The sequence below is a fragment of the Thamnophis elegans genome, chromosome 12 (assembly GCF_009769535.1).
Source record: "Thamnophis elegans isolate rThaEle1 chromosome 12, rThaEle1.pri, whole genome shotgun sequence".
Classification (NCBI taxonomy): domain Eukaryota; kingdom Metazoa; phylum Chordata; class Lepidosauria; order Squamata; family Colubridae; genus Thamnophis; species Thamnophis elegans.
This window is the reverse complement of record NC_045552.1, coordinates 32969688-33041776: the sequence shown is the minus strand read 5'-3', so window position 1 is coordinate 33041776 and position 72089 is coordinate 32969688. Positions and strand designations below refer to the sequence as shown.

The 72089-nt window shown below is 43.5% G+C and overlaps 1 protein-coding gene across 1 annotated transcript; it reads left to right on the top strand.

Annotated features, from left to right (window-relative positions):
* The first annotated feature begins 18247 nt into the window (after nucleotides 1-18247).
* On the top strand, nucleotides 18248-53361 carry C12H8orf48 (chromosome 12 C8orf48 homolog). Its single transcript, XM_032228521.1, has 7 exons — nucleotides 18248-18533; nucleotides 21763-21827; nucleotides 31191-31446; nucleotides 33883-34002; nucleotides 42875-43107; nucleotides 44763-45055; nucleotides 53187-53361. Exons 3-7 carry the CDS (start codon nucleotides 31272-31274, stop codon nucleotides 53359-53361), a joined length of 996 nt encoding a protein of 331 aa, XP_032084412.1. The 5' UTR covers nucleotides 18248-18533; nucleotides 21763-21827; nucleotides 31191-31271.
* Nucleotides 53362-72089: the final 18728 nt, after the last annotated feature.

Here is a 72089-nt window from a genome sequence, read left to right as displayed (position 1 = left end):
GAATTGCCTCAGGACCAGCCCCAAGTTCCCTCCATCGCTGACTGGAGTGACCGTCTCAGCCGCATTTGGCCTTTGACCCTGTCAACTCTGGATGCTGCACATCGTGCCCATAAGAAACAGGCGGACAAAAAGCGTACGCAGCCTTATGAATACCGGGAGGGAGACATGGTTTATTTGTCCACTAAATTCCTTCACACCACGCAGAAGTTCAAAAAATTGGGTCCGAAATATGTGGGTCCGTTCCCCGTCGTGAAGGTCATCAATCCTGTCTCCGTTTGCTTGCAATTACCCGAGCACCTCAACCGGGTTCACCCGGTATTCCACATTAACCTGATTAAACCTGTCCGGGTTTCACATCTGCGTCCGCCTGATGACCCTCCGCCTGCTCCTTTGCTCATTGATGGTGAACAGCATTTTGAAGTTCGTCAAATTCTTGATTCCCGCAAGCGGCGTAATCGCATCCAATACTTGGTGGCTTGGAAACATTTCCCTCCCTCTCATGCGGAATGGGTTGACAAATCCCATGTTCGTGCCCCCCGCCTCCTTCAGAAGTTTTATGATGCTTATCCTGACAAGCCTTAATTTTTCTCTTTCCCCTCCCTATTTCTTTTCTGTTTTGTTGTTCGTCTGTTTGTTTCTGTTTTTTTTTAAGGCATGATCGCCTTTTTCCGGGGGACGGCCGGATGTCAGCTTCTGCTTTGCTATTGCTTCAGCTGCCATGAAACGGGGAGGGAGGGCACGGTATTTTGGATGGGGTTACTCATTGTGCTGGAGGAATGTTCTGGGGTTCTCTGGATGGACGGACTACGCATGCGTGGGGGTTTTCCCGCTTAGACTAACGGCACCGACATTCCATCTTCATGATGCCTTTTGAAGTTATCTCACACCTGACACTTGAAGGACTTATGATTGGACTGGGCCTATGATGCCAGGGGGTGTGGAAAGGGCTATTCTATATATCAACTGCTTTCATGCCTAATTAACCAGACTTTGCTATGCAACCGCTCTCTAGCCATATGTAATTAGTAAAAGTACTTTTGATTTCCTACACATGGAATCTTTGGGTCTTTCTTTCCTAATTATATTATGGAGGGATGCTGACAGTGTTCCTTTTTTAAGCACTGGGAAAAGTATATTTGAAGAACCTTTAAGTCCTGCTCAATTGTTCTTCCACTGAGCAACTTTAAGATATGTAGGTTTAACTCAGAATTCCTCAGTTAACATTGACCACTCCCCCCCGCCTCTTTGTGGCAGCCCCTCAAATACTGGAACATTGCTATATCACCCCTAGTCCTTCTCTTCTTTAGACTAGACACATTCAGTTCTTGCAACTGGTCTTCATATGTTTTAGCCTCCACCCCATAATCATTTTTGTTGCTCTTCTCTGCACTCTTTTCAATCTCAACATCTTTTTTATAATGGTAACTAAACTGTTGTAAAGCAAGGGCTATCTTTACAAAGAAGGAGTGGAGAAATCATAGCATGATTCAAAATGAAATGCAAAATGAGATTAAGAGACCGGATACAGGCTATTGTTAAAGACCTTTTTAAAAGAAACACTACATCTATTTTATTGAAAATCATTGATTGAATTGGTGGGCTGGCTGCTAAAATAAAGCAAGGTCATGATACGCACTTGAAAGTAAATCAGGAAGACTGTAATTTTGGGGGTCTGGCAAGAACAAAGAATGCTTATCCACAGGAAATACGCATGTGTAAAGCAATTATAGGTAGTTAGAAAGCTGATAAAAGTAATGAGTTAGACAATTTGCAGACCTCAGCTAAAAGTTAGGAACAGAGATGGCTTGCAGCAAAGGAAATGTGTATTAAATAACTCCTGGGCATTCATTAGCCAAGGCTTAGGAATAGGGGCAGCTAGAGATCAATAGAACAAATTGTAGAATTATTACTAAAATGTTCATTAGATGATATTTCTTATTATCTCACCTTGTCCCTCCTCCTCCTATAGTGAAAATGTATAAAGCTTTCTTAATCATTTGTTCTTGGTTCTTGGCGTTTTGGCCAGAAATCCTTTTTCCTTGGGGTATCCCAATAAAAAGCAATCAAAACCTGCACCTTGTGTCTGGCGTCCATCATTGGCCTCGGCACCAGGCTCAGACACGAATTGGGGACAACAGAATGGATCATTTCAAATGCTCAAGTATCTTTTAGATGAGCTCTTTTTTGTCTCTAGATTTTATTGATTTTCTGTTTACATTTCGTTAGTGCTTATAAACATTGTATTGTCTTGGTTATTTAATTTGTTTAACCATACAGATTACATTCTTAACCTCCACAATTTAGTTGTTCTGATGTTATACCTAATAAAAACAGTTCAGGTTTAAAATCTACATATTTTTCCTGTCATCTTTTCTAACCACTTATGCATTTTCCAATTTTTTTTACTTTAACACAAGTCCACCACATATAGTAATATGCTAGACATATTTTTAAACATTTTAGCTATAACTTTAGCTGTCATCTATAAAACATTTTATATAAAATTTCTTTATAAGAAGTTGCCATTGCCATAGATCCTTTTCTTAATTTTTCATCAGAGTTCAACAATATCTGATCAAAGACTATTTGCCCTTTATAGAGGCCATACTTTTTCATGTATTTGTCGTATCTAGATTGCATTTGCAATTGAGGCCACCATGATAATATAGTGCCCTAGTGTCAGCTTCTGCTTTGCTGTTGCTTCAGCTGCCATTGAAACGGGGAGGGAGGGCATAGTATTTGGGTGGGGTTACTTATTGTGCTGGAGGAAGATTCTGGAGGTCTTTGGATGGACAGACTACGCATGCGTGGATGTTTTCCCGCCTGGGTTAACGGCACCGACATTCCATCTTCGTGATGTCTTTTGAAGTTATCTCACACCTGACACTTGAAGGACTTATGATTGGACTAGGCCTATGATGCCAGGGGGTGTGGAATGGGCTATTCTATATATCAACTGCTTTCGCGCCTAATTAACCAGACTTTGCTATGCAACCGCTCTTTAACCATTTTTAACTAGTAAAAGTACATTTGATTTTCCACAAATGGAGTCTCATGGTTTTCTTTCCTAATTATTAAATGGAGAGGTGCTGACAAGTAGCAAAGTCTCAAACCCACCTTTCCAGGAGATCAACATCTACCGTGGAGGGTGCAAATGTCTTCGCCAGCCAGAAAAGAAAAGGAGGCAGAACTCCCTGCTGAGGAAGAACGTCCTCCCCCCGAACTCTCGCTTCATGAAGATTTGTGTCAACTGCAGATATCAAGCCTGGCTGATCCACCTCCCCCCAGGTGGTCTACCTCGGTAGGACAAAGAGAGGAAGGGGCCAGCTGGGATGCGGGGGTTACCAGAAGAAGACCCCAACAAAGACTGCTGGAGGTGGGAGCCGAAAGGAGACCCCAGGAGAGAGATCTACCTGATTACTGGGGACAAAGGTACTTTGGGCAAATAGGTGGGGAAGATGAAGAGGTCAGGAGGGGCTGGGGCTGAGAAAACCCACGCGCTGATTCACCCCCCCTCGAGCTGACTCACCCCCTGCAGCTGGGGCTTTTGCCGGAGTAGGGGGCCCACCTCCCAGGAGACGCAGAATGGCTAAGATTCCACCCTTGCCTGTGAGATATGATGGAAGCCCTGCGAAGCTGGGGTCTTTTATCATGCAAATCTTTAATTACATGGAAATCTACGGCCCAGATTTTGAATTAGATACTATGAGGATAAGAATGATTTTACTATCCTTGGACGGCGAAGCGTCTGACTGGAGTGCTGGTTTACATCAGTCAGCTTCCCCCCTCCTGAGGAATTTTAATAGGTTTATGGAGGCCTTCAAAAGGCGCTTTGATGACCCCCTTACTGAAAAAAAAAGCAAGTTGAAATTTATAACCCTCGAACAAGACGACAGACCGGTGGCCCAGTATATTCAAGAGTTTCAACGCCTTTCCCAGTACATGAGAGGGTGGAGTGAGGAGGCACTTTTGGACAAATTTGCTTTGGGCCTAGATGAAGATATCTATCAGCAATGTGTCAATCGAAATCTCCCCAGATGCTTAACTATTTGGTTTGAGCACGCTGCTGACATTGAGCTGGATTTGGCCAGGCTCCATTGCGCTAAAGAGGAGAGACGGAAAAGAAAGGAGCAAGCTACAAAAACCACCACCCCCCAGCCGGAAAGCCCCTTTCGGAGGGAAGGGTGAGGGGAGATCCAGACCAATAACGTGCTTCCGTTGCGGGAAATTAGGCCATCGCGCCCCAGACTGCCGTGCTAAATTACCAACAACCTCCCAACCCCCATCCAAGTGGGAGGAGAAATCTGGCAAGTCCTCGGACAAGAGGAAGAAGGAAGCTGCCTTCGCTATGGATTCCAAACCCCCTCGCTTCAGCGACGCCTTGGAGGGAGAAGCGGATGCCTCCCCCACCTCTTCTGACGACTCAGATGATGACACATCACCTCGCTGGGTGAGTTCAAACAAGGGCCCCATGCTAATCCCCATAGAGTTAAAAGTGCTGCCCGATGGGAAACCGGAGTCCCTACAAGCCTTGCTTGACTCAGGGTGCTCCTGGTCAATGATCAATCCTGCTATGGTGGAGAAGTTCAGCCTCAAATTACGTACTTTAAAAACCCCCATTGTCTTTTGCCAAATAGATGGGTCCATTGCGGGGGGAGGACCCGCTCATTTCTTTACTGAGCCCTTGGAAATGAAAATGGGCTCCCACACTGAACTCATCTCCTTCATTGTGGCCCCGGGGATGGACAGGCCTCTCATTTTGGGCCTACCCTGGCTTCGAAAATGGAACCCTTGCATAAATTGGAGGGAAGGCTGGTTACGCATTCGTACAGCTCAGCCCCCGGAAGGGGAGGCCATTCCCGATAAACCTGTTAATTGCGATCCTGAGGTGGCCGCCAGAGGGCAGGAGAGGATTGAAGGAGAGGAAAAAATTCCTAAAGTGTATTGGGACCTGAGGGAAGTTTTCAGTGAGAAGTCTTCCGACAAGCTTCCACCCCACAGGCCTACTGATTGCTCCATTGACATTCTACCCGGGGTTAAGCTACCAAAACCCCAAATATATTCCATGTCACCCAGGGAGATGGAGGAAATGCGAAATTTCATAGATAAAAACTTGAGCCGGGGATTCATTGAACCTGCTCGCCCCAAAGTTGCTGCCCCTGTGCTTTTCCGTGAAAAGAAGGATGGTTCTCTCAGATTATGTGTTAATTTTAAAAACCTGAACGGAATATCAGCTCAGAATGTATACCCGCTTCCATTAATGAAGGACATGTTGGCCCATTTGGGGAAGGGCTGCATTTTTACTAAATTGGACCTCAGAGAAGCTTATTATAGGGTACGCATAAAGGAGGGGGATGAATGGAAGACTGCTTTCAACTGCCCTCTTGCATGCTTCCAGTTCCGGGTCATGCCTTTTGGCCTGCAGGGGGCCCCTGCAGTCTTCATGCAATTAATCAATGAGATCTTGCATGACCACCTCTACAAAGGAGTTATCGTATATTTGGACGATATCCTTATCTATACTCGCTCCTATGACGAACATGTCGCACTTGTGCGCACTGTTTTGAAAAAACTCAGAGCTGCTGATCTTTATGCCAAATTATCCAAGTGTGAGTTTCACCAAACCAAGATTGACTACCTTGGGTATCGCATCTCTCCAGCCGGCATTGAGATGGACCCTGAAAAGGTGAGGGCGGTCACTGAGTGGGACGCGCCTAGAACTCGTCGACAATTGCAAAAATTTTTGGGATTTGCTAATTTCTACCGTCAGTTCATTCCTTCCTTTGCCAAAATTGCGCTTCCTATAACTAACTTGCTGAAATCCAAAGGTGGTCCTAAACCTAAGCCAAGCAAACCTCTTGACTGGACCATGGACTGTCAGGCGGCTTTCGAAAAGCTGAAACGCCTTTTTGCTGCGGAACCAGTGCTGAAGCATCCCGACATGGACAAGCCTTTCGTCGTCCAAGCTGATGCCAGCGACGTCGCCGTTGGGGCTGTTTTGTTGCAATCCAACGACCAAGGTAACTTGCAACCTTGCGCGTACACCTCCCGCAAACTCACAGACACCGAAAGATGTTGGGCGGTTTGGGAGAAAAAGGCTTTCGCTGTACGATGGGCCCTGACCACTTGGCGGCATTTTCTGGAAGGCGCTAAGCACCCTTTCGAGGTGTGGACTGACCATAAGAATCTGGAAGCTTTGAGAACACCGCGCCGACTCTCCCCCAAGCAAATGCGGTGGGCCCAACATTTCAACCGTTTCAATTTCACACTCAAGTACATCCCCGGTGGGAAGAACTTCATGGCAGACGCTTTGTCCCGACTCCCACAATACAACTGCTCTAAACTGAGCATCGTGCAACCTGTGGTTCCTACTTCCAGCCTGGCGGCTCCGGTGGTTACTTGCAAACAGGCACGTGCGAAAGTCGACGTGCCTCAAGATTTTCTTTCTGACCTCAAACTCGCCCTTCCCCAGGATGACTGGTTCCGGGAGCATCAGGATGAGTGCACAATGAGGGACGACTTGCCATGGATCGGTGCCAAATTATATGTCCCCACATCCCTTCGCCCCGTTGTCCTCCAACGGGCTCACGACTCCAAGTTGGCGGGTCATTTCGGTTTTGTAAAGACTTTACATTTAGTGAAACGACAATTTTGGTGGCCATCTTTGAAAAAGGACATTGAACTTTATGTTGCAAGTTGTCCCGTTTGTGTGACCGCGAAACGCCCCCCAGGGAAACCACAGGGATTGCTCCAGTCCGTTGCCCGACCTGTTGCCCCTTGGAAGGAGATCTCTATGGACTTTATTGTTGAACTCCCCGAGAGCCAGGGGCACACCGTCATTTGGGTCGTTACTGATTTGTTTTCGAAGCAAGTTCATTTTGTGCCCTGCCACAAGATTCCTTCCGCTAAAGCACTAGCTAAACTCTTCATTTCCCACATTTACCGCTTACATGGGGTGCCTGATCGCATCATCTCCGATAGGGGTGTCCAGTTCACCTCAGTGTTCTGGAAGGAGTTTCTCAAACGTATTGGCTCCGCCCAGGGCCTTAGCTCCGCCTACCATCCTCAGACTAATGGCGCTTGTGAGAGGACTAATTCTGTCCTTGAACAGTATTTACGTTGTTTCATCAATTATCAACAAGATGACTGGGTGGACTTATTGCCGCATGCTGAAGTGGCCTACAACAATTCTGTCCATTCCAGCACTGGGTTCACGCCTTTCCGGGTTGTGTATGGTCAAGACTTTGTTCCGCGACTTCCTGGGAGGAGCCTGCTGGTGGTGGCAGCAAAAAATCAGCTGCCTCCGAATTCCTGGCTACGTACCTGTTTAGAGGATCTTCCATCTGACGTCTTATCAGGTTTTCTTATCCTTCAGGCAAGAAGGAAAGAAGAAACTGTTTTGCTGGCAAATGCTCTTCGATTTTTGCAGCTTTTGTGCTTGCAGGGAAAGGGGGGCTAGCCCAAGGCAGAACGGCTGTCCGTGCTGGGAACTTCAAACTGCCTTGTGCAGGACAAAGTAGGTCTCCCCCACTCAGTTCAAAGTTTTGTTTGATTTAATCTTATCACGAGCTGAATGCATTTCCGTGCACAATAATTGTTTATCAACATTTTAGCTTCTTTTCTTTTTCTCCTCCGAAAAATTATTTACTTAGAGGCTTTTAAAATGGCGCCGAGCAGGCTGGTTTCTCCGGTAATAATGAACACTTTTTGTTAATCCTCACAAGAATTCACAAGAATTCAAAACAAAAGAGATTGCTTATCATATGTTTTGGTTTCACAATAGGTCAGCAGAAGCTTTTTAATTAGCTTTATTTCTACAAGAATGTTACTCCTTCGTTAACTTTGCTTATCTGGAAGTTAAATGGTGATGAATCTGCTGAACGGTCTTGTTACAATGTTTACTCACTGAAAGTTTTGCCAAGCCTTAACTTCAAAATAAAAGGGGAACTCAGCCTCTTTACTTAAAGCTGCATATTCAGGCAATAGAGTTTTATTAACTGCAGGCAGATAAATTTTGAAATGGCTTCAAAACCAAATATTAACTTGAAGTTGTAAATTTTTTTCTTATTACTATTCAAAATACCAGCTTCAATTTTGTAAAAGGCTTTCTTATCCAGCTGCGTTACAAGATGGCGATTTTATAGCTTCTGCATTTGATATATGACACACTCAATCAGTTCTATTCTCCTGAAGACTTCTCCTTATTAACTGTTAAAAGTCTATAAATAGTATCCCATTTAAAACCGAGGGGAGCAGAGACTTTGTTTGTTTGTGCGTTTTTTTATAATGGCTCCCAAATCGAAGCAGTCTAAGCGTTTCCTTAATAATACATCTCAAGAAATTGTTACAAAATCGCTGCCCTTGCCTCCCACGCCCTCTACTGGAGATCTCTTAACGCAAGAATTTCTTTTTGAAACCCTTAAAGAGTTCAGACAGGAAATTAAACAACTTTTATCGGACTTATATGATAAACTGGACGCCAAGATTGCTCAAACAAGGGAAGATACGATCAGAGTTATGACTGTTATGACAGACTATGTTTCTGAAATGGAGGACAAATTGGAACTTTTGGAAAAAACTAATTCTAATTTGACATCTAAAATTCAAACGTTACAACAGGAAGTTGAAAATGCTCAAAAACAACTCGTTATGATAAATTACAATAAGACTGCGTTTGCAATAAGAGTCAGAGGATTGCGTGAAAAGGAACAGGAGAATTTGAAACAGACCTTTTTTGAAGCTTTCAGACGTTCAGTGGGAAGTCCGGGATTTAACTTTGATTGGCAGATTCAAAAAATTTATCGCCAGAACTCGTGTGTAGCAAAACAACGACAGCTTCCGAGGGACATAATTATATATTTCACCACAAGAGAATCCAGAAATGCGATAATACAGAAGTTCTACAATAACAGGCTGCGAATCGATGGACAGGACTTGATTGTTTTTAAAGAAATACCATCTCAAATATTAAGAGCAAGGAGAGACTACACTTTCTTAACTGAAAAACTCAGAGATTCTCAGATACAATATAAATGGGAAGTGCCATCTGGTATCACAGTCACATTTGAGAACCAAAAATATCGTCTCAATTCTGTTTGCGAAGCCCGAGATTTTTACTACAAAACTCTGAAGGCGGGACTTCCTGATTCACCCGGACTTGGAGAAAGACAAGGAGAAGGAGAAGATAAGCAGCGGGACACGTGGCTACAAGGCGGAGGGTGTTGCTTTCCCTTTCCGGAAGGGCAGAAGAGTAAAGAATAAAGATCCAGCTATGCCTTTAAAATACTTCTTAAATTTTTAATTTGAATAAAATTTCAGGACTCCTGTCTGGTATAAAATGACAAAGCTGTATACCGATGAAGAGATATTGAGACTGAAAGAAGTGGTGCTGAATTTGGACATATATTGTATGGGACTTATATAAGACTTGTTTGAATCTTAATTTAAACTGCGCATGATCTATTCTTTGGGGCGAGGAGAGCGGAGATCATAGTTTTCTTGGATTGTGGTTTGGGATGAATGGAGTCGGGTGCGTGGGGTAGATGGAAGGGTAGTGAAAGTTCAATTAGATTATCTTGATCCAGAATGTAAGCTGATTTTTGTATAAATTGTTATTTGAATACAAGGTTAAGAAAGATTATCTGGAGAGTCTACACGAGGGTGGAGTAAATATGAGAGGAGCAATGGATGAGGATAAAATATATATGCGGACACGGGTAAAGGCAGGATGGGAGGTATAGAATTTATATGCGGAAGCAGGTAAAGACATTGTTTAAGATTTTAAAAATAATGAGAAGCTGAGTTTAATGTTAGAGAGTATATTGACTTCTCTTTCTTGGGGGGGGGGTTCCCCCCCCTTTTTTTCTTTTTATTATTCTTTTCTTTTTTGTTCTTTATTTTTTATTATTTTTTATTATTTTGTAACTTCTAATCTATTTGGTTTCAATATACTCCAGACTTTGCTTGATAAAGAACGATGCAGGGAATGGGACCTGGGAAGTCGGAAGGGGGTCAGGGGGTGGGTGGGGGGGAGGGTGGAAGTATAGACTCAATTTTCAGAACAATGAATGCACTTGGATACTGTTGCTTTTTTTTCTTTTTTTCTTTTCTTCTTTCTTTTCCTTTTATTTTTCTTTTGTTTTAGTACAAAACAAATAGACCAATGAATACTAGAAATACACCAAAGCGAGGTGTAGAGGGAAAGAAGAGGGGGGAATTAAGAGGGAGTGAGAAGGGAATGTAAGGAGGGTGAGATGGTGGGAAGGGGAGAAAGGAATGGCTGAGGGGGAGGGGAAGTAGAAGAGGGGATTGTTGGAAGGGAGAAATGAAAGTTGGAGGGGTAGAAGGAAGGGTGTATGTAGGATAGAAGTGTTATGAGTTGTTTATTGCTTCTTTTTTTTTTAACTGCACAGTATTTAAGTGATTGTATAAAGGAAAATGAAAATGTAATAAAAGAATCTTTGATAAAAAATGAAAAAAAAAAAAGACTTTGTTCCTATTCCTGAACTGCCTCGTGACCAGCCGCAGGTTCCATCCGTCGCTGACTGGAGCGAACGTCTCAGCCGCATTTGGCCTTTGACCCTGGCAACTCTGGATGCGGCACATCGTGCCCATAAGAAACAGGCAGACAAGAAGCGGACACAGCCTTATGAATACCGGGAGGGTGACATGGTTTATTTATCCACTAAGTTCCTCCACACCTCGCAGAAGTCCAAAAAGTTGGGGCCGAAATACGTGGGTCCGTTCCCCATCGTGAAGGTCATCAATCCTGTCTCTGTCCGCTTGCAACTGCCCAAGCACCTGAACCGGGTTCATCCGGTTTTCCACATTAACCTGATTAAGCCTGTTCGTGTTTCCCATTTACGTCCGCCTGATGTCCCTCCGCCTGCCCCTCTGCTCATCGATGGTGAACGGCACTTTGAAGTTCGTCACATTCTTGATTCCCGCAAGCGGCGTAATCGCATCCAATACTTGGTCGCTTGGAAGCATTTCCCTCCCTCTCATACCGAGTGGGTTGACAAGTCCCATGTTCGTGCCCCCCGACTGCTTCGGAGGTTTATGAGGCATATCCTGATAAACCCTAATTTCTCTCTTTCCCCTCCCTGTTTCTCTTTGTGTTTTGTTGTTTGTCTGTTTGTCTGTGTTTTCTTTTTTATCTAGGCCTGACAGCCTTTTTTCCGGGGGACGGCCGGATGTCAGCTTCTGCTTTGCTGTTGCTTCAGCTGCCATTGAAACGGGGAGGGAGGGCACAGTATTTGGGTGGGGTTACTTATTGTGCTGGAGGAAGATTCTGGAGGTCTTTGGATGGACAGACTATGCATGCGTGGATGTTTTCCCGCCTGGGTTAACGGCACCGACATTCCATCTTCGTGATGTCTTTTGAAGTTATCTCACACCTGACACTTGAAGGACTTATGATTGGACTAGGCCTATGATGCCAGGGGGTGTGGAATGGGCTATTCTATATATCAACTGCTTTCGCGCCTAATTAACCAGACTTTGCTATGCAACCGCTCTTTAACCATTTTTAATTAGTAAAAGTACATTTGATTTTCCACAAATGGAGTCTCATGGTTTTCTTTCCTAATTATTAAATGGAGAGGTGCTGTCACCTAGTCTTCAAACTTTTGCTTAGATTTCCCTTCAGGGTTCAAAATATGTTTATATGTCACAATGTTTTCAAACTTCACCAGATTTGGATATGTAAAGGCTTTCATTGTTATGAGCCATTCTGGAATTTTTGAATAAATCTTAGGTTTTATCCCCCACCCCCCTCCCAGTTCACTCTTTGTAATGCATTGTTGAAAATTTTCTAGCTGGGAATTTATATTAAGGATCTGTTCATCTTATCTGTTTTTTCTTCCATTTTATATTAGTTACTTTTTATCTCATATTATCTCATCATTATTCTTCCTTATCTTCTTTCTTTGAGACAATTATTTCTTGAATCATCTGTAACGTCTGCATTTCTCTTTGAAAGTTATTAGCTTTTTCTTGTTGGAGTATTGAGTCTATAGTTCACTGGACTGGAAGCTCCAGAGGAGGGTGCCGGAGAAGAAATATTTTTACCAATTTTGGTAAGATTTAGAGCACTCTTCCTCACCCCCACCCTCCGGTTACTCAATTTTAACGTTGTCTAATATAGCAACACCTATTCATCTTCTCAATAGACAATTTAAATTACACTTTAAATTTTACATTTTATAATCTTTCATTTATCTTTAATCTTTATAGTCCAACAAGCTCTAATATTTAAATCCACCAGATAAAGTTTATAATCCAATTCTCTCCAAAGACAAGTGTTAGATCGAGTAATGGAAAGGCACACACAGGCTAATGGTAACAACAGCTCTTTATTAACTCAGTAGCAACTATGTACAATCCAGCGAAGGTTGAGTCTGACAGCAGCCCTTTTATAGGGAGCTGTCAGACCCTTTGACCAATAAGATTAAACCTCTGTTCCCACTGGAACAGAGGACCTTGGTGGAAACTATTATAGCTGAGGCTAGTATCTAACACCCCTCCCCTCTTAAATGGAGTAATCTTACTGGTTATGTAGTCACACAGGTAGGCGGGCTTTTTGGTACCTCTGCCTGACCTGTGCAGTTCAGTTGGAGGGTGTTCTTTGGGCAGGTCAGACAGACCTGTTTGCTCCGCAGCTCTGCTTGGTGGAAGCTCCTGGAACCTTTCACAGGCCGTGGCTGGAGCTTCTAGAGCCAGTTCGCTCGGAGCTCGCTGCGGGCCTGCAACCCAACCAGATAAGTTCCCTGGTACCCTCGGGCTTCAGCTGCCTGTGGATGGAGTGAGTTCTTGCTCCGTTTGGGTAGGGCTTTGACTAACTCATGCAGGAGTTACCTCTGGCTATCTAAGAGTGGATTTGGAGAGGCGGCCACGGAGTTGGTCTACGTGCCTTCTCCAATTCCGACCGTTCTTGAGCTCTGCAAGATAAGAGCGAGGCCCGGTGATGCCTATCACTGTGGCAGGAATCCACAGAGTTCCCCCGGCATAGTTGTAGGCGTAAACTGAATCCCCTATGCTAAAATTCTGAATTTTGCTTTTGGAGTCAGGGGGCAATGCAGCAGAACAGTTTGGGTGTAGCCTGTCTAAGTGGGACCTTAGCCGGCAACCCATGAGAAGCTTGGAGAGGCTTCTCCCTGTAGTGGCATGGGTGTGATGTGCAGAATTAGCAAATAGTGGTCAACCCGTGTTTGCCAATCTCCCGGGCCCATCCTAGATAGGGCCTCTTTTGCAGATCTCAGCATTCTCTCCGCCTGACCATTGGAGGCCGGATGGAATGGCGCGACCAGGGCATGTCTGATTCCCTGTGCTGCTAAGAAGGTTTCGAATTGCATGGCCGTGAATTGGGGCCCGTTGTCAGAGACCAGAATGTCGGGCAGGCCATGCGTGAAGAAAAGTCTCCGTAGTACCTTGATGACCGCTTCTGCCATAGTGGAGGTCATCAGGACTACCTCTAGCCATTTCGAGTAGGCGTCCACAAATACGAGGAAAGTCTGGCCATGAACTGGGTCAGCAAAATCAATGTGCACCCTAGACCACGGTGCTTGAGGTCGCTCCCACTCCTTAGCGGGTGCCTCTGGGGGAGCTGGTCTGGACTCTTGGCACGGTGTGCAGGTAGCCACCCATTCTTCGATCTCCCTGTCCATGTTAGGCCACCACACGTAACTCCTGGCCAAAGACTTCATCTTGACAATTCCAGGATGCCCTACATGTAAAGCGGGTAATACTGCAATGTACAGTTTGGGTGGAACAACGACCCGGTCCCCCCAAAGCAAACAGCCATTAACAACAGACAATTTGTCACGCTTACAATGGTACACTTTGAATTCAAACCCAACCGGCCCCTTGGGCCACCCCCTCCACACCCAGTTCAAAATTTGTTTGATGGTGGAGTCTTTTGCAGAGGGATGGGCAACGTTACTAGACGAGACAGGACCAGTGTCTAAGCAGTCAATGAGAATAAGAGGCATCTTGGGGGTAGGGTCAGCAAGAAGTTCTGGTAGCAGGCAGCGGCTAAAAGCGTCGGTGTGCCCCAAAGTGAAGCCTGGATGGTGGACGAGGCAGTAGGAGTAGGAAGCTAATAAAATGGTCCATCTGGTCATCCATGGTGATAATGACACAGGAGTAGGTCAGTCCCCAGCCAGCAAGCACGGTAGCAGTTTGTGGTCCGTAATTAGTTCAAAATCACAGCCGTATAGGTACTCATGGAACCTCTTTACTCTGGCCACAGCAGCCAAAGCCTCATGGTCCAACTGGCTGTAGTTCCGCTCGGAGGCGGACAAGGTCCTAGAGTAAAAGGCTATGGGAGCCTCGGTTCCATTGGGCATGCGATGGCTGAGGCCGGCTCTGACGCCAAATGGGGAAGCGTTGCAGGTCAGCACCAATGGCAGGGTCTGGCTGTACTGCACCAGGAATGTGTCTGCTGAGAAAAGTCTTTTTAACACGGCAAATGCGGCAGCCTCAGCTCTGCCCCAGGACCACTTCACATTCTTCGCCAGGAGACGATGTAAGGGCTCAGCAACGGTGGCTTTCTGTTTAAGAAAGACGCTGTAGAAATTAAGGAGTCGGAGGAACGCCTGTAGCTCAGTTTGATTGCAAGGTGTAGGGGCATCCTGAATCACTTTAATTTTTCTCGTGGTCGGGTGAATCCCAGAGCCATCGATTAAGTACCCTAAGAATTCAATCCTTGGCACGTTAATTTGGCATTTTTCTTTTTTGAGACAGCGGCCGTCGTCTCTAATTCTAGCCAAAATTGTTCATAAACGTTTGAAAAGTTGTGCCTCATTTGCAGCCGATACCAAGATGTCGTCAAAATAGGGGACAACTCCTGGAATCCCCTGCAAAAGCTGTTCCATGACGCTTTAGAACAGTCCAGGAGCGATACTAACTCCAAATTGCAGGCATTTGAATGCACCCATGTGTGCCACAATGGTTTGGGCCTCTGCCATAGTGCCAACTACAGGCAATTGTTGGTATGCCTGCGCCATGTACAATTTAGCAAATAAAGAATAAAGAATGTAATAGATGCTGTACCATGGGTACAGGGTAAGCACTTTGTTGTAATGCTTCATTGATTGTGCATTTGTAGTCCGCACAGATGCGGAGAGACCCGTCAGATTTGACAGGTGTCACTATAGGGGTCTCCCAGCATGCATGATCAGCCGGCTCTAGGATTCCCTGGCCTATGAGCTTGTCAATTTCCAGATCGATTTTGGGGCGGAGGGCGAAAGATACCCTCCTGGGTTTTAGCCTTAGGGGGCTATGTTGAGGTCCAAATTAAAAGAGATTGGAGTCCCCACATACTTACCCAGACTGGTGCCGAAGATGTCCTCGAACTCCTTAAAAATCACTTCAGCACTCTCGTCCTTTAAGGCATTGATACCTGTCACTTCTAGGCTCAGGGCTTTGAATCAGTCAAGCTCCAGGAGGCTCTGCAGGTCACAGCTGACCACCATCACTGGGAACTGGCCGCTGTATTTCTTGAATTGCACCCAGAAGGTGCCCTGGCCCATGTTGGGGACTCGGTTCCGCTGGTAATCGTGGAGGCGGATGTCAGGGGCGCCTAAATGCTGCTTCTTCGGGCTAGGGATAGCCCGCTTGAGTGTAGACCACAGCATGATGGTCAGTGATGACCCCGTGTTGATCTCCATCTCGTATGGAGAGCCCTCGTTGAGGACTGTGACCGTCAGCTTTTTTGACCGCCTAGTGCGGACTTGGCCGATTGAGATGTGGTAGGTGACTCTGGTGTAGCCCTCTGAGCACCGTGGTGGCTTCAGCCATGCTCCTTGGTTGGGCGTCTGCTGGCGGTTGGATCGGCTTCTTGGCTGCCAGGTCGTCGTGGGGTGCTCGCTTCTGTAAACTTTGGCGATGTGTCCCTTTCGCTCGCAGCACTGGCAGATAGCGTTGCAGAAACAGCAATGGTCTCCTCCGCAGCTAGCGCAAGGCAGGAAATGCTGTTCGAATTTGCGCGCTGGCTTGGTATGGCTACTGCTCATGCGGCACCTGTTAGCTTCTTCGCCTTCTGAGCTCTCAGCCTCTGCAGCCTTGCGATGAATGTGTGTGTGTTCTTTTGCACATCTTGTGGAGTGCTTTGGCACTGCAGGGTTTCTGTTGACTTGATGGCCGACTCTGATGCCCTGGCTTTGTCCAAGGCAATTTGTAGAATGAGGTTAGATTTGGCGAGTAACCTCCTCTGTAAATTAATGTCCCGTACACCACATATGATGCAGTCAAGAATAAGCTCGTCAATGTCTCGGAACTCGCTTTTTGTGGTGAGCCGCCCAGAATCCCTAGGGAGTGGGTGGCATACAAGTCTTATTAAAGTTGCAAAGTACGCTGCAGCCTTTCGTAGTGCTGCAATGCACTCGTTCATTGATTTGCTTTCCTTCTGGTTGCGAATATTAAATTCATGCTAGTGTAAGTCCTTAGATGGCTTGGGAGCGTAGGGAGTCCTCAGCGTCTGCTGGAACACGGACCAAGTGACTGATTGTAGCAGCGTTGGTTCTGACAGGTCTTTGGCAGTTTTGAACACTTCCCGTCCACAGTAACCAAGGAACATGTTTTCTTGCGGCCTTCAGAAAGGCCCATGAGGTCGTTGGCTTCAAGGAAGCAGTTGAAGCTCAGCATATACAAGTCTCAGTGCTCGGTGACTGGGTCAAACGGAGTCAGTTGGGCATGCATGGCCATTTTGTGTTCTGAGAGTTTGAGTTTGCCGCTCAAAAATGGCTGCTCGAAGCTGTGCTGAGCTCCGGACTGGATTTACTTGCTGGATTGCTCCGCTCTTTTTGGTTTGCCTAGTTGCCTTCCAATCCCATGTTCGTCGCCAGATCGGGTAATGGAAAGGCACACAAAGGGTAATGGTAACAACACCTCTTTATTAACTCAGTAGCAACTATGTACAATCCAGCGAAGGTTGATTCTGACAGCAGCCCTTTTATAGGGAGCTGTCAGACCCTTCGACCAATGAGATTAAACCTCTGTTCCCGCCGGAATAGAGGACCTTGGTGGAAATCATTATAGCTGAGGCTAGTATCTAACAACAAGCAATTCTCTTTGTCTAGAGTTAATTCAGCTACATTTCTACTACTTTTTTTCCTGGTTTGTCTCTTAATATTAAATTCTGCTGGTGACCTAGCTCTGCAATATCTTTGGTCAGCTGCACAATGAGGCTGAGAGACAAGAAAATGCTTGATTAGCTATCTTTTCTCCAGAGATATTTTATCAGGTCTGGTGGCAGCAAAGAGAGTTGTGATTTTGGCGTACTTTTCCAAGCCAATGTCCTCCACATATGTTGGACTTTATCCCTCATAATGGCCAGGCAAGGAATCATCGGTGTCCATCCAAACACTTCAAGGATGTGAGTATAGAGAGGATAGTTTAGAAGTAGGAAGAGAGATGAAAATTTAAAAGTTGTTCTGCCAAGTTTAGCTTTGGGAGAACTGTGAATTTTGTTTCTTTGTACAGGCACCTGCAGAATGTCAAGAGAGGCACAGCACAGCATCATATTTGACCTGAAAAAATATAGCTGATCATTAGCGGGCATCAGAGACATTCTTCCTCCATCATTTTGTTGCCCTCTGGTGGTTGTTTGGAGGCCTACTTTGCTCCAAACCCTCTGTTGGTGATGGATAAATTAACTTCTTTAAATAACTTCTTTATTAGAGATAATAGATTTTACAGAATTTTGCATACCAAGGAAAAAATCACTTATGATTTGTGGATTGATGATTAGAAAAATTTTTAAATAGAAAAGAGTGAACTTTCTTTTGTAATCATAGAGCTTCTACGGTTATTTTACTTTCCTGTCCAATCAGCGGCAGAAATTGGAAAGATAAATGCTTTGGATCGCAGCTGAATATCAAATGAGGAATATCAAATGAAGCATAGTGGGGTGAGGAACTTGCTTGCTTGCTAATGTAGCACAACCAACATGGGTTCTTTTTTTCTTTTTTGAATGGTGACTCTTTGCTTGCACAAAAGTTCAAGATGGGGGAGAGGGTCAAAAAAATGCATCTTAGAATTTGCAGAAGTCCTTTCAGAAGCACAAGCATACATTTTTCTTCTGACCCCCAAACTTCCATCTCCCGACTGAGGGCTTTTTTCTAAGGAATGTAATCCAGTCTCCTCCCACACGCCCCGCAAAACAGGCGTGAGAGCTCCTAGTTCCGTGATGGTTGGCCGAGGGAATTGTGGGAATTGAAGTGCTGCAACTTTTTTTGGACGGATCCGATTGAGATCTCAGCGGAACTCAAATGCGTCAGGAGCGGGAGCGGGAGGGACAGAAAAGCTGAAACTCACGTCGGCGCTTTACCCATGGCAACGGGAACGGCCTGTGTGGCGCGGGTAAGTCCGCGCTGGGGTTGGATTCGAATCCGAACATTTTTATTTAGAGTGAAATCCTCCTGGAAGGGGAAAAATGGACGTTCCGTAGCACCCCCGTCTCTGTGAATGGACGACGCAACGACCTCTTCATTTCCCTCATTTTGGAAAAAGTATTAGTTTGGACCCGGTTGAAGGTGGGTGGGATCTCGCTCTTTTCGATTTTCTTGACTCACCTCGCAGGGCTGTATAATTATGAACCATTGCTGCTCTGCGAGCTTGCGCAGAACAGCAGACGGTAAAACAAGCTAGTGTTTGAACAAGAGAAGTGCCCACAGGTTCTCCTGTTGCTTAACAACACAACAGCCCTGCAAGGTAGGCTGCTGGCCTTTCTCTCCTCCTTTGCAAGAGAGGTCAGTGGGATAATGTCTCTGGAAAATTATTTGCTCTGCATTTGCTAGATTTGCAGGCCACCATTTCCCCAAGGACCCGAGTGGGTCTTTCTCTGTACAACAACCCTGTAAGGTAGGCCAGGCTGAGTGATAATTCTCCAAAAGGCTCTCCATGAGGTTCCATCGCTGAGAGTGGATTTGAAGTAGGAACTCTTGAACCAGGATACCTCCCCGACTTTTTCTATGAAAGTAAACTGATTTTAGGGAAACTTACTCTAAGGGAAATGGTCATCAGATCGTAATCTTAGCTGGGTGGGACATTTCCATGGTACTTATTCATAGCTTAATGCATTTCCTTTTCTGCAACATCTCCCTGTCATGTAGCCTGTTGTTGGTTTATTTAATGTGGCATGAAAAATGAGTACAGGTAGTCCTTGACTTATGGTCAAAATTGAACCCAGTTGCTAAGCAAGAACGTTGTTAGGTGACTCTTGCCCCATTTTATGACTTTTCTTGCCACAGTTGTTAAATGAATCAAGTTAGTAATGTGGTTGTTAAGGGAATCTGGCTTCCCCATTGACTTTGCTTATCAGAAGGTCATAAAAAGTGATCACATGACCCTGGGGCACTGTGGCTGTCATAAATATGGATCAATTGCCAAGCATCTGAATTTTGATTATGTGATCATTGGGATGCTGCAACAGTGGTGTGAAAAACAGTCATAAGTCACTTTTTTGGTGCCATTTGCTTTGAACGTTCACTAAACAAATTGTTGTAAGTTGAGGACTAACTGAAATTTATATTCCTGAAACTCCTTGCTGTCTGGGGAATTCTGGGAATTGAAATCCACCCATCTGAAAGTTGCCAAGTTTGAGAAATATTGTTCTACACTAAATCAGTGCCCTACTTTGGATTCTAAGGGGAAAAGGTGTTTAGAAGTATTTATGTTGGAATTCCTGGCAATTCTTTAAACCAGATTTATATTTTCCTGGGAGTGTGATTCCTCATTTGATTCCAGGGGGAAAATGTGGTGTGTCCAAAATATATGTACTGTTGGTTTTGAGGCTGGTTATAGTTTGGGAAAACTTTATATGTGTTTCACTACATAAGCCTTTTAAAACTTTAAAGTTATGCTCTATTAATTTTGACTATATGAGAATAATTTTTAAATTGCCTAGAGCCAGTAAGTGAAAAGTTAAGAAAATTAACAATATTACTTCTTTTCAGAGGACCCTTGCTGCTAAAATGAAGGTGCTGGTACATAAGCAGACAGCAACAATTCAATGCCAATAGGTAATCCTCCATTTAACAACCATTTGTTTAGTGACTGTTTGAAGCTATAAATGCCCTGAAAAAAATGATTTATTACCAGTTCTCACAATTACAACTGTTGCAGCATCTTCATGGTCATGTGATCAAAATTCAGGTACTTGGCAAAGGCAAGTATTTGTGACAGTTGCTGTGTTCCCAGGTTGTGATTATTTTTTGTGACCTAAGCAAGAAAAAGTCAATAGGGGAAAGCTGGATTTGCTTGACAACCACATGACTCACTTAACAACTGCAGTGAATCATTGACTGATGGCAAAAGGGTCATAAAAGTGAGTGTGACTCACTTAACAACCATTTTTCTTAGCAATGGAAATTTTGGTCCCACTAGTGGTTATAAGTTGAAGACTACAGGTTTTTTTTGATATGAAAAAAAAACTACAGTACTACAGGTGGTCCTCAAATTAAGACCACAATTGAGCCCAAAATTTCTATTGCTAAACGAGACATTTTACAATATTTCTTGTCACAGAAGTGAAATTTATCACTGCTGTTGTTAAGTGAATCTGGCTTCCCCATTGAATTTGCTTCTCAGGTTGCAAAAGGGGATCATGTGACATTGCAACCCTCATAAAAATGAACCAATTATTAAGCTTCTGAATTTTGATCACATGGCCATGATCAACAGTTGTAAGCGTGAAAAATGCCATAAGTCACTTTTTTCAGTGCCGCTGTAACTTTAAACAATCACTAAATGAACAGTGGTAAATCGAGGACTATCTGTATTGTAGACTTAAAATATTTCAGCAATGGGTTCTCTGCTCGGTTGCTGGGTGGTATGGCCATGGTGGGCGTGGCCTAGTCAGCCTCTTGCACCATAGCAGGGGAGGGTGGCGTTTTCGCCTTCACCAGGCTCCAGAGGTTTTGAAAACTGCCTCCCCCAGGGATCCAGAGGTCTTCCAGGAGGCTTGTTTTCCCCACTCCCTGAGCCTCCGCGTGAGCCCTGCCCTTACCTTGCATCCAAAATGGGCTGCGCGAAGGCTCCTGGGAGGGGCATGGTGGGCACGGCCAGCCAGGTGTGGGATTTGGAGGTTCTCCGAACTGGCCATAACATTAGCTACAGGTTCTCCTGAACCCGGGCGAACCCGTGACAGCCCACCCCTACTCCTCCCCCTTTAACAATTTGTATTTATTTGACTTTCTGCAACTCCTTCCTATGCAAGCTTTTTAAAAGAAATATCTTGAAATCCTGACAATTATTTTGGGAGAATAATAATTAACTATTGGAGTCATAAACTCTACACCAGTAATGGCTAACCTTTTTATTGTCACGTGCTGAAAGTGTGTGTGCTGAATGCGTGTGTGCGCACACGCAACAGTGCTCTCCTGCACCCACAATGCAATGTGCGCCCCCATTCCCCTGCCACCCACCCATGTGCACACAACCCTCTGCATGGCCCCTGCCCCGCATGTGCACACGACCCCCTGTGCATGTGCATGCATCTCTTGCATGTGCACCGCGCCTATGCAGCAGAGACCCGAAAACCAGTTGGCCAGCAGGAGGCACATGTGCATGTGTGGTGGAGCTGAGCTGAACTATGGCTCATGTGCCCGCAGAGAGAGTTCTGCGTGCCACTTGTGGCAACCATGCCATAGGTTTGCCATCACAGCTCTATAATGCAATCTGACCCTCTGTCATATTAAGGTATGTATGAATTATGCAAAGCTTTTCTTCTGATGTTTTTTCTTTTTCTGCTTCGTATTTAAGGTTTGCAGAACTTCAACTGTGGTCAACGGTCATTATTTATTCTCTTTTAATGAAGAAACTAAATGGTAAATATCTTCCCACTTATGACTATAACCATGTTGCTTGTATCTTTCCATTGATATTGTTTTATTTTTTTACTAGTGCAATTTGATAGCTTATTAGTAACCTTGACTATCACTAAGTGTTGTATCTTTTTATTCTTAATGAATGTATTTTATTCTTTTTATGTACACTGAGAGCCTATGCACCAAAGACAAATTCCTTGTGTGTCCAATCTCACTTGGCCAATAAAGAATTCTATCGATCTATCTAAATTTGTCAACATGTAGCCTAGAAGACTTTTGTATATTTCTCTGCATCTTCATTATCATAACTATCCCTCTTCATGGTGTAAGAGCAGAAATAGCTGTTACTCCTTTTACTGTATCCTGTGGAGTGAAGCAGAAGAATGGCTGATCATTTTCTATTAATTTCCCCTTCAATTGCTTCACTTGGTAGGGCAGCTGCAGCCTAATTGCTGCTGCCCTCAGTGAGGAGTAATAAAAGGGATACAACTGGCAAACAGCAAAGTTTTAATTAACATTAGAGATTTCTGTTGCTTTGGATCGATTTCGAAGTATAGGAGGAGCTTGACCATTGAAAAGAACATTCTGGATAATACAGCATTATATTAAGTGCTGTGTAGAACTTTACTTCCAGTTGTTTGCAGAATAGCAGTGGCTAAGCAGAGCCCAACAACTTTAATCTAGAAACTCCTGTAACTTACATTAATTTATATGGCGTTCACTGATCTTAAAAATCTCTATGGTGGGTTTTTAATAAGGAACAATCACTTGTAAAATGTATTTTGTAAATTTATATGCTGTCTTTTGACTGTTGTTCATAAACCATTCTATCAGAAAGTAGCGATCTCTAACTAGAGCAGGGTTTTACAACCTTAGCAAATTTACAACACATAGACTTCAATTCCCACAATTCCCCAGCCAATTTGGGATTCTGGGAGTTGAAGTCCACGCATCCTAAAGTTGCCAGGGTTAAGAACTAGTGACCTAGAGAATTTTGGCCTGGTTTAGAGATTGGGCTGCATCATACTTTGGGTTTATTTGTATTAGGCATGGTCTGTAAACTCATTGGTTATGTTATAGAATCTAGGTTTCAGGAACAGTGTTGGAAAGCACTTGTGAGTATGCCAGCACTTTGGGGATTAAAAGTAAGTCTCGATTTACAACCATTGGAAGTTATAACAGCAGTGAAAGAAGTGACTTATCACTGTTTTTCACGCTAATGACTGTTGCAGCATCCTCATAGTCACCTGCTCAAAATTCAGATGCATGGCCACTGACCCATCTTCGTGATTAAGGCACCGGACTATACATTGGAGGGCTGCAAGTTCTAGTCTCACATTGGTATGAAGCCAGCTGAGTGACCTTGAGCCTATCTACCTCTCTTAACCCTAAGAAGAAGAAAATGTCAAACCACTTCCAAAATCTTGCCAATAAAATTGCAGGGACTTGTCTAGGCAGTTGCTAGGAGTCAAGCAAAGGCATGTGCAGGTGTGCGTGTGTGTGCACAGGCAAACATACACACTTGGGAAGCTAGCTTGCTAAAGAGCAAAGACTCTTATTTTTAAACCATTTAAGTTGCAATTTCAGAAGAAATGTCCTCCCACTTTAAGCACTGTGACTGTTTTACCATTGTTAGTTATGTATCTTGCCTTTGTTTTCGTACAACGCAAGATGACATTCATAATGCTCCCACCTCCTATTTTTTCCCACCTGGCCAGCTTTTGTCGTCTAAAAGGGGACTAGAACTCACAGCTTCCTGGTTTTTACCACACCACCTATTTACACTAAGCTGGATCACCAAATGGAGCCTGGAGGCATTCCCAGAAAATAAATTTGAGAGAATGTCTCTAGGTTAAGTGTGCCCATTTGTTCAGGAAAAAGCTCCAAAGATAGGTGTAAGGAGGTGGCATTTTTTTCTGATAAATGTGTGTTTTTCTGATACTCATTTTTTGAGCATCTGAACCTGTACAGAGAGTCTGTGACATATCACTGCAACTGGGACCAGAATTTCAATTGCTAAGCAAGATATTTGTTAAATGAGTCACATCCAAATTTATGACATTTGTTAAGCAAATCTGACATTGATTTTGCCTGTCAAAAGATGACTGGGAAGATCTCAAAGGGCGATCACATGACCAGGATACTGTAATTATTGTAAATATATGCCAGGTGCCCAAATCTTGATCATGGGGATGCTGCAATATAGGTGCAAGGAGCAGTTGTAAGTCACTTTATTCAGTGGTAGTGTAATTTTGAATGGTTGCTAAACAAATGGTCATAAGTTGAGCATTACCTACTCAAGAGTTGGATCTGTTCTGCAAATCTCAAAATCCAAGCTTAATATAAAGCATAAATTTACCTCTTATTTTGAGGTAAACACAGAATCAAAGCTTCATTCTGCAATCATATGTACTTGTCTACCGAAGCTTCTTATATTATTATTATTAATACGCTCTGATGCTAAGGAGTTAGCTGTTCTACTCCCCCTCCCAACTTGAAAGGAACTCTGTTCCATCTGCCACTTGGGCATGGCCAGCACGTGACTGATCTGGTGTCAGGCCTGCAGTTATATTCCTTTTAGGATCTTTGGCTTGCCACACACTCTCTTATTATTTTCTATGCTGTTTCATTAGTGTAGTAATTGGGAGGGGGGAATAATAAGGAGTTTAATTGTAGAATGTGGTGTTGTCATTCCTTTCTAGAAATCAAGGTGATTTTTTGTCTCTGCATCTGACCGTAACTAGATGGGTGGAAATGCCAGCGTGACAGAGGAAGATTGGACCATGTGATGAACTTGTGGGTGTGGGGGCAAGGTTTTGAACTTTAAACTGGATAGTAACCCAGGAAGCTTTCAAGTTCGGGATTCCCATAGATGTACCAACATGTCTCTCTTATTAATTGTAAGTTTAAGGATAGTTTTGCCTTGGACTCTGATTTATTTCTGGATGATATTTGGAACGCTGACATCTGGCCTGCAGGCTGGGAGTTTGGAGAGGAGTCAGAGGGAGAGAAGGGGATAGGAGAGGCCTCTGTGGGGCAAGCCTGAGGAGAGAAGGGGAGAGAAGAGGCTGATCATAACTACTCATTAATTTTCTAGCTGTGTTGATTTATCGAGCCCAATCACATACTTTCATAGCGGAGCACGATTATTCAGCTAGTACAAAATATAGGTATTGTAGTCTTCAACTTGTGATATAGCTGAGCACAAAGTTATTTATTGGCCAAGTGTGATCGGACACACAAGAAATTTGTCTCAATTGTGGTGCATAAGCTCACTGTACACACATAAAACAATAAAGTGACGGGGCATAGATCATAATCATAGTTACAATCAATAATCATAAGATATAAACAACAATTGATACATCATAAGAAACCAATGAAGAGAATAGGAAAGATGAGAAGTGAGACAGTGCTGTGGGAATGAGATGTTCAGCAGAGGGATGGCATGGGGAAAAAAACCTATCTTATAGGTTGTTTTGGCCCTATAGTGATGTCCTGAGGGGAGAAATTGATGTCCAGGATGTGAGGGGTCTGTACATATTTTCCAGCCCTATTTCTGGTTCGTGTAATATACAGATCCTCAATGGAAGGCAGGCTGGTTGCAATTCATTTTATTTTTTTGCAGTTCTAACTATCCGCTGAAGTCTGTGTCTGTCTTATTTGGATGCTGTGCCAAACCAGACAGTTATGATCCCATAACCATGGGGATGCTGCAATAGTCTAAATGTGAAAATTGGTCCAAAGTCATTTTTTCCCGTGCTGTTGTAACTTTGAACGGTCACTAAACAAGTGGTTTAGGACCTGGCTACCTGAGAGACCGCCTCCTGCCATTTACCTCCCAGAGACCTATAAGATCACACAGATGAGGCCTCCTCCAGATTCCATCTGCCGGTCAATGTCGGCTGGCGACTCCCTGGGGGAGGGCCTTCTCTGTAGCTGCTCCGGCCCTATGGAACGATCTCCCCGTGGAGCGCGTTACAGTAATCCAGTCTTGAGGTGACGAGGGCGTGAGTGACCATCTGAAGGGCCTCCTGGTCCAGATAGGGTCGCAACTGGTGCACCAGGCGAACGTGGGCAAAGGCCCCCCTGATCACAGCCAACAAGTGATGTTCTAACATCAGCTGCGTATCCAGGAGGACTCCCAAATTGCGAACCCTCTCTGAGGGGCATATAGTTTCACCCCCAAGGCTAAGAGATAGGATAGCTGGACCATCCTTGGGAGGGAGCATCAATAGCCACTCGGTCTTGTCGGGATTGAGTGCAAGCTTGTTCGCTCCCATCCAGACCCTGACAGCCTCCAGGCACTGGCACATCACTTCTACCGCTTCGCTGAGTTGGCACAGGGCGGACAGATACAATTGAGTATTGTCCGCGTATTGGTGGTATTTAATCCTGTGCCAGCGTATGATCTCACCCAGCGGCTTCATGTAGATGTTAAATAGGAGGGGGGACAGGACCGAGCCCTGCGGCACCCCATAATTGAGGGGCCAAGGGGTCGATCTCTGCCCTCCAACCAACACCGTCTGTGACCTGTCCGAGAGGTAGGAGGAGAACCACCATAAGACGGTGCCTCCAATACCCACCTCTCGCAAACGTCGCAGAAGGATACCATGGTCGATGGTATTGAAGGCCGCTGAGAGGTCAAGAAGCACTAGGAAAGAGGAGTGACCCCTATCCCTGGCTCGCCAGAGATCATCGATCAGTGCGACCAAAGCAGTTTCCGTGCTGTAACCAGGCCTGAAACCCGACTGAAAGGGATCCAGACAATCAGTTTCATCCAAGGTCCGTCGGAGTTGAAAGGCCACCACCTTCTCAACAAGCTTCCCTACGAAGGGGAGGTTGGAGACTGGACGATAGTTGTTCAAAACAGCTGGGTCCAGAGAAGGTTTCTTCAGGAGGGGCCTCACCACCGCATCCTTTAGGAGGTGCAGGAAGGATCCCTCCCGGAGAGAAGTATTAACAATCGTCTGGAGCCAGCCACGTGTCACCTCCCTGCTGGTCGAGACCAGCCAGGAGGGACACGGGTCCAGTATACAGGTGGAGGCACCCACCGCTCCCATGGCCTTGTCCACTTCCTCAGGAGCAACAAGTTGAAACTCACTCCATAAAATCCGCTCAAGACCTTCCCCCGGTACCTCGGCTGGTACCGTGCAATTGGAGTCTAGGTCCGTCCGAATCCGAGCGACTTTATCCGACAGAAACTGGACAAATTCCTCAGCTCTGCCCTGTAAAGGGTCGTCCGCATCCCTCCCTTTCAAGAGGGAGCGGGCTATTCTAAACAAGGCGGCTGGGCGCGACACTGCGGATGCAATAAGAGTGGAAAAATGTGCACATTTTGCCGCCCGTATCGCCACGAGATAGGTCCTGATGTAGGCTCTCATCAGTGCTCGGTCAGATTCAGAGTTACTAGCCCTCCAGCAGCGCTCTAGGCATCTCTTTTGGCGCTTCATCTCCCGGAGTTCTTCGGTGAACCAAGCAGCTCTCCTGGATCCGGTACCTCGGAGAGGCTGTAAAGGCACAATCCGGTTTAGAGCCCCTGCCGCCACTGTATTCCAAGCAGCGACTAAGGACTCTCCCGGACTGTGGACGAGAGTGTCAGGTATTTCACCAAGCGCCGTCTGAAATCCCGTAGGGTCCATCAGGCACCTGGGGCGGAACCACCTAATCGGTTCCCCCTCCCTACAGTGGGGGATTGGCTTCCGAAAGTCAAGCCTGAGTAGGAAGTGATCAGACCATGACAAGGGCAAGGTCTTAATGCCCTTCAAATCTAGATCACATCTCCACTGCTCCGAGAGAAATACGAGGTCAAGCGTGTGACCCGCTGAGTGAGTCGGACCCCGTATTACTTGGGTCAAGTCCATGGCTGTCATGGAAGCCATGAACTCCTGCGCCCCATCAGAGCGTTCGCCAAGCGAAGGCAGGTTGAAATCCCCCAGCACCATAAGCCTGGGGAACTCTACCGCCAGTTCGGCTACTGACTCGAGGAGCACAGGGAGGGCTGTTGTAACGCTGTTGGGAGGTAGGTACGTTAACAACAAGCCCACTTGACCCTCCAGGTCCAACTTCACCAACAGGGACTCACACCCAACAAGCTCCGGAGCATGGATCCTATGAGGAACTAATGACCTTCAGATGATGACAGCCACTCCCCCACCCCTTCCCTCGAGTCACGGCTGATGGAGCACCTGAAACCTTTCTGGGCACATTTCAGTGAGGGGGACTCCTCCCTCCTGGCCCAGCCAGATTTCAGTAATACATGCCAGGTCTGCCCCCTCGTCTAATATTAGGTCCCGGACGAGGGGAGCTTTGTAAACCACAGACCTGGCATTTAGCAACAACAGCCTGAGACCAGGGCCCTGACAACTCTCGCCATCTGGTCCTGGAGTGGAGCTAACAGGCACCTTAAGATGTACAAGCTCTTTGGAGTGGCATAAAAGCCTTGTAAAACAAATGAATAATACATGCAATTTTGAAGGGCTATTCTGCAGAGGAAATTCTACTTTATAATACAGATCATTGTAACTGATTTATTTCCTTAAACACGTTCGCCACTTTGTATCACTGTGATTTTAGGTATGCCTTGCAAAAATTAAAAGAATTCAAAATAAAGTGAAGGAGAGCACGGTCTGCCTTTTCGAAAACAAAAGCCCCTGCTTGTAACTCTGCTGTTTGAGCCTGGGAAATGAATGAATTTGAATTTTAGTGTATCTGTATATTGCAGTTATATCATCTGAGGTGGTTCCACAGTATGGAATCTTCTCCATTCTTTCTTTTTTTCTTAATATTCTCAAGTCCCAAACTGGAAGGCATGCACATGTGCGCCAGGGGTGGTTCTGAATCCTGGTGCAACCGGTATGGTGCAACGGGGCTGGGTGTCCACCATATGCACGCACACAGCGTGCGCATCCATACTTACCTCCCGTGATGGCTCCACGACGCTCCAGCTGCTCAGTGGAACGTTGCGCAGGCGTCGTACGCTCTGTGTGCAGAAGTCCCGATCAGCTCAAATATGGGTAAGGACGGTGGGTGGACCCCGGAATGGTACCTGGTGCTCCCAGCAGACAACGGTACGTCCGTACCAGGGCATACCGGTTGTATTCCACCACTGATGTACGCGTGTTGGAGCACCAAAAACCTGAAGACCAGCTGCCTGGCACACCTGTTTTTTGGGCATTGGGGGGGGGGGCTGTTTTCGGGCTGTTTTCAGACTGGTTTTCAGGCCCAAAACAGCCTGAAAATGACCCTGAAAATAGCCTGGTTTTTTTGGCTATTTTCAAGCCGTTTCCTGCTGCTCCGGTGCCTGTAAAGACCAACTGGAAACCACATGCACCGGAAACCAGAAGAGCACCTGGAGATCATGTACATGCCCCCAGAGAGGGCTCTGCCACGCATGCCATAGGTTCACTATCATGGGCTTAGACCACCTTGACTCTATTATGGTGCAATCGTATTATCAGGATTTCAGTTAAATGGTTCCTAACTTGCAAACATTGGTCTAAATGAATGCTGCATGTCTCACATGTAATTTCATCACAGGGATTATTATTCACAACCATGCAGTTACGCCTCCCTGACACTTAAAAGCATAATATGTTTTTAACAGTAGCTACATTTTAAATAATCTCTGAAATGTAACTATGAGTCCTATCCTCCATAAACTGTTAACATTTAAAACTGTTTGCTTGTCTGGTAGTCTGCAAAATGTCTGGAGATGATACAGTGGTCCACAGTTGTCCAGCATGTCCTTCCCCTAAGTCAAGAGTGGGGAACCATGGCCATTTTAAGACTTGTGGACTTCAAATCCCAGAAATCCTGGCATGGCCGGCTCAGGAATTCTGGGAGTTAAAATTCACAGTCATAAAAGGGCCATGGTTCCCCACACCTGCCCTAAATGTGCCCCTTGGATTGCAGTTCAGTGTTGATTTCTGTTCACTTGTGTCCAATACTTGGAGATTGCCTAGAAAGGTCCCTGCAGTTTTCTTGAGAAGGTTTTTCTCATGTGCTTTGCCATTGCCTGATTTTCAGGGCTGAAAATGGCTGCCCAAGGTGACCCAGCTTCATCCCTAAGGCAGAACTATAGTTTGCATTCTCCTGGTTTCTAGCTCAGTGCCTTGTCTATTACACCAAATTGGCTGTGTGTGTGAGAGAGATTCTTCTGCCTGGACAAGTCCCTGCCATTTTCTTGGCAACGTTTTTCAGATGTAATTTGCAATTGCCTTCTTTCTGGGGCTGAGAGAAAGTGACTGGCACAAGGTCATCCAATTGGCTTCATGTCTAAGGCAAGACAATTATAGCAATGCAGCTTTGGTATTTAAGGTGTCACATAAATTGTCACAAAATCCCACACCTTTTTTCTTTCTTTTTTGCTTTGCAGACTGAAATGGTAGGCATTTGGAATTTAACTGCATAATTTAATGAATAGAATAGAAACTGTTGATTTAGTTATTTGACCATGTCAAAGGGTAACTTAAAGATAACAAAGATTATATTACTGTCCCCCACCTGTGTTGGATATTACTGTATATACTCGAGTATAAGCCTAGTTTTTCAGCCCACTTTTTGGGCTGAAAAAAGCCGCCTCGGCTTATACTCGAGTCAGTGAAAAATTTGCCCGAAATGGAGGAGAAAAAGGGGCGGGGCCATGCCGCTGGGTGACACTCGTGAATGGCCCAGTGCCCCTGTGAGTTTCCCCTCCCTCTGTGTCAGTTTGCCGCGCAGCGCGCACCGCACCATCCCCCCTCCTCACGTTCTAATGTAATGCAGGGCTGTCTTACGATTCCCCTTCCTCCCCCTCCTGCCGCTCTGCAACGATGTCCCACCTCCTCCTTGTTATGGCAAGCAGCCACATAGCGATGTCCCACCTCCTCTGGTACAGTGATCCAATGATAGGAATCACTGTGCCGTGTGTCATAGGAGGCGGGACATCGCTCCCGCGGCTGCACGGGACATCATCATCACAGCGGGACATCAGCATCATGAGGTGAGTGAAGTATTTCATTGAATACACCGCTAGTTTACTGTTTTTCTTTGAAATAAATATTCAAAAACATTATTGGTATCTATTTTATTTTTGAAATTTACCGGTAGCTGCTGCATTTCCCACCCTAGGCTTATACTCGAGTCAATAACTTTTCCAGTTTTTTGTGGTAAAATTTGGTGCCTCGGCTTATATTCGGGTCGGCCTATACTCGAGTATATACGGTAGTTTTAAATTTGGGGATTGTGATTTTCCGGTTGCTGGTTTTTAGAAAACTTGCTCCAAAGGTATTCTCATCTTGGGAACAGATAGCAGACAGGTTGGTTGTTATTTTAATCTCATGCTTCTATGTTTATAATTAATTTTGCCCTGGTTATTTTTAGTTAAAGGGTGTCATGACCAGCTGGGGAGATGAGTTGGGGACATCTGTCGCGGAGCAGATGGGGCCAAACTGAAACTGCAGCATGTCTCTTCCCAACTATTCAGAGGATACATTTACCTCCGTGACTGAAGAAGAGGATGAGAGGCAGTACGCGGACGACTCATTTGAATTTTATGACTCAGCGGATGAGTGGAAAGAGCCAACGGCCTCTGATCTGACAGAGAACACTTGGCAATCCTCATGTCAAAAGGATGGAGGTCGGTTAGGATCCACAAGGATTTGGTTCAGTTCCTTCTGCAGGTTTACAAGTGGTGAGGGAGGGAGACTTAGGTCAGCAAAAATAGAAAACAAGCACAAGGGGAGAAAAAGGCAAAAGAGAAACTTGCCAACTTTGTGTTTAACAGCAAGTTAATTTTTTTTATTTTGCTAACTCAAAAAACTTAGAAATATTACAAAAATATTAATTATATTTAAGTTATTAATAATAAAATATTAAGAATTTTTAAATAGATTACTGTATATACTCGAGTATAAGCCTAGTTTTTCAGCCCACTTTTTGGGCTGAAAAAAGCCGCCTCGGCTTATACTCGAGTCAGTGAAAAATTTGCCCGAAATGGAGGAGAAAAAGGGGCGGGGCCATGCCGCTGGGTGACACTCGTGAATGGCCCAGTGCCCCTGTGAGTTTCCCCTCCCTCTGTGTCAGTTTGCCGCGCAGCGCGCACCGCACCATCCCCCCTCCTCACGTTCTAATGTAATGCAGGGCTGTCTTACGATTCCCCTTCCTCCCCCTCCTGCCGCTCTGCAACGATGTCCCACCTCCTCCTTGTTATGGCAAGCAGCCACATAGCGATGTCCCACCTCCTCTGGTACAGTGATCCAATGATAGGAATCACTGTGCCGTGTGTCATAGGAGGCGGGACATCGCTCCCGCGGCTGCACGGGACATCATCATCACAGCGGGACATCAGCATCATGAGGTGAGTGAAGTATTTCATTGAATACACCGCTAGTTTACTGTTTTTCTTTGAAATAAATATTCAAAAACATTATTGGTATCTATTTTTATTTTTGAAATTTACCGGTAGCTGCTGCATTTCCCACCCTAGGCTTATACTCGAGTCAATAACTTTTCCAGTTTTTTGTGGTAAAATTTGGTGCCTCGGCTTATATTCGGGTCGGCCTATACTCGAGTATATACGGTAAATGAATTATACAATTTAAAATAAAAATAATAAAAAATTAAACAATATTACAGAAATGAAGAAATATATGCCACGCAAAAGAAGGAAATGTCTGTGTGTAGCATTTAGCTCAATGGGGGCAGTCAATTTGTAGAGCATCTGTGAGATCGGGTAGCTCTGTAAGAGCAGCAAAATACTGGATGCCCAAAATTCATATGGGCTAATCATTTTTAATGTTTTATATTTTTTAAATGCTTTAATTGTATAATTAGTGACAGCCATGGACAAAAGAAACACTATATTTGGCCTGTGATGACATTAATCAAGGAGAAAATCCCAGATGGTAGGAAACCATAACAGGAAAAAATGATAACCCTTCCACTCTTATAAGATTCTGTGCTTAGTGCACCCTTTAACCAGGACTTGTCAGGCCTGAGCCCCCAAAACAACACAGTGAGATCCACTTAAGTCTGCTTCTTTATTTGCTTACATCCATTAGACAGAATCTTGTCCGACTAAAGCTATAAGCTTCTAATGTAACATATACACCATGATGGCGAACCTATGACATGCATGCCAGAAGTGGCACGCAGAGCCACCTCTCCGGGCACGCCAGCTGTCACCTGTTGCTCTTCCAGGTTCTGGCATGGCAGCCGGCTGGTCTTCGCACATGCAGGAGTGCTGGAAACTCAAAGAGCAGCTTGCTGGTGCGCTCCCTAAGCTTCCGGTTTCTGGTGCACGCATGCGCACTGGCCAGCTGGTCTTTGTGCCAGAAACCAGAAGACCCGGTGACTGGCGTGCATGCACATGCCAGAAACCGGAAGTTCAGCCTCCCACCACGCACATGCGTGTCGGGGAACTGCTCTTCCGGTTTCCGGCGCTCCCACTCGTGCGCACCGAGGAGCTCTTCTTCCGGTTTCTAGTGCTTTCCCTTTCCCACCCACCCCGGCATGCTACCATTTCGGTACTCAGTGCTGAAAAGGTTTGCCAACATTGTTCTAGAGTGTGGCTACCTGAATCTCTTCCTCCTTCCAGGTCTGGACCATGCAGTCTTTTGTCTTGCGTCTCATTCTGGAATGTGCTGCCTCCTCCCTGGGAGACTGCTGGGCTACTGTTGACATTCCCAATTCTTCTCCTTCAATTGCAGACTCCCATCATAGCACTTTAATAACTACTTGATTAAGAAAAACCAGAAGGTTTTACACAATTTTATTTCTACATATACATACATACATATTTATCATATTCTAAGATTTCCTCCCAAAAAATCTTTGAAGGTTAAGGTTATCGAGAACTGCACCTGGACATAAGGAAGACTATGTTTTTAACAGTGCTAGCCCATGCTCGTGAATTAAACAGCTTCACATGTCTTTTATGTATGTCTGAGAGGGCTGAAAGCCCTATGAAGCGGTGTATAAGTCTAACTGCTATTGCTATTGCTATGAGTTTCGCATGTATGAATCGGTTTGTCATTTGGTTGACCTCTGTTTTTTCCTCCTTCCTCCCTGTTAGAATTGTTAGATTCTGCGTTTGTTGTAGGAGAGTCTTTAACTAGAAAATGGATCAATCTTCTGAAAGTCAACAGAAGAACTATCACTGAGAGAGCCACATCTTCCATAGAACCAGATACTGGTAAGTCAATTTTCAGGTCTGAAACTTCTTAGCCTTAACCATGGTAATGGTGATACCTATTGAGTGCCACTAGACACAGTGTGGTGATACTATAATGTCAGATTTGGGGGCATTCTCCCATTTTTCATGTTTTTTTCAAACATATAAGCCTATCAAAGCTAAATGCAATTAGAATACTTTAGAATAGAATAGACCTGGAAGGGACATTGGAGGTCTTTTAGTCCAGCCCTTTGATCAAGCAGGAGAACCTACACCATTTCAGACAAGTGACTGTCTAGTCTCCTTAAAAACCTCCATTGATGAAGCATCCGTGATTTCTGATTAATTATCCTGTTAGGACATTTCTTCTTAATTCCAGGTTGCTTTTCACTTCGATTAGTTTCCAACCTTTGTTTCTTGTCCTGCCCTCTGGTGCTTTGGAGAATATTTTTTTTAATATAATTTTTTATTTTTGAATAAACATAGACAGACAAAACATAACAAACGCCACAAAAATATCTTCCATTACAAATTGTAAAAAGTGTGTCAATTGGTTACAAAGAGCTTTCGTGCATCCCTTCCACAGTCATCACCTACAATTCATATCAAGTTATATATTTTAAATCAAATATATTTATATATATTACTGTCATCATACCTCAATCTTCATATGACTATAATTGTTTTTACATCCCTATATATAAAATATTCCAAAATTTAAAGCAAAACCAAATGATGGCATTCCGTTCTCTATTTTCAATATCATCCAGCAACATTACACCTTTATAATACTTTCTAAATAAAAATTAATTATGTTTAATGACAAAGTTTCTAAACCTCCTTTCTTAATCACTGTTTACAATTTATATCCAATTTCCCTTTTATCATGTCAATACAAATATTACATTATTATCATTATCAATCATTTATTTAACAATATCCGTCATCATTTCATATATATTTTTTTAGTCTTAGTTTAACTAAATTTAACTTACGCTTTTTTTAAAATATAAGCTTTCATACATAACAGAGTTTCTAAACTTCCTTTCATGATCACCATTTAGAATTTATACCAAATTTCCTCTTATCAAACCAATACATATGTGTACATTGTTACCATTATCTATTTATCTAACTATATCCATTATCACTTCATTTTTAACATAATGCTCTAATTTTAACTAAATCTGATTAATATTTTATTATTAGTTTTCATATCTCAACCTGTGTCTTTCCAGTAATAGTGTAGTCTTATGTCTTTTGCCATTTGTGGAATTAATCTTCTGATTATTTCCTTAATCAAATTTGTGTGGACTTCTCTTCGCAACTTGTTGCTTTTTACATATCTTGTAAAATCTCGAGACCCTCCGTCAGCTTCTTTAATCAGCTTATCTTTGGTTATCAGTAGTGCTTTTGTCAAAGTTTCTCTCCTTGAATCCATCAGTTCTTCTCTTTTTCTTCTTCCATACCTTGAAATCTGGGATAGAGCTCTGTTCAGTCCCCCCTCCTTCGCTCGTTAACAGAGGACAGGCAGACAAACGTAAAAGGGAAGAACTTTATCAGTTCTCGCCTCAAGACTGGCTGCGAGCCCCAAAATAAACATAAATCAAGTCTCTGACCAGAAGATAACAGAATACAAAACAAAACTCTTACAAAACAATTCACTTCTCCAAGTGTCTCCTTGAATCAGGGTTATAGAAAGCAAATCGCTTCTCCAAGTGTCTCTCACAAACAAACTATGACTGATGAATGATGAACAAATGAATGAACGTTGACTCCTGCAACCAGGGCGTGGCACCATCCGTCCTTTTATCACCAGAAGACGCCACTAACGATCCCCAGCTGCATTGTTAATCTTGCATCCTGAAAAGACTCACAGGAGACTTCTGCTGAGTCACAACACTATCCCCCACCGCAGGGTCCTTTCCCTGGGTTCCAATGGTCTGGATGCGGTCGGAATGACTTGTCCACAAGAGGGCCCGCACCCATTTCCTGTGGTGCCTTTTTCATGAGTCCCAAACCTCTGCAGGAATAGCCCCTTGAGCCGGAACTCCCTAGGTATCCGGTGGCCACCATGTTTCCTTCCGCCCTTCACGGCGTCGACACCCCGTCCAGGGTCCTTCACCCTCTGCAAGGCTGACCCTCCAGACCCCCTACCGTCGGAGGTTGACGGCAGCTCTACCAGCTTTGGCCAAGCCTTAACACCCTGTCCAGGGTCCTCCACCCTCTGCAAGGTCGGCCCACCAGCCCCCCTACTGTCGGAGGTTGACGGCAGCTCTACCAGCTTCGGCCGAGCCTTAACACCCTGTCCAGAGTCCTCCACCCTCTGCAAGGCCGATCCACCAGCCCCCGTACTGTCAGAGGTTGACGGCAGCTCTACCAGTTTCGGCCGCGCCTTAATACCCTGTCCAGGGTCCTCCACCCTCTGCAAGGCCGACCCACCAGCCCCTGTACTGTCGGAGGTTGGCGGCGGCTCTACTAGCTCCGGCCGAGTCCTAACACCCTGTCCAGGGTCCTCTACCTCCTCCAAGGCCAACTCATATGATCCCTCGCCGTCGGAGTCCGGCAGCAGCTCCACCGACTCCTGCCGAGCCACCATGCAATCCCCTCCTGCAGAGCCTTTCCCTCGGTTTCGACGATCAGGGTGCGGCCCAGAAGGGTTGGTGACGGCCTCCACGGAACACGGTCCAAGACAATGGTACCCCACCGGGAACCTAGAAACAAAGTCCAGTGCTGTGGGGACCGGAGTCAACAAAGGCTGGAATCTTGGCGGAGTTCTCCTTGCAGACCTGGCCCATTGGCACTGGGCACATGACTCCATGCACCTCTGCACGTCATTTTTCAGATGGGGCCACCAAAATTAACGGGAGGCCCGGCGCAACGTCCGAAAAAAACCCTTATGTCTTGATGCAGACGCGCAATGAACCTGCGACAGCACTCGTCGACGGATGTGCCCTGTGAGAACATAGAGCTGGCCCCGACACTTCAAAAGATCCCTTTCCAAAGTCCATGGGGACGCCGGCCCCACTTCCGCCTTTCGTCGCTCTACCCAGTCGTCACCCTGCTGCGCATCCTGCATCAGGGACTGCTTGCTCACGGGATGACAAACGGCAGCGCAGGATGCAACAGGTAGAACAGTACGAGATGGAAGCGAGTTCGCAGGGTCAGAGTTCTCTACTTTACACGGCAGCTCCCTGCCAGGTGTCCAAGATCCCCACAGTAGAAGCACAATCCCTCAGCACGTCGTCTGTCCATCTCAGTACGTGACACTCTAGGTCTGACAGCACCCAACTCCATGGGCTCCTCCCAGTCCACTGCAGTCCCTTGCTGAACCGGCATGCTGGTGGTCTCCTGGAATACACGGTGAGGCCTTCGCCTCTGCAGCCGGGCGTCTGTCCGGAGGCACAGGTGGACCAATGCGTCGAACGTCGGTGGCCTGTCCACCCTCGCCAGTTCATCCTGCAAGGCCTCAGACAATCCATCCTGGAATGTGTCCATTAAAGTTGGTTCATTCCACGTGGAATCCTGGCTACGCAGCCTGAATTCACTAACATAGTCCTGCAATGAACCACTCCCCTGCTGCAGTGACTTCAGACTTCTAGCTGATGTTTCCCCCTTGATAGGATCTTCAAACATCCGTTTGAAGTACTGACAAAAGCCCTGGAAGTCATCCAACAAAGGGCTTGGCTGAGTTAACAAGGGGGTAGCCCAACGGGCAGCTGTGCCTGAGAGCAAACTGATAATGAATCCCACCTTCGTCCGGTCAGTGGGAAAGTCCTCCGCTCTCAAACTCAGGAACAGCTGGCATTGTCCCAGAAATGCGGCAAACATGGCCAGACTCCCATCATATTTATCTGGCATGGCTACTGGGCACTTCCTCCTTGGCTGGGGGTTTGGCAGCTCTCTGCAGCTGTTTAATTTGGTTCGCCAAAATCACGATTTGTTGAGCCATTTGCCTATTTTCAGCAATTAATTGCTCCATAATTAATCAAATGGAGGCTTGTCGGGCAGGAGTCAATCTGTTCAGTCCCCCCTCCATCGCTCGTTAACAGACGACAGGCAGACAAACGTAAAAGGGAAGAACTTTATCAATTCTCGGCTCAGACTGGCTGCGAGCCCAAAAATAAACATAAATCAAGTCTCTGACCAGAAGATAACAGAATACAAAACAAAACTCTTATAAAACAATTCACTTCTCCAAGTGTCTCCTTGAATCAGGGTTACAGAAAGCAAATCACTTCTCCAAGTGTCTCTCACAAACAAACCATGACTGATGAATGATGAACAAATGAATGAACGTTGACTCCTGCAACCAGGGCGTGGCACCATCCGTCCTTTTATCACCAGAAGATGCCACTAACGATCCCCAGCTGCATTGTTAATCTTGCATCCCAAAAAGACTCACAGGAGACTTCTGCTGAGTCACAACAGAGCTCCTTTCCATCTATCTTCCCTTTCCATGTTCCACTTCAGTTCACTGTCAGTATCCATAATTATCTTGCCTCTTTGTTCATTTCTCCCCTGGGTTTTTAGGACTCTAACCACTTTTTCCATTTGCTGAATATCTTCAACTCTTCCATCGAATTTCACTGCATTGCAATCTATATTTTCCAATCTTTTCTCAATTCTCTCTGTTGTTTCTAATAATTTTTGAATTTCAAACATAATCTGTTGTAATGTTATGATTTCTTTTTGGAGCTGTGCCATTCTTCCAACTAGTAAACACTGCCACTTTAGTTTCAAAACAAGGTTTTGTTTTCATTTCTCTCTACCTGCCAAAGAAGCATCCAAAGAGCACCTGCATAAACAACCCATGCTCGTCTCCTTGTCTCTTCTGTAACAAGCTGAAGCCTTTGAAGTGCAAAGTCAAAATGATCAAAGAGAAAAAAGAGAAAGCAATATTTCCAGGACTCAACTCCAACCACCAAGTGGCAGTGCAACTTCTTTTCCCTCTGATATTACTACCCGCTTTATATTCCTTTTATATCTTCTTTTATTCCAGGCTTAAAAGAAACAAAATTCTTAAATGGAGCAAAATAAAGAGAAAAAACCTATCCAAACCAATATTATAAAAATAAAGAAAAAGATTTAATCCATAGGTAAAAAAAAAGAAATAGAAGAAGAAAAACCAATACTTTCACTTTAAAAATAGGAAATATTTGCAAAATTCCCCCCCCCAAAGGATAACCCACTGTCCAATATAGCTTAATTTCACTGATTATTTTCTTTTCTTTGCAAGTTTAATTTAGCATTGATTTTTTGGGGGGCAGTCTCTTTTATAACAATACAATTTCCTCACCAGATGGACACACGTTCTCTTTCCGCTTTTCTCCCGTTCCGGAGCTGTCCCAACTTCAGCAGCTTTGGGCTGTGCTTTTGTCGCCAGCAAGAAGAGGTTCTCTTGGATCAATCAGGGACTTTACGATGTCCCTGAGATCAACAAGACGTACTCTTCCCTGTCACCGTCTCTTCGGGATGGTTTAGGTCCAAAAGGACCATCCAGCAGCAAAAAAAATTGACTGCGATCTTGGAGCTCCAAGATCGCACGTCATACTGTTGCGACGTCAGCTCCTGTTCCCCTTTGGAGAATAATTTGACCCCCTCTTCTTTGTGACTGCCCCTCAAATACTGCTATCATGTCTTCCCTGACCCAAAACCTGCAGCTGTTCTATGTATGTGTTAGTTTCCAGGCCTTTGATCATCTTAGTTGCTCTTCTCTGAACTTTTTCCAAAGTGTTAACATCTTTTTTGTAATATGACCATCAAAATTGGTTGCAGTATTATATAAGCTGGACGTTGCTTTCCTCTGAGTGCTTTTTTTTGGGGGGGGGGGTCTACCTGTGGTTGTTCTGTTTCTCTTTTTTAGGTTAGTAAGTATCTTAAATGACCCAATGAGGCACAGATTTTCTAGTATTTGACAAGATGCCAGTGACTTGGCATTAGCACCATTGATGTTACTAGAAAATAGAAACTGTGCAATTGTGCTTATTGGCCCTAAAATATAATTTAGCCCCGATATGACAGGAATGGCAGCTCAGCAATTAATGCAAAATATAATGACTAGGTTATTAATTGGAATTGTAATAGCACCGTCCTAAGGTTAGGATCAATTTTCTTCTCATCATCCATTCTTTCACAAATGGTTTCTATTTCTAAAATGTTTTCCAAGAGCTGGGTAAAAGGAAGTCTTTTAAAAAAAGGTTTTAGGATGGTTTCCCAAATCTGTAGCATATATTCCCTGTGGGATTATTACATTTAAATTAAGCAGCATGTCCTTAAACACACCCGTTGCATCTTAAAATGTACCTCTCTGGGCAGAACAATACAGCAATTGCTTTGATGTGCCACTGTCTAAAAATGTATATGTTGAATTTAATACTTGTTTGCTGGAGACCTCAGCTGTGGGAGCCTTTTACAATTTTCTTTATCTCCTTGAAAGAAGTAGGGAGAATAGCTTAATTTTTTAAATGCATAATTGAAGATCAGCTGCAAGACAATTAATACTTTCTCAGTAAATTTAAGAAAATGTCTAAATTTATCTGCTTTGAAGTATTCCTCCTCAGGTAAATGCTATTAAGAATGAACTAAAAAGCAAACATACATTATCAAAAGGGTTTTTTTTTGCTCAGCTTTTTCTTTATTGAGATTTTATCCTGATAAATTGTGTGACCCCATTGGGAAAAAAATCGCTTGTTATAAGATGCTAAATAAAACCAGATCATTATGGCTTGTTTCATAAATCATAGTTTTTGGCCTAGTGGTGAAGACAACCTAGTGGTTGTGCGTTCAATCCTAGGTAGCGGCAGGTGTTTATCTCCTAGGGTGGAAAGAAAAAAAATATCTGCTGCAAACTCTGCAAAGGTGTTGGGAAGGGCATCCGGGCAGTAAACGCTCAGCTCCATTGTCGCCTCCAAAATTAAGGGATTATAAGGCCACAAAAAGAGCAGTGGGAGAGAGAGAATGTATTTGTCTATCCTACTTTTCTGATTCTAGATGACTTCAAACCACTACATATTAAATGAAACCATTAAAGACCAGGTAAAGCCCTTCTTTCATCAGACCAGTTTCATGGCTAAGGTGGGATTAGAACTCAGTATCTCCTAGCCTAAGGCAGGACTAGAACTCATTACCCCCTTGGTGAGTGGCCCAAAGTCACCTAGCTGGCTTTTATGCCTAAAATGGGACTAGAACTCACAATCTCCCAGTTTCTAGATCAGCACGTTGTGGTTTAGAAAGCAAGGTGGCTAGTAAGCAAAATAAGCTCATGCTCAGGGCACTAAGGAAGTGGGAGAACATCAGACTCCCCCCGCCCAAAAAGTTGAGCATGCCCTGAATTCTTCCACTGCCACTCACAGCTTTAGTTTTCAATATTTTTTTGCATTTGCATTTTTCCCTTATAACAATTTTATTTTAAAAAACATTAAAAAGTGATGAAAATTTGCATTTTCCCCTATTGCCCTAGTTATAAGTAAATAATTTGTTCAAATTGCTTACTGAGATTTGATGTTAAAAACATAAAATTTTAAAAAGTTTACATTTAATATAGCTGCAGGGGCTCAATGGCCTGGAATTACACTGAATTTTTAATCACTTATTTCCTCTTCAGCACTTGAACGTAATGCCTGGCCAATGAAGCAATGGAAAAGCTGAGAGGCACCATTCCTGGGCTGTGCTTAGGGCATCAGGGGGCCTTAATTGGGCCCTGCCCCTTTCCTACTGTTACTTGGCTAGAATACAGATCTAGTTTCATAATACTGCTTTTTTAGCATTCCCATTATTTTAATTTGACCATTTTGTTAACATACAAAGCCTTGAGAACTTTCAAAGTGAAAAGCTGGGAGGTTCACTAACACCTACTGTTTGGTCTCCAGCTCAGTGCTTCTCGGCTTGAAGATGTGTAGACTTCAACTCCCAGAATTCCCCAGCTAGAGTGGATTGAGAAACACTTTGAAACATCTTGCTTGGGTAGTCCAGAGTCTGGAGACATGGTCCAAAGTAGTTCAAATTTTCCCATGTTGTCCCACATCCAAATTGCTTCTCTATGTTCTGGCCTTCCTGTATCAAAGAGTTTGATGAAAAAATTTGAAGGAAGTCTTGCTGGTCCTCTGATCAGCCATCTGAAGGGGCAAGGGAGGTAGGTCCCAACTTGCTCTATTCAGACTAATTTTTGGACCAGGTAGAATCTGTTTCCTAATAACAAATAACAGCTGAGTTTCTAAATCCTTTTCATCCATGTGGTTTAAGCTAGAAGTGTTTGAGTAAAAAGGAAAAGGAACCCTTTGACTAAAACTGTTCCAGCATCTGCATTCTATTTTCTCTTTATTATCTGCAATCAAATCCTTTTTATTCTTCCAAAAGTCTAACTTTCCTTTTTGGCAAAGAGGTTATTGCTTTATGCTGTTGAAGGGGTTTCTTGTTTTGTCCCTGATTGTTGTAAACATTGTTGACTCCAAATGCACTATTCAATAAGTAATGCTAATGTAAGTTTCAATACAGGTAATCCTCGATTTACAACAGTTCATTTAGTAGTCGTTCAACATTACGACATCATTGAAAAATGGGATTTATGACTGTTTTTCACACTTACGAATGTTGCTGCATCTTCATGGTCATGAGGTCAATGTTAACATGCTTGGCAACTGATTCATATTTATGACGGTGGCAGTATCCCGGGGTCATGTGATCCCCTTTTGCAACCTTCTGACAAGCAAAGTCAATGAAGAAACCAGATTCATTTAACAACTGTGTCATGAAAGGTCATAAAATGGGGCAAAACTCAACAAATGTCACCACCATGATATTCCTGGTGACTGGAAATAAGACTATAAGCTTTTTCATCCCTAGATAGTATCTGATACTTTGTTCTGTTTCCCCCTCCCTCCCCCCAATGAAGCATTACCAGGAATTTCTGAAAAAGAACTCGGGGCTCTGCAATCTTTCTGTGCCAGCAAAATCAACCACCTCCATCATCAGAGGAGCTCAGAACCATTGAGAAGAAATAGCCGTAAGGAACAGAGGCCTAGGATGGTTTCACGGAGGCAGCAGACGGGAGGTTGCAACTCTCCTGTCCCTCCTGAGCTAGTAAACAGACTTCATCTGAAAAGTCTCAAGGAGATGATGAAAAAGGTGCTGAAATCATGACCTTTTTTCAAATGACTGGGAGGGTGGGGAAAAGCCAATTGCTACTTGTTGTTATTCACAGACTTACAAGTAGTCCTCAACTTACAACCATTTGTTTAATGGCCAACATTAAAACAGCACTGAAAAAAGGTGACTTATGACTGTTTTTCACACTTACGATCATTGCAACATCCCCATGGTCACACAATCAAAATTCAGATCTTGGCAACTGGCATGTATTTATGACGGTTGCAGTATCCCAGGGTCACATGATCACCTTCTGTAGCCTTCTGACAAGCAAAGTCAACAAGGAAGTCAGATTCACTTAACAAATGTGTTACTAACTTAATTGCACTGATTCCTTTAGCAACTGTGGCAAGAACTGTCATAAAATGAGGCAGGTCTCACTTAATAACCACCTCAGTTAATAACAGAAACTTTGTTTTCTCCCTACAAGATTCTGTGCTATTTTGCAATAGAAGATTAGCCTCAGTATATTTAAAAATTGCGAAAATCAAACTAAAAATGGAATGTTTGTTGTACATGCATATTTCATGCAAGTAAGCTCTTCAACCAGGTTATTTTTGTTAATTGTGACATGATTTTGCATAGTACAGTTAGGTTCTCACATGCATTTAAGAATCTTACTGTTAGTTTTAGCTGAAGCCATCGTGATTATAATGAAGATTTAATGTACATTTTCACTTGCAGAAGGAAGACATCTACTAATGGGGAAGCCCAGGTTGAGAAAGGGCAATTAGCCTTGAAAAGAAAGTAAAAAATAGTCTCACCATAATTTTCTAAGCCCTGCTCTTTAATTAATTAACCCCGAGGAGAAATGCTTACATTTAGTTATAGATGATGGAATATCCTTAGAAGGTAGTTTATCTTCCTTCACAGTAGCTTCTTGTTCATAGCGACAAGATAGAATTAATGAGATGAGTAATATGCACCTCTCCCCTTCTCTCAATCTAAAATAATTTAAGCACTATAGCTATAATGTGATGCTCTTCCAATGTAATCTGATACATGTTTAGTGAACCCTATTGCATTTAATGAAGCTTGCTCCTGGTAAGTGCATCTAAGACGGGAACCTTAATAAAGTTTGTTGCTGGAGTTCTTTACATTATATTCTTTTTTTAAGAAGCTGAGTGTTAAAATAACTTTTGACAGAAGGAACGAATTGCAGTATGATGATTTCAAGGGATATGGCTAAGTAAATTTATGATATTGCTGCTACAGAAGTTATTGCAAGAGAGAAATAAAGGCTATCTCCTGGTGAAAATAATAATTGGTTTCTTTATTTAGCTCATTTTAGAAGAAAGCTTATCTGGTTTTAAAGTCTGCCTTCCTCTTCTATATACTTGCATATTAGCCTGCTCTTGTTTTTAAGGAAGACAGTGTGGTGGGATGTAATGTGGACTCCTAGGAGGGAGAGCTGCCTCCCAGAGTGCAAAGAGGCAACAGAGCGTGGAATGTCTGGTAGGCAGGAAACAGGCAAACACAGAATCTATAGTTATGCAGATAGCTGCTTTAGTCTGGCAAAATTCTGTCTGTAGGCAAACAACAATAAAGAAACTACTTAGAAGTAACTTGACATATTATTTGTTTTTAGGGCCTAACAAATATTTTTTAAAATTCTATTTCTCTTTGCCTTTAAGATAGCAGAAATGGAAGTGCACCAACCTTCACAATGCCGCTTTTGCATGAAGAAAAGAGCAGGTTTTGCAAAAGTTGAATTTCTCAGTCGAAAGAAAACTATATTAGATAATGTTTTACTTCAAGAGAAACTGGAAGACTATATGTACAACAAAGTAAGCAAAAAGCAGAATATATGTACCAAACGTAGATGTATTTTATTGTGCTATGCTGCACTGTGCTATTTTATACTACACTACATGAGCCATAGTGGCGCAGTGGTTAGAATGCAGTATTGTAGGCTAATTCTGCTGACTGCCAGCTGCCAACAATTCAGCAGTTCGATTCTCACCAGCTCAAGGTTGATTCAGCCTTCCATTCTTCTGAGGTCGGTAAAATGAGGCCCCCGAGCAATAGGCTGACCCTGTAAACTGCTTAGAGAGAGCTGTAGAGCACTATGAAGCAGTATATAAATTTAAGTGCTATTGCAATCTGCATATCTCCAAATTGCTACTAATATTTTAGTAAGATTCAGAATTGGATTAGATTACATATTTTTTTCTCAAAAAAAGTTCATGAAATTTGTGTATCTGATTCTTTTTTTAACTTTGGAAATTAAAGTTTGGAATCCAAAGATTTATAATACAGATAGTCCTTGACTAACAACAGTTAATTTAGTGACCCTTTGACATTACAACAGCACTGAAACAAGTGACTTATGACTGTTTTTCACATTGATGACTTGCAACATCCCCATGGTCATGTGATTTACATTCAGATGCTTAACAACTGACTCACATTTATGATGGTTGAAGTGTCCTGGGGTCATGTGATCGATCACCTTTTGCAATCTTCTGACAAACAAAGTCAACAGGGAAGCCTGATTCACTTAACAATCATGTTACCAATTTATGGTGAAATGGGGCAAAATTCACTTAACAAATTTTTCACTCAGCAACATAAATTTTGGGCTCAGTTGGGGTCATAAGTTGAGGACTATCTGTATTTGAGTGAAATCAAGATTGTAGCAATGAATGCAGAGCCATTTTGCAATGCATTTTTTCTTCTGACTGGTAGTCAGTTTTGTGTAATGGGTGAGTCCACTTGCTTAAGCAAGTGTTTCTCAACCCTGGCAACTTTAAGATGGGTAGACTTCAAGTCCCTGAATTCCCCAACCAGCCAGGCTCTGTGTCTATGTTCTGTATTGTGTCTCATTGTTCATGATAATTTAATAACAATCGGAGCTAAACTCTTACACATGCATTTATAAATGGCTGAGAGTTTATTGGATTTTACTAATAGGCATCATTTCTAGCACAATTTAGTATCATTTATATGTTGCCTTCATCTACAATCTGATGTCCTCTAATCTGTGACACCTTTGTTTTTATATAAATACTAGTTGATGAACCGGCGTTGCCTGGGTATTTATAGACGTCAAAGCCTTTGTCTGACAGGGAGCCATTGAGAGGAGCCTTTCTTCCCCCTACCCCCATGCCCATCATCCCTGCCCTCTCCCTTCCCCCTCCCATGCACTCCTCTTTCCTGCCCTGTCTACGATCAAGACACTGTCCCAAATCCATCAGGCGCTTCCTCATTGGTCCACTACAGGGCAAACATCATGGCTGGCTTTCCAGAGGAAGCTGTGAAGGAATTGACATCAAAAAAAAATTCCCGCTCTAGGACGCCGCACTCGCTCTCCTTAATGGGCAAGGCTTTCCAGAGTTATGCTGGAACACAAATACACACAGACACAGAGACACACCAGGTGTGTCTCCCCCCCCCCCTTACCTCCAGTATTTGTTTCCAGAGGGTAAGTCACCTGTGTACCAACTCTGGTTGAAATTGCTCGAGGTGCTCCAGAGTTATGCTGGAACATACACTGCTCAAAAAAATAAAGGGAACACTTAACACAATGTAACTCCACGTCAATCACACTTCTGTGAAATCAAACTGTCCACTTAGGTAGCAACACTGATTGACAATCAATTTCACATGCTATTGTGCACATGGAATAGACAACAGGTGGAAAGCATAGGCAGTTAGCAAGACATCCCCAATAAAGGAGTGGATCTGCAGGTGATGACCACAGACCACTTCTCAGTTCTTATTCTTTCTGGCTGATGGTTTGGTCACATTTGAATGCTGGTGGTGCTTTCACTCTAGTGGTAGCATGAGACGGAGTCTACAAGCCACACAAGTGGCTCAGGTAGTGCAGCTCATCCAGGATGGCACATCAATGCGAGCTGTGGCAAGAAAGTTTGCTGTGTCTGTCAGCATAGTGTCCAGAGCATGGAAGCACTACCAGGAGACAGGCCAGTACATCAGGAGACGTGGGGGAGGCCGCAAGAGTGCAACAACCCACCATCAGGACCGCTACCTCCGCCTTTGTGCAAGGAGGGACAGGAGGAGCACTGCCAGAGCACTGCAAAATGACCTCCAGCGGGCCACAAATGTGCTTGTGGCTGCTCAAACGGTCAGAAACAGACTCCATGAGGGTGATATGAGGGGCCGACGTCCACAGGTGGGGGTTGTGCTTACAGCTCAACACCGTGCAGTATATTTGGCATTTGCCAGAGAACACCAAGATTGGCAAATTCGCCACTGTGCTCTTCACAGATGAAAGCAGCTTCACACTGAGCACATGTGACAGATATGACAGGGTCTGGAGATACCATGGAGAACGTTCTGCTGCCTGCAACATCCTCCAGAATGACCGGTTTGGCAGTGGGTCAGTAATGGTGTGGGGTGGCATTTCTTTAGGGGGCCGCACAGCCCTCCATGTGCTCGCTAGAGGTAGCCTGACTGCCATTAGGTACCGAGATGAGATCCTCAGACCCCTTGTGAGACCATATGCTGGTGCGGTTGGCCCTGGGTTCCTCCTAATGCAAGACAATGCTAGACCTCAGGTGGCTGGAGTGTGTCAGCAGTTCTTGCAAGACAAAGGCATTGATGCTATGGACTGGCCCGCCCGTTCCCCAGATCTGAATCCAATTGAGCACATCTGGGACATCATGTCTCACTCCATCCACCAACGCCATGTTGCACCACAGACTGCCCAGGAGTTGGGGGATGCTTTAGTCCAGGTGTGGGAGGAGAGACCTCAGGAGACCATCTGTCACCCCATCAGGAGCATGCCCAGGCATTGTAGGGAGGTCATGCAGGCACGTGGAGGCCACACACACTACTGAGCCTCATTTTGACTTGTTTTAAGGACATTACATCAAAGTTGGATCAGCCTGTAATTTTTTTTCCACTTTAATTTTGAGTGTAACTCCAAATCCAGACCTCTATGGGTTGCTAAATTTGATTTCCATTGATAATTTTTGTGTGAGTTTGTTGTCAGCACATTCAACTATGTAATGAACAAAGTTTTAATAAGAATATTTCATTTATTCAGATCTAGGATGTCTTATTTTTGTGTTCCCTTTATTTTTTTGAGCAGTGTATATACACACAGCTTTTTTAATATATTATTATTGTGTTGTTTTGTTGTGGTTATTGTTATTATTAAATATTCTATTCTAGTGTTTATTCCTTAAACATGAAACTCAGTCAAATGAACATTCAAAATTGCATCACAAATACCATTGACTGGTGCTAATGGTTGATACAGGTTGCTGCCAGCGTCCTAGGTATCAACCAAGTACATTTTTAAAATATAAGATGTTCCGAGTAGCGCAGTTTTTTGCAGTTCCGCTGGTGTTATTGCAGGAAGCTGCGATTTGATGTATTTTATAAAATTCTTGGACATGGTACCAAGAGCCACAATGACAATGGTTATCCTGTGGTGACGTCACCGTGCTTAGAGCGGAGGAAAAGGAGCTCTCCTAACCTCTAACTCTAACCTCTTCGTTTGGGCTCATTTTTGAGCGCTGTTGATCCTGAAGGGGCCAGCAGATTAAGGGGGATACTCTGTAGATGCTGGGTGATAAGGCAAATCCCCCAGCGGATAGGAGAAACTCCCTAAATGGACAAGGAACTATCCTGCCATTTGGTTAGGACCAGAACGATGGCGACCGCATAAGAAGGAAGGAAACAGAGAAAGAAGCAGTTGAAATCGGATACTTGTTACTATTGCTGACAACCCAAAGAGGAGGGCAATGCGAAATTGGCAGAGAGGGTGAGCTGGAAAGAAGGCGCCGGGAAGGAGGCTGTTTCTGCAGTTCAATCTTGCCGAAAAGAAGTGGAGCAGAGACGCTGAGTTGGAAGGACAGCCGGAATAAGTTAAAGGAGTTAGCCACAGTGAGAACGAAAACCCGACATGGACAACAGGAGTGGAAAATAATATTTGCCGAAAAGATTTGGAAAGGTCAGAGAAGAGATTGTTTAACAGTCGGGTTGGTATACTGGGTTTCTTTTCCTTCTGCTCACTCTTCCTTCTGCTGCTTTGTTGAACTTATAAGTACTTGATATTTATTTGCCTCAGAGCTTGGAACAGTGTCAGAGACAATAGATAGAAGGAGACCTTTGCTTCGTGGATACTAACAGTCATTGAGGAGAGGGTGACACCTAGTGGACTGTAAATCTAAACCGTGATGCAATCTAAAGTCTGATGCAAGAAAAGTAACGGTGACATAACTTTTACATATATATACATAGAGGACTAATTACTAGAATTGAATACTTGTAAATTTGATAAATTGAGAGACATTTATTGGTATAAGATAATAGTGATATATAAATCTATGATATATATTAATTAAATTAATTAAAGACCAAAAATCAAATAATCAAATAGAATAGAATACTACATAGGAATGTTTAAGTATTGAAACGTGATATTAAGGAAGGTTAATTATTGTTGAATATTGAAATATACAATTATATCATTGATATTACTGATAAAGTAGAAGTAAGGTAAAACTTGTATGCAATTGTGGGCAAGGATAAATAGGGGGATAAAAATGGCAACTTCAGTAAAATCAGGGGAAAAAACTACACCTAATGTGATTTCAGCAACACCACCCTTCTCAAATCAAAGATCAATTGAGAGTGTGTTGGGGTTGGAGAAAGGTGGAAATATGGCAGAAACAGCGGGGCCAGCTCCAACGATGCAGAGTATGCAATCGATGCGCCAGATGATACAAGAGACATTGGCAAAAAGCCAAGAAGTGACAATTACTAATCATGAAGAGACAAGGAGGAATCATGAAGAAATGAAAAATGAAATGGGAGAATTGAAAGGAACTATCAAGAATGTAGATGATAAAATTGATAAGATACAGAATGCCTTAGCAATCAATGAACAGAAAATCCAGTGTATGGAAGAAAAAATAGAACAAGCAGATCAGAAGATGGGAAAAATGGAATTGGAATATAAACAACTTAATAAAGAACTAGAAATATCAATAACCCGACTTGAAAATGAAAGAGCTGCATTCTACCTAAGATTCCAAAACATACTGGAAGAGAAGGAGGAATACCTGAAAGGAAAAATGATTAAAATCCTCACTGAATCTCTTAAAAAAAAAAGAAGAAGAGTTGAGAGGAGACATCGATGAAGCTTATTGGGTGCATACTAATTATGCCAGAAGACATAGACTCCCAAGAGAAGTCCATGTAAGATTTGCTAAAAAAACAACAAGAGACGAAGTGCACAAAAAAACCAGAGAAGAGACAATTATACTACAGGGAAAAGAGTTGATCACGCTTAAACAGATTCCACGGAGAATTCGGGAACAACGTAGGCAGTACCAATTTTTAACAAGCCAGTTAAATAAAAACAGAATAATGTACAGATGATTGGTACCAGAAGGGGTTCTGGTATCTTGGCAAGGAAAAATGATATAAGATAGAGAATATAGAAGAAGCACAGAAATTCTATGAAGAATATTGCAAGACGGAAGTAGAACAAGGAAGCAAAGAGGAATTAGAAAGTAGAGGTCAAGAGGAAGAAATATCAGAAGACAACGAAAGAAACAGGAGAGAAGAACAGAGGCAAGAAAGAGAGAGAGCAGAGAAGGAAGGTGCGAGAGGGAAAAGTCAGATACAAACTAGAAGTAAAAAAAAACAACCCCAGCTAAAGATGGATCAAGAAATAACAATTATTTTGATAAACTTGAATGGACTGAATGCACCAAAAAAAAGAGCCCAGATGTCTAATAAACTTAAGAAATTGAAAGTAGATATAGCCTGTATACAGGAAGTGCATATTAAAAAGGAACCTAGGAACTTATTGGAAAACAAAAAAAAAGTAGGGAAATTATATACAGCATTGGCAGATAATAGCAATTTATATAAAGGAAAAAATAAATTCCAAAGAAGTCTACTCAGATGAAGAAGGCAGAACATTAATGATTGAATTAGAGACAACAGAAAAACTGATAAAGGAAATGATATGAAACTATATGGGTTTGTGGAAATACCATCCCTAAGAAAACATAAACTCAGATTTGAAAGAGACACCTATAACAATAGAAAAAGAAATGGAGGGAAAAAGGAAGGAGATGAGAGGGGAAAGGAAGTACAGAAGGGAGGGAGGAAGGAAGGGAAAGGAGAGGAGGGTGGAAGGGAGAGAAAGAGAAGGAGAGATAGGAAAGGTAGAGGAAGAGTGTTGTGTTTTTATCTGCTTTTAATTTCTCTTAACTTCTGTTTCTGTAAGCCGCTCAGAGTCCTTCGGGATTGGGCAGCCTATAAATTTAATAAACAGTAAACAGTAAACAGGAGAGGTAAGGGAAGAAGAAAGAGGTAAGGAGAGGTGGATGGAAGGGAGAGAAAAAGAAGGAGAGGAGGGAGGAAGGGAGAGAAAGAGAAGGAGAGAGGGTAGGAAGTGGAAGAGAGGGTAGGAGTAGGGGAGAGGTAAGGTAAGAAAGAAGGGGAAGGAGAGGAGGAAGGAAGGAGAGAAGGAAGGGAGGGAGAAAAGAAAACAGAGAAAATAAGGTAGTGCTACAACAGGCAATAGGAATGGTAAATGAAGCAATCCAAACTGTACCTTGTAACCTTTTAAATGGAATAACAATAGTATAAGGGTGGCAAAGAAAAAGAATAACTATGTGAATGTATACCTATAATTGTATGTAAGAATAAATGATAGTAAGAATATAAAGCACAATATAGCTAAACAATGTTTGTTTATAAATAGCTAAGTATAAATAAATATAGAATTGTACATAAAAAGGTATAACGAATAAGAAGACCATGAATGCAAGATAGAAATGTATAAAAGGGAAAACACTAACTGCAAAGAAACCGATACGAAACTGCTATATGATATACGATGGAACTTCTTGTTCCTATGTTGTTTTAAGTTATGTGTCTGTTTTTGTTGATGTGTTTATGTGTTTAAAATAAAAATTCTTTAAAAAAAACAGTCAAATGAACATTCAAAAATGCATCACAAATACCACTGACTGGTGCTAATGGTTGATACAGGTTGCTGCCAGCGTCCTAGGTATTAACCAAGTACATTCTTAAAATATAAGATGTTCCGAGTAGCGCAGTTTTTTGCAGTTCCGCTGGTGTTATTGCAGGAAGCTGCGATTTCTTGAGGTATTTTATAAAATTCTTGGACATGGTACCAAGTGCCCCAATGACAATGGTTATCACTGTTACATGTTTCATCCATAGCCGTGTAGTTCTCTATAGTGGTGGAGGTAGCATCCAGGCTGGGTTGATCTTCATCCACTCATTCTGAAGACTGAGCCTGACAGTTAATTGAAACCACACCCCTGTCACTAGGCAAAAGCCCCAGTTCCAACTCAGTCCCTCAATGAGGATGGATGCATCATCACCTTGTTCCTAGGCTGAGAGGAATAGTTGTGATATTGCCTTTGTAAGTACAGCGATTGTCTTGACTGAATGTGACCCTGGCTGACTAAAGCTCCTCACAGAGCTAAAGAGCCTTTGTGGGTCGATGTCTGAGCCCTCTTAGGGCGTGACAGCGTTATCGGGCGAAGGCGGTTTAAAGCGTTCCTTTGTAGCTTGAAAAGCAAGAGTGGCTTGCATTGCTAATTGCCTGCGAGGTTTGCACCCTTCCAGCCCACAGCATGTCCCTGCCTTCGCCGCCGGTCCTTCTTTGCTTGCGCTCCAGACCTATCAGCTTCCCCTGTGAGATCTAGACATTCTGTCACGCTGGGAAACGCTCCACTGCTCCTGCTTGCAGTAGAGCAGTGAACCACGGTAGCTTTGATTGATTGGTTGTCACTTGAGCATCTTTCAGCTACCGTGGAGTGACCCAAGCCTTCAAAAGCAGGGAATTCAACTTGCAGAGTGGCGTGCTGTTAAGAGAAACACCTTGCTTCAGTGACCGGGACCGTTAGAAAAAAGGCGCAAAGCGCCATTTTCATATTTGCGCGCCTTTTCTCCTGTCAAAATGGCGGCTGCCACAGCCTCTGAAGCAACGGACGTTGGCAGGGAATCTACTGCCGAGGCTAGCATTCCCCAGGTGGTGGAAGAGCAAGTGGGAGCTTCCTCCCCCACACTGCCTCCACATCTGCCTCCTCTAGCACCACCAGGGGGCGGAAGAAGCCCTTGAAAGCCTCAACAAGAGCCGGCAAGTCAAAAAAATCCTCTAAACCTGCTTCTCGTTATGAGAAGCAGAAGGAAAAAGAGTTTGAACACATTTACAAGAAAGCTGCTTCCAAGAATCCTTCCTCCTCTAATCCTACTGATCCACCTTAGCTTGTCCAGATGCAGTTGGCCTTACAGCTTTTTCCTGGGAATAGACAGGGCAGTGAAGCTTCCCTTAACCCTCTCTTTACCATTGATGTGTCAGGCATCTGGGGGCCAACGCAGGAGATAAATCCAGCCGTGACTCCTACAGCATCACTGGCCCCTTCCACTTTACAGAGGGTAGACAGTATTCTATCTACTTCAGCACGCATTGGCCAATCCAATCCCCTCTGCATGGTCAATTTCCAAGACATCATTGCAACTGCCATCTCACAGGGCATTGCAGCTGGTTTGCAGCAAAGGGATGCTCAATCCAACAAGCAGCCAGCCCAAACGCAGTCAGCTGATAGACCTGCAGTGCCTCCACCCTTGGCAACAGTAGAGACTTCGGCCCCAGATGAGGAGGAATCAGACCACTCTTCTGAATCCGAGGAAGGGGAAATTATAGAGGCTGGAATGTCCGAGGATGAGGGCAGGTAACCGGACCAGAAGACCTCTTCTGGCCTTTTTCCACCAACCCTGTTCCCTTCATTACTATACAAAGCCAAAATGGCTTCAATTTTGGCACGCAGCCAGCACACCCTCCCCCCCCCCCCAGCAACTGTGTCCGCAGACACCCTGTTTTCCGAGCAGGCTCGTCCATCAGAAATGATACCTACCCCAAAGATCTTCATTGACCTGGAGTAGCGTCAGTGGGATGTCCCACCTTGGGCCCAAGTCCATCGGCTTCTGACAAGAAATTCTTCAATGTGGCCAATAAATTGGCTCAGTTCCTGTCAATCCCAGCTGTCGACGCCCCGGTGACTGCCCTCTATACTTCGGCCAATATGCCAGGGGCCCCAGAAGATGTCCTTAAGCCAGAGGACAAAAAAGCAGATCTCACTCTGCAGCATGGCCACCAGACAGCGGCATGGGCAGTCCAAGCCTCAACCACTGCCTCATTCTTCACCCGTTCCTGTCTTCTCTGGCTGCAGGACCTGCAACAGCGTATCCCCACTGCAGACCTCCGTGTACATCAGGATATTGCCAAACTAGTGGCGGCGGTTCAGTTTACATCTGATGCCACCCTCTCATCTGTCAGATTCGCCGCCCAAGCCATGGCATCTTCTGTGGCATCTTGCAGACTGTTGTGGCTTCACCAATGGCAGGCGGAGGTGCGCCATAAATGGCATTTGGCCTCGGCCCCCTTCAAGGGCAAATCTCTCTTTGGGAACGCATTGGATCCTTTTCTCATTGAGAACAAGGAAAAGAGGAAGGTTCTCCCTACCACGCCCAAGAAAGGGTTCTCCCGCCCTGCTCCCTATCCCAGGTGGTCTTCCTTTCAGGGCCAAGATGGGGGGGGGGGTCGTCCTTTCGGTACCAAGATTATGGTTCGTCCTTTCGGGGGGCAGACTACGGCAACCAGGGGTATAGGCAGCAGGGAAGGTATTCCTCTAGGCAGAGGGGGCAGTCAGACCGCTACCAGAGGGGTAAGGCCTCCAAGCGCCCCTTTCGCAGGGGTGGGGGACGTTTTTACCTCCGTACCTAATTTACCGGCATCTAATTATCTCATTGGAGGCAGATTGGCTTTTTTTGCTGATCAATGGGATAGAACCACCTCCGATGTTTGGGTTAGATCTACTGTTTGTTCAGGGCTCGCCCTCGAGTTTATCTCCAACCCCCCATGGCTCTTCATGGCCTGCTCATTATCTAACAACCTGGCTTGATGATGCCTTATGCAAGAGGCAATTCAACATCTTTTGGACATATGGGCAGTCCAGCCAGTGCCGGCGGACCAACACAGCCAAGGATTTTATTCTATACTTTTTGTCATCCCCAAGGCCTCGTGGGGCTGGAGAGCCATCCTTGATCTTAAGAAATTAAACAAGTTTATTTGTTATAAATGTTTCAAGATGCATTCCTTGCAGACTATTTTGAGTAGCGTTAGACACAAAGATTTTCTAACATCAATTGATTTAACAGAGGCATACCTCCACATTCCCATCTTACCCCAGCATAGACAATTCTTACGTTTTTCCTATCTTGGACACCATTTTGAATATACGGCCTTATCCTTTGGGCTGTCCTCCGCTCCTCGAGTGTTCACCAAGGTGCTTGCGGCTCTGGTCGCTGCACTGAGAGAGGTGCCTGTCAGATTACAGGCATATTTAGATGACATTCTCATATAATCTTCATCACCTAGTCAGGCGTGAAGGGACCTTGCGACCATTATGCAGGCCCTCCAGATCCATGGGTTTTCAATTAACATACCCAAGAGTCATCTCCATCCGACCACCAGGTTAGTTCACCTTGGTGCCTTAATTGACACAATTGAGTGTAGCGTTTTCTTGTCACAGGAGCGTCAGGACTCCCTTAAATCATTGGCAGGCCAAGTGGCCAGGGGACACAGGGACTCCTTAGCCACACTTTCTAAATTGTTGGGCACCAAGGTGTCCACCATTGGGATAGTTCCTTGAGCCTGCATTCCTGCAAGCTCCAATGGTTTCTCTTGCCTTTTCAGAGGAGACTCTTAAGCTGTTCCCTGGCCAAGGTGTGTATCCCAGCGGAGGTTTCCCGTTCCCTCATTTGATGGACATCTCAGGCTATTACCAAGGGCCTATCAAGGACCAGGACTCTCTGACTCTCACCACAGATACCAGCCTGTTTGGCTGGGGGACCCACCTCCAAGGGCAGATGGCCCAAGGGCAGTGGGACCAGGTGGACCGGACTCATAGTATAAACTGGCTGGAACTATGAGCAGTCCACCTGGCTCTCCACCACTTCAAAGACACAGTGGTAGGCAGGCACATCTTGGTATTGATGGACAATTTGTTGGCCAAGGTGCATATAAACCATCAGGGGGGACCAGATCACGTTCCCTGATGGAGAAAGCCATGCAGTTGGGTCATTGGGCCGAGAGGAACCTGCTGTCTCTCACCGCAGAGCATATTTCGGGGGTGGCGAATGTCCAGCCGGACTGACTCAGCCGCGAGGTTGTGGACAGTGCCGGATGGCGCCTGCACCCATCGATCTTTCGGGACATTGTGAACAGATTTGGCATGCTGGTGATCAATCTCTTCGCCATCCCCCAGAACACCCAGCTCCCTCAGTTTTACTCTCAGTTCCCGGCTCAGCAGTCGGAAGGGATGGATCCCCTGAGATGCAGGTGGCCTCCAGGCCTCCTCTATGCCTTTCCCCCACTTCCTCTCCTGCCTCATGTCATCTAGAAGATGATGGGAGAGAAGGCAGAGGTGATCCTGGTCGCCCCCCACTGGCCATGCAGGCATTGGTTTGCGGACTTATGGACTCTTTCGGTGGACAGGCCCTGGAGGATCCCTAGGGACCGAATCTCCCTCAGCCAGGGGTCGCTGGAACACTCTGATCCCCAGTGGTTCCAGTTGACCATCTGGTGCTTGAGTGGAGCGTCCTGAGGGGGGACAATTTCTCCTCCAGCGTCATCCAGACGATCCAGGCCGCACAATGCCAGTCCACCAAATGAATTTACGATACCACCTGGTGGTTCTTCTGTTCCTGGTGTGATGGTAAGACCTTGGACCCCATTAGGGCCACTATCCCACACATCCTGGAATTTGTACAGGATGGTTTAGATAAGGGTTTGGCCATTAACACCATCCGGCGTCAACTGGCAGCCATCTCATCCATTTTGACCTGTGGGGGTTCCCCTTCACTGTCCCAACAACCCACGGTACGTCGTTTCCTTAAGGGGGCATCCAACCTTAAACCGCCAGGGTGCACAGATATCCTTCATGGGATTTACCCAGGGTCCTGAATGCGCTTACTTCAGCCCCATTTGAACCCCTTCAAGAAACTTCTCTTAGGTTCTTGACTCTGAAGGTATCCTTTCTGGTGGCCATTACCTCTACCAGGAGGATCTCTGAACTACAAGCACTCTTGATCAGAGAAGACCTGTGTGTTTTCCCTCCGGACCAGGTGGTGCTACGGCTGGATCCCTCCTTCATTCCCAAGGTGTGCTCCTGTTTCCACCGAGCACAGGAACTTGTGTTACCCAACTTCTGCCCCCATCCTGCTCACCCTTTGGAACACAAATGGCACACCTTGGATGTGAGGAGTGCTCTAAGGATCTATTTGAAAAGAACTGGGCCCTTTCGATCCTCAGAGTCACTTTTCGTGTCTTTCCAACCATCCTCCTTGGGCAGGAAGGTATCATCTGTCACCATAGGCAGGTGGTTGCGGGTCTGTATACCAAACCAATCTTATTCTGTTCCAATTCCACATGGATTGACCGCACATTCTACAAGGAGTGCTGCTGCTTCGGTGACCTGGCTTCCTTGGCGGAGATTTGCAAGGCAGTGACATGGGCTACCCTGTCCCCCTTCATCAAAAACTATAAGCTGGATGTTTTTGCATCTGGGGATGCAACTTTTGGCTGGCGGGTGCTTCAGTCGGTCCACAGAACTGGCAATAGGTAGAACCAGTCATAAGGCCACCCGAGGGACGGCTACCGCTTTGGTACATCTCAGCCTGGATGCTACCTCACTACTATGGAGAAAGGACTTGGTTCTTACCTGAGACGCCTCTTCTCTTAGGGTGGAGATAACATCCAGCCCCTCCCAGGATAGGACTGGTTTCCTTGTTTCTTTTCCTTGTTAGGTTTTTTTTTAATCTCATTGCGGTTGGTTATTATGCATCTTCCTTTGTGACTGACTGTTGTTTTAGAATTCACAATAGTACTTACCTGCATCAGATGATTGACATTTGGCGAACTGCTTCAGACGATCGGCATTTGAAGGACTGGACCACGGGAGGCGATGATGTATCGAGTCTGACTTCCTTCATTGGAAGTGGGCTTTTGCCTAGTGACAGGGGCATGGTTTCAATTAACTGTCAGGCTCAGTCCTCGCAATGAGTGGATGAAGGTCAACCCAGCCTGGATGCTACCTCCACCCTATTGAGAAGAGGCATCTCAGGTAAGGACCAACGCCCTTTTCAATGGCCAGGTCATGATATCTGGCATATTGTGTTCCAAATGACGATCTGTCTGTATTCAAAAGTCTCACAAGATCTTCACCGTCCCATTTTTGGTGACTTTTTCCACTTTGTGCTCCCATTACTTTTCAGATACAGGTGTGTCGTATTTTTTACATAATGACGACTAATTTAGCAACTCGATCATGTCTAGCTTTTTAATCAGTTTGCGTGATTTTGTTGCACTTACATGTTAAGTGTGAAACAATTTCAACTTTGTTGTTGCAAAGTCAGCAGTTTGGATTGCCAGTGGATTTTTGTATCTTTGTTTTCATGGTATTAGTTTGTAGTGCTTGTTCTTGAGCAGCAAGTTTCTTTCTTGAGGGTTCCTCTCTTAAGCCATATATAAAATAATAATAGAATAGAATAGAATATTGTTTTTGCGGGGAAAATAGGAGGAAGGAATATTTGTATGTTCTCCCCGATGAGTTATTTATACAGGTAACAAAGGTGGTACAAAAATCAAATAAACTAATTTGTTAACAGTAGTAATGGCAAATAGGAAGGCAAATAGGAAGTATTTCACCATATTTTCTTCTTCTTTCAGGATTCTCTCACACTCATTGGAGAAATACATAAAAGTCTTCCTAAGCTTTCTGAAGATCCCAGAAATATATGGCAGAAACTGAATAAAAGAGTTTGGAAAGAATAGCTTTTGCTTGTAGGGATATTGGAGCAAATAAACACAACCATAGATGGAATCTCTATAGGCTGAGCAATGACAGTATTAAGAATAATGACAATTTGGATTCCAGAGTCAATTTTTACCTTCTGTCCCAGGGAAAGTAGAGCTGTATGTGATTCTTGAATTAAATAATATATTTTCAAATAACAGAAAATATTTTTTTCTTATTGTGGGAATGTCATAAATATCAACTTTTTTTGAGTAAAATTCTTTTTGGAATTTGGACACGTGCTTGAAAGAAACTGCAGAAGTTGTAAAATTGAATATATTTTGATAGTGCTGAAATCCATGACAAATTTGAAGTGAAGTTAGGCCACCATTCTTGACAATTCCAAGGAAGAAGCTGCAATGTTGCTTTAGAAGGGAAATATACTTGTGGATATTGAAGCAGAGAAGAGAATAAAATATCTAATGCAACCCAACTGAAATGCCGGAGCACTTCTGAAGGCTATGGACTTTGGGGAAATAGATTATATAGTGATGATTGTCTGTTGCTGGGTACAGTTGCTGAAAATTTGAAAGCCCAGATTTGTTCTATTACGATAAAAAGAGATGAAAACTGAACTTTAAGCCTTAAAATAGGCATAGTTTGAGTAAGCAAATCCAGACAGACCTCTAAGAGTTCTCTGATGAAACCCACCCATATATGTGATACATGACCCTCATGTCTACAGCCCTCATCCTTTCATCCAAATGATGCTACTTGTGTCCTTTGACCACACGAAAGTGCTCAGCCTTTGGGTGACTGCAGTCTCCACTGACCCTGTTTCTTGCCCTGCTTGGAACTTTTGGGATTTGGTCTTCAGTCTAGTAAGTTCTGGTCTTCAGAGTCTCAATTTGAATTATGAACTTTTGAAGGCTCAAAGTTCTAATCAGGGCTTCAGTGATTTCATGGCATGGGAGAAAAGGACTATGGCCTTTCTGGAAGAATCAAGTCTCAACCTATGTCATCTTTGTTAATAAAGGACTGAATGGCAGGTGATGGACTGATGAGACCCAGGAAGCTGATGATGATCAGAGGAAACCATATTAAGTGTGATCAGGGATATAGAATTTAAGAGTTACCCTGGCCCAGGAGACTTTTGCTGCAATGCAATTTAATGAAAATTTATTATACATATTAAACAGTGTCATATGACTTGAGAACTTTCCATCTCCATGGAAAAATAGAATTTGATAGCATTTTTGCAAAGTTCATGGGCCAGTGGGACTTTTGGGGAACCAAGGGTGGCTCTGGTGCTCCAGTTGGCTTGATGGAGAAATGACCTGAATCAGGATGAGGAAGTTCTAAAAGAAAAGTTCATATAAGGAACCACTGCTTACCCTACTTAGGTTGGTTGTCCTTGTAATACCCAATTGAAACCTGCTTTCTTTCAGCATGATATAGGTAGCCCTTGGCTTATGACCACAATTGAGCCCAAAATTTAAAGTTGTTAAGTAAGACAGTTAAACACATTTTGCCCCATTTTAGGATCTTTCTTGCCATAGCTGTTAAGTGAATCACTGCAGTTGTTAAAGTTAGTTACACAGTTGTTAAGCAAATTTGGCTTTCCCATTGACATTGCTTGTTAGGAGATCACAAAACAGTATCATATGACACTGGGACACTGCAACCGTCATAAATATGAGTCAGTCGCCAAGTGTCTGAATTTTTATCATGTGATCATGGGGATACCGCCATGGTTGTAAGCGTGAAAAAATGTCACTTTTTTAATGTCACTGTGACTTTGAATGGTTACTAAATGAACTGTTGTAAGTCGAGGACTACTTGTAATTTCTGTGAATTTCTTGGAAAATCCCATGCTTTATTGAAAGCTCTCAATAATATGTTCCTTCCAAGAATAGCTGCCTACTCTTCTACTTACGGTCCTTCTTGTTCTTTTGGGAGAAGGTTGGGTATATTCTGGAAGGCATGAGCCTGAGAACCCTTTGCCTCATGCATTTCCAGAGAGATGGTCATTCTTTTGGTCCACCAAAGAGGCTCACTAAACAATTCAAAAAGATCTCTCACAAAAAAGGCATGAAAATTCACTGCTTCTTTGATTTATTAAATAATAAAGTTATACTGTTTTGTTTCTGCATAGAATCATCCGGATGATCCATAAATACATTTTTCAAAACCTCTCTGTAGCAATCAAACGGATGTTAAGGCTCTTCCATGATTTCCTCTTTGTGGCATTCTTAAGAAACAGCCCTCAGTGAGCTCTTTCGATCCCTTCAGCAGTTTTTTCACTTAACACCCCCCCCCCCCAAAAAAAACAGGAAACTTCCTCCCCTCTCTGGAAGAAAAGGTGTAAAGTTTTCCCACAGTTTTACAACTTATTGAAAAATGTGCATTACATTGGCAAATGGCAATTGCAAGCAAGCTATATGCTTTAGCAGGATGGTTGCAGGTTTATATATGCATGCTACTTAAAAAAAAAAAACAGATGGTCATTTTCATGATATATTTCACATTCTGGTTAAAAGGGATTACTTTTAATATGCTACCTATCAAATTATTGTCCTTGGTATGAAGTCAGTAAGCCATGAAAATGGAAACATGCTATTATAAACAAGCTCAGTTAAAAGGAATTGTAAACATGGGTAGGCAAGAAAAGAATATAAAAAAAATTAATTGGTTAATCATAAGGGCTTCAGTTGATTATATTTGCATGTGAATAAGAGCACTGCCCCTCTTGGAAATTCTCTCCACTGCTACGAATGCAAGGCCATTGCTTTTGTCGAGGTCATGTCTTCCTTGCATGTTGTTTTTAAGTTTTCATATTAAAAATAGCATTTTTTAAAAAATCAGCCTTACTTAACCGAGGACACCATTTTTTAAAGGTTTTACTTGTCATCATCTAACTAATTAATGTTGTAGCCATCCACCAGATTTTTCTTTACCTGCCATACTGATTCCCTTGCTATACCAGAATAGTCGAAGGTGATGTCTCTCTGTGTTTCTCTCTCTCTCTCTCTCTCCCCCTCCCTCCCTCCCTCTCATCCATCCATCCACCCACCCACCCACCCACCTACCTACCTGCCTACCTTCCTACCTACCTACCTACTTTATCATCAATCTATATCCATATCTTTTTTTATTTGAATGGTAGATTCAGGTGGCCTCTTAATAACTGCCTTTGTATTTCTGTTTAAAAAAATTGTTTTCTGTGTGTACCATAACTATAAATATACTGGCACCAAATCCCTTTGTGAATATTGTTGCCTTTTTCTTTGTATTCAGCCATAGGATGTTGAAAAGAAGCTTATTAATGCTCCTCTTGAGGCTCCTTTTCTGCTCAGCTAGGGGGCCATTATTATAATCATGGGCTTTATACTAGATTTCTACCGCAGATTGGGGTCTCTGACTTTTTCCATAATTATTACAAACGTAGGGAAACAAAGCAAAAAAAAAAAAATGGAAAGGTTTTTATATTAGAGTACAGATTTCATTCTCTTACTATGTAGAGACACACCCACTCCCCCCAATGAGGAAAGAATAACTATATTTCACCCTCTAGTAAGTATTTCCTAGGAGAAATATTTTACCTCGCCTTTATCTTACCATTTGCAGTGAAATCTGTAACTGGCACCTATGTATAAAGTTGTTCCTATTATTTTAAAAGTGAATTTCCAATCAATTGAAGTGAACCTTGCAAGAGAAAGCATTTGTGGTAAGTATTTGATGGGATAGAAATGCCACAGCCTTTGATCAGGCTGCCTTCTACTGTTTTAAAAAATTATGATTTTCTTTGAAGTTGTTACATTCAGAGGATTTATATGGATTTCAGAGTTGTGCTGTCCTTTTTTCAGCAGCTCAGATTTAAGCTATCTGATACCAGTGGAAAATCTGGATAAAAGAAAAGAGATTACTTTCAAGCTGGCTTTTCCAGAGTAGCCATTATTGTGTAGACAAATAATGGAGTGATGCTTTTATATGTTTGAATATTGCTTCCTGGAGAGTGTGCTAGTAGCTTTACAGTCCAATCATGGTATGATCTTAAATAGAGAATGAAAAAGTAGGAAAAATCTCAATTAATGACAGATCCATATTAGGAAAGCAATATGCTATATCATTGAATCAATAATGTCCACAGTTATCTTCTTTCTTATTAATGCAGAAATATAATAGCTTAGGTTGATGTCTTTGCTTTGAGTTTTGTTTCCTCTTGTTAAACAAGTCTTGACATGATGTGGTGCCCACTGTTTTCATAGTCCTTCTGATACTCTTCATGAGCTTTCTGTAATCTTTTGCTCCTCAGCTTCCATTTATGAAAGCAGTAGGTCGCCAGGGACACAGAGACCAGGCAGAAGAGGAGGATCAGCACCACAAGCAATGCCACAGCTGATGAAAGGGATTCCTCTGTCTTTTGGACTTCAGCTTCTTGTGTGGTATTCAATAAGGTCTCACGCACCTTGGCTGTTAGAGAAGGGGGAACTGAAGTGTCTCTAAACTTGGGCCTCATTGGACTGTTTAGGATAGCTAATGTTTTAGACAGAGATGTTTTCAGAGGAAGGATAAAGAGAACACAGCTTGCTTCTAGTTATGTCCATGAAGTTACATGGTCCACAGGAGACGTTTAACAGCTGGCAGTGAAAGACATCTTTCCGAGCTCTTTGCTCTGAACATGAATGGAAGACTGATGACCACTTTATTTTCCAATTCTCTGTCTTTCCTTGTGTGGTTAATCAGGGTAATTGACAAATTTCATGATAGGAAGGGATCACTCACTGAGCTAAGAGAGCCATCACGACAATAATAGATTCCTTATGAGTTTGTTTCACTCTGAGTTTGGTAATCAACCCTCATTCCAGAAGCTATTGCAATGAGGGCAGAAACTGGTCCATCCAAAAACGGTTGATGCAATGAAATCTAGTAATGTTTTCATTCCTAGCTTAGCCGATGTGTGCTGTATTTGCTTGCTTTTGCTTTTCTCTTCTAAACAGTAGCCACATTTTCATCCCAAGTCTCACAGTATAGAGAGTAAGAATTATCCAAGTAGTTTGTGACTCTGGAAAAGTGATCTGGATAAAAGAAGAATAGCAAACAGGTCAGTCTATGATTCAGAGCAAGGCAGCTACTTATCTGCCCAACTTAGCATGTACTTGGTCTATACATTTCAAGTCCGTGAAATGAATATGTCATTCCTTAAAATAACTTGCTAGGGGAAAGTTTCAATTGGCTGGCCTGGGATTTACATTTATTAATCCAGTATTTGCTTCAGAAGCACAAAGATTTAGAAGGGAAAAACCAGAAACAGCCTGCAGCAGGTCTGCATCAATTTAATCAATTTCTTGAGGACAGATGGGTGATTCAGAAATGTGGAATGAATTGAATGAATAAATATGAAAAGGAAATAAAAGATATTTATTTAATACCTACTCACTGACTTGCTTTTCCTGCTACCATTATATTTGAGGGGTCCTTTGTGCTCTCTGAGCTTCATTGTTTTCTTGCAGATGTTACATTACCAAACTAGGTAACATCATCAGCGCTAGGGTTGACTAGCTGACTAGCACTGATGTTACTATGTTAATCTGTATCTGTACTTTGTTTCAACTCTGAGCTACAAATATTCTCTTTTATTTATATTGTTGTATTCTCCCAAGGATTATTATTTCAAAGGAGATCCTCTTATGGTTCAAACTTGTAGGCATGGGTGACTGATAGAAGACATCATGACATGATGTTTGTTACGACATCACCACCTACTGCTTAGTCCTCCTCCTCCTAGGACACTTATCCTGGAGCTTGATTCACACAACAGTGCTAAGCTTGGTTTTAACTGAGCATGATGTTTGAACTGACCTAATATAGCTTAGTATTGCATTATGGCTTGGTTTAGTGGTGAGTTTAAAAATTTTTTACTACCGGTTTTGTGGACGTGGCTTATTTTGTGGGCATGTCTTGGCAGCTTGGCGGTCATGTGACTGGATGGGCATGGCCAATTTGGCTATCTATTTTGCCAATTTAGCAATCCATTAAACAATACACAGCAGCCTCCTTTTCTATTCTTTGTAATACTACATGAAGTTTTTGCTCTAGGTTTTCTTTTACTAGGGGGGAGAGATTGGCAATGACTGGGGATTTCTGGGAATTTCTCCTCTGTATTAGTGGCACTAAAATAAGATGATGTAAGGTCTCCTGTTGGAGCAGGGGGTTGGACTAAATGACCTCTGAGGTCCCTTCTAGCCCTGGATTGCTGTGCTATTTCAAAGCATCCTCTGAAGCTGGATCTAGTGCCAGGTTTGCAGTCCTTCCTTCCTCGCCTTTTTCTCTCTCTCCCTCCCTTCCTCTATCCATCCATCCATATCTCATTCACTTTCCCTTCCCTTTTTCTCCCCTCCCTCCCTCTTTCCTTCCTTCATTCCTTCCTGTGAAGAACCCCAGGTGGTCTTTGATAGGAGGAAGAAAAGCCAGACGTTTTGAAACTCAGAACATGCCCATTGATCATCTGGCATTCTTAGAGCTCCACTATTGATTAGCTTAGCCTGAGCAAGGATAAGCTCTCAATAAGCTCTCAACTCAAGCTCCATGACAGACTTCTTCAAACTTGGCCACTTTAAGACTTGTGAACTTCAACTCCCAGAATTCTCCAGCCAGCAGAACTGAATTCTGGGAGTTGAAGTCCACCAGTTTTAAAAGTTCCCAAGGTGTGCTCTATGCTTAAGGTGACCAGATTTTAACATTGGTAAAGGGGGACACCATTGACCTGGGGGGGGGGGGGGTTTCTTGATTTAAAAAATCGGGACTTTTTAGTTAATGCTACCTTCAGTCCTCATGAAGGAATAATCCAATTGATTGATTAGGAATAAGATGTTCTGATAGAATAAATGGTCTATGGTTCATTTATTTTTATTTTTATTATTTATTAGATTTTTATCCCACCTGTCTTATTTTTACAAATAACTGAAAGGCGGAAAACATACCTAATCTTCCGTTTAATATTTTCCACATAACAACAAGAGCCGAGGTGGTGCAGTGGTTAAATGCAGCACTGCAGGCTACTTCAGCTGACTGCAGTTCTGCAGTTCAAATCTCACCGGCTCAGGGTTGACTCAGCCTTCCATCTTTCCGAGGTGGGTAAAATGAGGACCCGGATTGTTGTTGGGGGCAATATGCTGACTCTATAAACTACTTAGGAAGGGCTGTAAAGCACTATATATAAATCTAATTATGCTATAATTTTGACTCTGAGAAGGGTTTGCTGTTCTTTCTGACCTTTAAAATGATACATTTCAGTGACTTTCTCTGTGCTTGCCTTTAAGAAGCACTCCAAGTCAATCCAGAATGATGTAGATGTTAATACAAAAAACTGAGCAAATTAAAATGGTGAATTAATTAATTTAATTAATTAGTCCCAGGGAAATAGAAACCTTGATAGTGATGAGGAGCCACCATTTTTCCCACATGAGCCAACCTCCAACCTCTGTGCCCCTCCCCTCCGGGAAATCCAGGAAGGTAGGTACTGGGTCATCTTTTCTTATAAAAGAAAGTAAAAGGGGAGGGGCGGGGGTCTGTTTTTTTTTTTGCTTTAACATTTTAATATCTTCAATGAAAGTACTGAGACATAGAGAGGGGTTAGACAGAGTGTCTTTTGTCTTGCCCCAGTTAGGATTTCTTAAGCAAATCCAATGCGCTTTCAACATGAAGCCAAAATCTGGACTTTTAAAAAACGCCGCGGGACGCGGGACAAATTGTTAGAAATCGTGACTGTCCCGCCGAAAGCGGGACGTCTGGTCATCTTATCTATGCTCCATGCACTTGGGGGTCCCCAAATGGTGCGGATTTCTTTCTTTCTCTCTTGAAGCCCCCCCCCCCGGGTTTTGCTCCCAGGGAGCTGCAGGGAGACTTGCTAGCCGCCCCACTGAAGCCTGCTGGGACCCAAAATGGGGCTTGTGGGGAAGCCTGCTGGGACCCAAATGGGGCTTGTGGGGATCCTGGAAGGGGCAGGGGAAGGGAAGGTTGTGAGCCTGGTGTGGACGGGGCAGTGATGTAGCAAGATCTGTAGGCGGGAGGAGGATGCAGTTCAGTTGGGCGCAGGGCAGGCACCACTTGGCAGCTTAGGCAGGGAAGCCACCCGGGAGATGAGAAGTGACTGGGTGTGGCAGGTGGACGGGGCATGTGCACAACATTAAAAAAGGAAAAAAATACATTTTTTCAATGTTCTGCGCATGTGCAGAACAGAAAACCAAGATGGCGCCACCAAGGATAGAACTGGTACAGTCACGTGTCCATTGGAGTTACTACCTATTCGGCCGAACCGCACCATACTGGTAGGAACCCATCTCTGGCTTGGTTCAACAAATTGTGAGGCCCGTTTTACAGGAGACAGTAGCTGCTGCTTAGGATTCTTCCAAATAAGTATAATAGCCAAAAATAATTGGAAACTTTCATTTTGTCTTAAATCAAACTCATGTTTGTTTATCCCTTTATGTATGAATCACGAAACCAGGCGCTCCAATTGCTATACATTCTCTCCCTTTGTAGAACCACAAGCCTCTGCAAACGGTGTTATATATTTTTAATTTTTAATACGAGAGAAGTGGGAACTATTAGAAACATCGGTAATCATATTAACTTTAATTAATGTACTGTTAACTAGAATTATGTTGAAAATAGCTTTAGATTTAATTTTAACCCAGTTGTCACTCTTGGCGTGAAAAAGGTTGCACAGCATGGACCTGCTGGCAGAATTGTTTTGATGTGCAAAAGCCTTGTAGGTGACACAAAATCACCCATTTCTTGATTTTACTTCTAAAACTCCATAATTGTTTTGCAGCTTTATGAAGCTGTTGAAACAACTAATTAGAAGGATTTGCAGTACTTAATCCTTTGTGCTCATTACACCAGATACAGTATCAAAGGTTTATCTGGTAGCTGTGCTGTTGAGGTCTGTGTTGCGTGTGCTAGTTCTCTCCATCAAAATGCTCTTTTTATTTCTTTTTTTTTAAAGGACACCTGTTTTCTGCCTCCCATTTGCCAAAATCTCCATGTTTATTCTTGCTAATTTATTTTCCATTTGCCTACAGGTCTGTTTTTGTAATCCATACAGTAACCCTCGGATGTGATACAAAACTGCTAATTTTTACGATTAAGTTGAGGGAGAAGGGAAGAACATCAAAACAGGAAAAGGAAAAAAACAGCGACGTGATATAAAACATCAGATTTGGAAAATGCTTGGAAGAAGTGGAATAGCAATGTCAATAGCAACAGCACTTAGATTTATATATAGTGCTTTACAGCCCTTCCTAAGTAGTTTATAGAGTTAGCATTTTGCCCCCAACAATCTGTGTCCTCATTTTACCAACCTTGGAAGGATGGAAGGTTGAGTCAACCTTGAGCTGGTCTGGATCAAATTCTTGGCTGAATTAGCCTGCAATCCTGCATTCAAACTACTGCACCACCACGGCTCCTACCACTGTGCCACCATGGAGTAGCCTAGACCTGGGGAGGATCAGTTTGAACAACAAAGATATTTCGGAATCTGGAGGCTAAATCAAAGAATGAATGGTTGAGGGAACTAGGTAGGTCTAGCCTAAGAGATGGATGGAGGGCAGACATGATAGCTGTTTTCCAGTACTTGAGGGACTGTCACAAAGCAGATGGGATCAACAACCTATTCTTCAAAGTACCTGAGGGAAAGGCAAGAATAGAATAGAATAGAATAACAGAGTTGAAGGGGACCTTGGAGATCTTCTAGTCCAACCCCCTGCTTAGGCAAGAAACCCTACACCACTTCAGACAAATAGTTATCCAACATCTTCTTAAAAACTTCCAGTGTTGGAGCATTCACAACTTCTGGAGGCAAGCTGTTCCACTGATTAATTGTTCTAACTGTCAGGAAATTTCTCCTTACTTCTAAGTTGCTTCTCTCCTTGACTAGTTTCCACCCATTGCTTCTTGTCCTACCCTCAGGTGCTTTGGAGAATAGCTTGACTCCCTCTTCTTTGTGGCAGCCCCTGAGATATTAGCACTGCTAGTCCTTCTTTTCATTAAACTAGACATATCCCGTTCCTGCAACAGTTCTTCATATGTTTTGGCCTCCAGTCCCCTAATCATCTTTGTTGCACTCTGCACTCTTTCTATAGTCTCAACATCTTTTATACATTGTGGCAATCAAAACTGGATGCAGTATTCCAAGTATGGCCTTACCAAGGCATTATAAAGTGGCATTAACACTTCATGTGATCTTGATTCTATCCCTCTGTTTATGCCGCCTAGAACTGTGTTGGCTTTTTTGGCACCTGCTGGCCAGCCAGAATGCTGATCTACATAAAGTAATACCAACATACATTAGCACCCTCAATTCTTCTTTTTTAATATGCATGTTTTATATACAGGTAGTCCTCGACGTACAACCATTCAATTAGTAACTGTTCGATGTTACAATGGCATTGAAAAAAATTGACATCACCGTTTTTCACAATTACAGTTGCAGCATCCCCAAAGATCAAAATTCAGATGCTTGGCAAATGGTTCATATTTATGATGGTTTTCAGTGTCCTGGGATCATGTGATAATATTCTGTGACCTTCTGACAAGCAAAGTCAACGGGGAAGGCAGATTGACTTAACAACTTCGTTATCTTAATAGCTGATTCCCTTAACAACTGAGGCAAGAAAGGTTGCAAAATGGGGCAAAACTCACTTAATAATTGCAACAGAATAGCAACAGAAATTTGAATAACAGAGTTGGAGGGGACCTTGATTTCTGGTCATAAGTTGAGAACTACTTGTGCATCATTTTCTCCCTCCTTCTGGAAACTTTGTCATTGCTTGAACCCATAGATAAATTAGCTCCTTTATGGAGAATGTTGTAGACTATAGACACATTTCTGTTATGGAATTGGGCACATTGAGCAGACTGGCAGATGGGAAGCCAAGGTTATCTTAAATAATGTTGAATAATCTTGAATAAGCTGCCATTGGCAGATTTCATGCCAATCATGGTTTATAAAAGGCATAGGCTGCCATAAAACTAACCCCAAAGCCGACAAACCACAGTGTATTTTAGCATGAGGTATGAATCTAGCCTTTATGTTTGTAAAGAGGACAGAAGGAGCAATGGGCAGTACACTTATGTGCAGTTGGGGATAGAATTATATAAAGCTTGAGGCCAATTACATACACACACACACACACACACATGAATGAGAGAAATGATTTTTTTAACATTAATATGTCCCTTCTCAGCTTTATCTACTCTCCCTCCCTCCCTCTCTTCCTTCCTTCCAATTAGCAGTTCTCAGAGACTGCCTGGACAAGTCCCTGCAGTTTTGCTAAAGTTTTTCAAAAGTGTCTGTCATTTCCTCCTTCCTAGGGCTGAGAGGAAATGACTGGCCCAAGGTCACCCACCTGGTATTTTACCCAATCTGGGACTAGAACTCCTACTCTCCTGGTTTCAAGCTTGGAAAGCTCAGTTAGGAAGCAGATTGAAATCTCATGGAGAACTTCCATCACTTGTAGTTGTTTTTTCTTCTTCTGAGTCTTGCATAAAGATGCTTTTAAATGAGAGCATCAGCTACATGCAGTCTCAGTGATGAATACTCTTACTTATGTAAGAGATCAAGCTACAAAGTTGATAAAAAAATTAAGGACTTCTCTTCAGGGTAAGTCAAGGCATAGCCACCCTATCATATAGAATGACCGTCCAGAATATGACCTCTCCCCATACATAGTCTTTCTGTCTTGGCTTTTTGTTTTCTTGCACAGATAGTTGCTTTACTGCCCAGGTATATGGACCTCTTGCTGCAAATACGGGCATTGGGTCCAGACCTGCAAATGTACAATTGCTGCAGGGATAAAGGTTTTCCCAACCTCCCTCGCCCCCCCTGGCATTGTCTCATGGAATGAACACAAATGTGGTTAGCTGTGGAGCAGTGATGCGCAGGGGTTGGACTGAAGAGTCACTAGCAGAATAATAGAATATCAGAGTTGGAAGGGACCTTGGAGGTCTTTTAGTCCAACCCCCTGCTGCTAACTCAAACAGGAGACCCTATATCATTCCAGACAAATGGCTGTCCAGTCTCTTCTTAAACACTTCTAGTGATTAACCTACAACTTCTGGAGGCAAGCCGTTGCACTGGTTAATTGTTCTCATTGTTAAAAAATTAGTTCTTAGTTCTAGTTCTTAGTTACTTCTCTTCTTGATTAGTTTCCATTCTCTTGTTTCTTGTCTTGTCTTCTGGTGCTTTGGAAAATGGGTTGATCTCCCTCTTTTTTGTGGGAGCCCCTCAAATATTGGAACACTGCTATTATGTCACCACTAGTCCTTTTCACTAGACCTTTTCACTATCCAGTTCTTGCAACCATTCTTCATATGTTTTAGTCTCCAGCCCCCTAATAATCTTTGTTGCCCTTTTCTGCACTCTTTCCAAAGAAGATCTCCGGCTGTCCAGTGATCCATTGTAGGAAGAGATTGAAACATTGCAATATCCAGGTGGCTGCGGGCTATTTTAAGAAGTAAGAAGAGCAAATCCCAAACTGATAAAGGGAAATATTTGTAGCTCAGGTTTGAAATGAGGGGTCCTTGGTGCTCTCTGAGGCTGATTCTGTTCTTGCAAATGTTTCATTACCCAACTAGGTAACATCATCAGTGCTAGTGTGATGGTATTAGCACCGATGATGTTATTTAGTTTGGATAATGCAAACAAGGACCCCTCAAATCCCAGACTGCTGGACCTTGCCTGTTGTCCCCCAGTAGAAGTGGAATTAAAGAAACCCAAAATTCTATTGGGCAATAGCAAAAGTGCAAGTTTTGTTTGTAAAAGTGCAAGTACCTTCAGAGCAATTATCCTGATTAAATGTAATTTGAAATATAGAGTATTCTGTGATATGTCCACTCTCACCCCACCTCCAAAATAACTACTGACTTGCATATATTCCAGTCCATAGGATCCTTGGTAAATATGTAGAAGAAATCCTTACTGGAAGCACAATTTCCTATCCTAGGTCAGAGGATAAGGCAGCTGCAGCACACACATCTTATAGTTTAATTGCAGTTCAGCCTTTATGCCTATTTTAATTCATAGATCAACAACACAAAAGTCATAGGCTCATTTGGCTCAGTGCATTTTTAATG

Excerpts from the sequence above, each read along its gene's own strand:
- C12H8orf48 (XM_032228521.1), top strand. The coding sequence starts at position 31,272 with ATGTCTCTTCCCAACTATTCAGAGGATACATTTACCTCCGTGACTGAA. Across the intron at positions 31,447-33,882 it reads CTCATGTCAAAAGGATGGAG|AATTGTTAGATTCTGCGTTT; the intron begins GTCGGTTAGGAT and ends CCTCCCTGTTAG. Across the intron at positions 43,108-44,762 it reads TCAAGGAGATGATGAAAAAG|ATAGCAGAAATGGAAGTGCA; the intron begins GTGCTGAAATCA and ends TTTGCCTTTAAG.